Genomic DNA, 72,089 nt, shown 5'->3' on the forward strand with positions numbered 1-72,089 from the left:
TATGGGAGAGACGTCAGCGTCATGATGTCACTCCCATCATCACCCGGGGGGAGCCGGAAGACGGAGCTCATAAGTGAGCTCCAGCCAGCTCCCTCCATTGAAGCAGCAGCCAATGAGAGTCTGTGTGACTCTCATCGGCTGCTGTAACAAACACACAGTTGCCGCCGGCAGCTGTGTGTTTGTCACTGTGTAGTGTGGCCACGCTCACTGCGCGGTCTACACTACACTAGTGGCGGGGACACTAGCAGTAGGTGAAGCCACCGGCTACACCACTGCTGGTGGGGGCCCCTCTGTGTGTGGGGGCCCAGGGACGACTGCCCCTGTCGCCCCCCCCCTTAATCCGGCCCTGGGTGGTGCACATACTATATGTGATTAAATGATGAAAAGAAAATGGTGGGGGGTAGTTTTGTTCCTTTATTCCAGATACATGACATTTAAATACATAGCAGCATAACCCCTCAAATGCCGTTTTTTGTTGATTTTCTTTATATTCACCCCATGGTCTAGATTGTTCTGTTTGTTAAATGATTTTGGCGATAACGACACATTGTTACAATAAGTTTATTTTATTGTCCAGTGTGTACGAACTATATTGCTAGCGATGCGCTCTCCCACGGGTCGCTATCAAGGTCGTCTGTTGTCTGTATTTGCAGCTCAATTAAATCTCATTAATAACTAGGTGCATATCGTCCAATGTGTATGGTACGAATGACGAAAAGGTGAATGACAAACAACATGGACATTATCACAGCCACTCCCTGGACACTCCAAATTGCCATTTACTGGACTGAATATGCTGATCGTGGGCTGGCAATGGAGCTGATACCTGGCTGTATCATTCTGCAAATATGCCTATCCACCCAACCTATCACCCCACACTACCACTGCCCACCAATTTATTCTGCATGCTACCTCAATCTATCACCCCACACCACCACAGTCCATCAATGTATTCTGCATGCCACCCCAATCTATCACCCTACACCACCACTGCCCACCAATGTATTCTGCATGCCACACCAGTCTTTCACCCCACACCACCACTGCCCACCAATGTATTCAGCATGCCACCCAATCTATCACCCAAAACCACCACTGCACACCAATGTATTCTGCATGCCACCCCAATCATCTCACACCCTCTCTGCCCACCAATTTATTCTACATGCCACCCCAATCTATCACTAAAATGTTAATCTAAAATTAATACAAACAACTAAACATTTTAAAAATGTATTTTAAAAAATTGTAGAAATGTAATATATACATATGAGGAACAACTATTGTTAAAAAACTATATTGCCAACATGAGGAAATTATTATTTAAAAAGGTCCTATTCAACCCGTATTACAAGGGGTAGCGATCCAGTCATTAGTAGTCCCAAATGTACAGTGGTCTATCCATGTTACCACGTGTGATGTCCATAATTATAAGTCCATTCTGGCTTGCATTTTGCAGGTTGCTTTTGCCATTATTTGTTCACCATTAGAGAAGTTTTGCCATTGAATGCACCAGCATTTAAACTTAATTAATGTTGACCACAGTTTCCTTGACACACAGGTCATTGTTTTTTTTATTTACAATGCATTGTGGTTTAGCTAAAATTAAAACTATACATTTATATAAAAAATTATTTTATTTTCAAAATATAACATTTAAAAATACTAATTTCTAAAAGCATTGTTAAAAAGCAGACTAATAAAACAAAGAAAAAACATTAAAACATTTAAATATTTACATTATAATCAAACATCCTAAAATACAAACAATCTAAAGTATTTTTATTATTATAATTATGTTTTTTAAAAGGTCCCCTTTGACTGGGGGCAGTACTATATATTAACATGGCCACCCCCTTAGCATGGGTAGCCTTATTAATCCAATCCCCGAAACAGTACAGGCATGATGGCTTCTTTTTTTTTTTATTTGTTCATAGATATGGCTGAGAGGAATCGGCAATTCTGGACTGGCTTCCTAAACTATATCAGTCCAACTAGTGACTCTGCAGAGTTAAGTCTAAAGATTATTCAAATAAAGTAAAAAGAATCAGGCATTTCAACAAATGGTCAACTACAGTAAAAGCCAAAAAAGTGATGCAGAAGTGGCTTCGGTGAAGAAGATACAGAATCTGAGAACCGTGTTCCCCAATGAAAATTAAAAATATAAGGATTCACAACGATCTGGAGTGGGGGCAGATGACGTCTATAAACCATCCTTATGGTATTATAAGCTTCTAATGTTCACATTCAGGCAGGAGCCAAAATGACCATCACAGTGCTCATTGGACCCATATTGTGGACAGGAATTTTAAAGAGGAGGAAACAGAAAGTCTACATTTGGTAAGTAGAGACACAGTGCAAATACACCATGTACAATGTTCAGTTGTATTTTTTAGAATAGTTCAATGTTTGTTGAGTACTTTATTTTATGCTTTCTTCCTGCCATAGCACTGCCCTAACTCCATTAAAATAAGTCAGGTACTCCTCCCTGACCTGTTTTGCACATTACAGAGGATGCTTGCGGAACCCCTGCTCCAGCAACAGAAGTCCACCAATCTATGTCCTCGGTGTGGTATAAGAAATCTGGCACAGCTCCACAATCCAGTGTGCCCTAGAAAGATGATAGTTGAAGATACACTTCTCCTTGTTCAACCCCCTTTGCACATAGGGCTTCATGATGTGCTCATGCAGTGCAAAGACCTCATCGGCAACGAACACAGTATTTAGTCCATACTTGCTTTCTTCAGCAGTTGGTAAATTTTGTTTTTTTGAGATGAGCCTTTCGTAAAAAAGCATCTTCCTGAGGAACCCCCCTTCCGAGGGAACGGCCATTCTTGCCAATGTCCACAAATATAAATTTGTGGTTAGCATTGACGATGGCCATCGTGACAATGCAAAATAATCCCTTATAAATATAATATATGGATCTACTGTTGCCAGCTGGGGTTATCCTCAAGTGTTTACCATCAATGGCTCCCCCGCAGTTAGGGAAGTTCCACCGTGATTCAAACTCCTCAGCAACGATTTTCCGTTCCTCCACATTTGAAGGGAACTAGAATGAAAAAATAAAACATGAACTTTAACTCTGACTATATTATTTTACAGACATCTACAGTAAATCTGACCTGGTTCTAGACACTGCCACCAATGACACAACAGAAGTCGAGGAAAGTGAGGTGGAAATATGCATACCCCAGCCCAACGTATTATCTTTTGCTGTCTCATGTGTCACAATTTATTCACTTAATATAATACACATTGGTTTGTGAGCATAGAATAGTGTCACACTAATGCTGCTGTATAATATCAGTTTTATTATGACTGATCAATTCATATGAAGCTCACAAATCACTTTAAGCTGTGCTGCCAATAAATGTTACTGCACTGTTAACATCATCCCTACTCAATAGCATTATTACCACACCATATATTTATAGAGTTATCACTTCTAAACTAGTACAAGCATGATATATACAATTTCATGGGATCATGTGGTGGACCCACTTGAAACACATTAAGTGAATAAATTGTGACACATGAGACAGCAAAAGATAATTATTGTGATGTGATTGTCTGACCTTTAAAGGATTGATCCAGCAGTTATACCTTATATTAAAGGAGGAAATTAGTTTTCAAAAGCCACTCAAGTAGATGTAATATTACTACCACCAATATTAGTGAATTTCTTTATTAAGTTAGCTTTATGACCAACAAGGAGCATTTATATGTAGGTTATTAGATATACTGAAAATACATATTTCATATAATTTTGCTCCGGTTCCACATAGTACATTGCTTTCATATTAATGGGAAATTGAAAATGGTGGACCATGCTTTTGTATAAACTATTTGTTCACATTTTTCTATCTTTATACACTAATCTATATGTATGTTTATCAATTCAATAAATTAATTTTTTACCTCTATTTTTCACTGTACCATTCCCAGTGAATGGAATTTTTAGTATAATAACTAAAATAAAGGTAATGTTTTAGTGTATTGATTTTGTGCATGTGCGCCCACAACCCCTAGCCTCTTTTTGTTTAATATGTTCATATATGAAACTGAAATTTATTTATTTAGATTATATATTTAATATGTTTTATATGATCAATGTGAAATAAAAATTGTGTGGTTATTATTAAGCATATTAAATTTCAATTTTTTTTAATTAAATAGTTCATATGTGTATAGTATTTCCTTGCCATTATTATTATTATTGCCAAACAACATTTATTTCCTGATTTTTAATAGCGCAGTTCCACATTAGTTATATAGATTGGTTGTTTTTATACTGATCCCAGTATCCCAGTATTGGAACTTGCTGCTATATACTGTATTTAAATATTTTTTAAGTGTTTAGACATGGTTTTGATTTTTTTATATTTTATTTTATTATATTTCGTTTTTTATTGATATTCTTTGTCTGAGTTCTTTTTGCATTACAATTGTTTCTCTACAAATACATTCTGTCCATCATCTTGAATGTGTCAGTTCCACAATACATTATTAATATTGTTATTAAAATTAGTTTTATAGTACTTAAATGTCATTTAATAAGTTCTTTCAACACACATGAGCCAAACATGACCTTTACCCTACTTATTACTAGCGCTATATTTAGCAAGCTGTCCAGACAACATTACTTCTCAAACACTCAGCAGCACAGAGACTGGCAATAACTGTTATGTAGGGCAGAGGTGGTTAGCTGTATAATGCATAGGAGATCACTTTATAACCCAGAGATGAGACCACCTGACAGCGACACTTTAATTCCAATCACACCTAGGTCATAGGAGGCAAACTCTCATACTCCAGTTGATGTTGAACAGCAACTCTTACTATTTTGCAAGTTTAACTACAGTCAGAAAGCATAGCTTAGCTGAGCATGATACATTATATTTCTGCAGACTGCTCTATGAGGGACAACTCACAACCAATATGATACTATGTGGAAGATGTATCATCAGTTATCATGCCTCTATAGCTCTTCCTGCTTCGCCTTTTATCAAGCCTAGTGCTGATGCGCTGTGTCTTACCTACCGGCCAACACACTGCTCATGCATGAGATCTGGCAAACATCGGAAGATCTTGTGCCCAGCCAGACCCATGGTAATAAAATATATTTTTATATCTGACACTGGCTCTCACAATGTGATCTGTGTATTTGTATTATGTTGGTTGCAGCTGCCAAGAAAAGAAAATTATGTACTATTTTCAGAAATATATGTTAGAAAACTGGCTGCGCAATCCTAGAATTCAAAGCCATAAACTAATTACTATTTAATCAATCTCATATTTATTGCCACAATCTCATAAATATAACCTAAAATCACATAATATAAAAAACTCTATTCATAAAATGCATATAAAGCAAAATATGTGACACTTAAATTGTTTAACACATACAGTGGTAACTTTTTTGATATAAATTAGCAATAGTTTGCAACAATGTTGCTCTGTGTTAGTTGGTTTAAATAGATAAATCCTATGCAGAAAAAGTGATATGTTTGTTAGATAGACAAAGTTAGATAATATTACCATCTTCAGTGGATTGATATGGTTGTGAGGAAGATTATAGCAGTAGTAGTTGTCCATAGTAACTGGAGGGTTGAAGCACTGATAGTTGTCTTAGTACCGGTGTCGGTGATGTTAAATAATCACAGTCTTGTACATTGGTCTGTGTTGAATCGCCGTGCAAGTTGCAGGCTATCTCCAGTGTGCGCCCTGCACCTGCTCCAGAGCTTTGGTGCTGTGTACAGGGCTAAGTGCTGTCGCTGGATATATTAGCCGGGTGTAATGGCAGTCCGTGAATAGTGGACATATTACTTTTTCTGCATAGGGTTTATCTATTTAAACCAGCTAACACAGAGCAACATTGTTGCAAACTATTGCTAATTTATATCCACAAATTTACCACTGTATGTGTTAAACAATTTAAGTGTCATATGTGCTTTATATGCATTTTATGAATAGAGTTTTTATAGAATATGTGAGTTTAGTTTATTTTTATGAGATTGTGGCAATAAATATGAGATTGATTAAATTGTAATTAGTTTATGGGTTTGAATTATAGGATTGCGCAGCCAATTTTCTAACATAGACCCCTGGTGATGCCACCACATGTTAGCACAAATACCAACAGGTAATCCTGCCGATATGCAAGAAAATGATAAGCCACAAAAAGTGTGCTTATAGTTTTATAATAACATCTGAATGATTTTCCATCGCCATCCAATTGTATGGTGACTGCGAAACTGTTAGATGTTTGCAGATAATGTAGAGAGTCTCTGCATTATTTGGTTTCATACATACTGATGTCCATTGTAGGTGTCCAATAGCCCTGGTTATAGCTCTTTTGGCACCCTACTGCCTCTTCTTACATCTCCCCTTATAAATCCCATACACAGGTTCATATTTGTTTTCAAAGCTTGCTGCTGTAAGGAAATTCACGTTGTACCAAACTCACTGACAAAGAGAGAGAATGATACGGCTGCTGGTTTATATTATGTTCAGAAAGCCTGTCTGATTAGTTGTACTGTGTGTTTACTTGTAACTGAATTACTGCCTATGTTCCTAGTTGCCTGCTGTTGGGAAAGATTGCTAAAGTCACTTTATCATAAATAATAGGTGAATGAGCAGTGTTTGTTTTTAGTACAGAATTCGCCCGTGCATAGAAATAGACATTTTAAGCTTTCTACACAAACCATTAACAATATCGTATTGCTATGCTGATTTCAATAGTTGTAATAACTATTTTCCATTTGATATATCAAACTTGAACCGCAGAAAAGTCCTTTACTAACAGCAAGATGTACATGGTGTACAGTACATACACATGTGCATGCCCACAGTAAATACACATGTGCATGCCCACAGTATATACACATGTGCATGCCCACAGTATATACACATGTGCATGCCCACATTGACCATACTGTAGTTGTTTTAGATCCAATAAATGCGATCATTGGAGTTTTGAAGGCACTGTAGAACTGCACAAAGTGCTTCTTGCACAAGTGACCATTAAGTAACTATTACGCAATGCCTACCATCACTGCTTTCCTCATTATTAAATGAAAATTTTATGTTTGTCTGTTAATCATACATGCCTACTCTGCCGGAAGTCACGGGAGGCTCCTGATTTTATTGGGTAACCCCCCGCACCCCGATAGAGTAGGCACTACTCCCGCATTCCTGCCCACTTCCTAGTGAAGTAGGCAGATTGTGGGAGAATTTCCAGGGCAATCGCGGCTTCCCATGTAGGGGCGGGGCTTAATGATGTGAATCAGCAAGTATTGCGTTATTTGTCTACTCCCCTATTTAAATTTGCACCAATCGTGGCAATTTACCATGAGGGGGCGGTGCTTAATGATGTGGCCTGCCATGCCCCGCCCCCATCACCACCCACCTGCTTCTCCTCCCCAGGCTTCTCCCGGGAAGGAAAAAACAAAAGTCGGCAAGTATGCTGTTATTATGCTACTTGTTTCACCTTTAATATGACTCCACCCAGTAAGAAAAATGTTCTAAACATACCTATGGTGATGCTATAAAACTACAAATTATGATTGTCATAACTTGGCCAAAGTTTAGTTCAAAAAATGTTTTCTGCTTCTGCAGGCAAATGATTTGAATTGATGTCCTAAATTTACCTGCCCACTTCATATCAGCATTCATATTAGTTATCTACAATGTCTGCGGGAACGCCACATAGCAAAACACAGTCAAAACTAGGGAGGGTGCAAAAGAGTTCTTAGAGAACATTTACTATACACCCATACCAGCACCAGGCATCTTATACTTTTTCTGTAATTAGAGCCAGAAAACTGAAAATGTACAAGATGTGCAGCGTTTTGCAAAATTCGAAACCGAGTGCAGATTTACACAAACAGCCAGTAGTCAGTCCAGAACTCCTTTGTGTTTGAAACATGTCTATACAGATTTGTATTGGCTCTCAAAACGGGTTGGTTACAGGATGCCGGTGCTCAGGATCCCGACAGTCAGAATCCCAGCGCTGGCATCCCGACTAGGTTAGAATGCCGACGCCCCCAGGAAAGTAAGCCTTACTTAACCCCTAACCCTAACCTTCCCTCCGTGGTGCCTAAACCTAACATCCCCCCTAGTGCCTAAACCTAATGCTCCATCCCTGCAGCCTAACCCTAACCCTCCCCCTAATGCCTAACCCTAACAGCTTTCCCTAACCCTTATGGATTACAACGATCAGGATGCCGGCGCCGGTATTCTGACAAGTGTCAGGATTCCGACGTCAGCATTCTTACCGCCGGAATTCCAGAGGTCTGCATTCTGACCACATCCCCTCAATACACACAGGACTTTTACCTCAGAACATCTATAAAAATCTTGGCACTTCATTCTTATCTTTGATAGGGTTCTGACCAAGGGTTAGGACAAGACCATCTTAACATATGGGAACACTGGGCAGCTGCCCAGGGACCACCATTCTAGGTGTCTTCAAGCAGCGGTGGGCTGGGCTTGAGGGCATCTACATTGAGTGTGTTGCCACTCATTTCATTTATAGGGAAGGCGGCTGTGAGGCAGACAGAGAAAGATGCTCTCTGGCTGCTATAATTGTGAATTACACACAATCATAGCGGCCAGGGAGCATTCGCTACCTGTCTGCCAGCCTGTAGTCACTGAGCAAGATTAAGAGGGCCCATCATACTTTAATCACAGCTGCAGTGCAGAGCAGGAACTGCACTGTGAGCTGGAGAAGAAAAGAGGGAGGTGAAGTCCGCAATCCTTGATTTACATAATTTTTTTAATTTAAATATTAATTTTGTTGAAAGTACCAATACATCTTAAGGTTTAATTTTATTGACCATTTACATTTTTTATTCCCATGAATGGATGAGTAGGGTTCCCAGTACATTGCTTTACCCAGGGCCTACAATGCTGTTAAGATGACCAAGGGATAGGACAGGAGATAATAGTTGCATAGGAGTTCTCAAGGTTATTATGACTGAGATAGTTGTTTGTACTTTTTTGTTGTTTTATTGTTACATATTTGTTTATTATTATTACTGGTTGCTGTGTTTTTTACTTGAAACCTAAGTACTAGGGGTGTGCACCGGCCACTTTTCGTGTTTTGTGTTTTGGTTTTGGATCTGGATTGGTTTTGCCAAAACCACCCTTCCGTGTTTTGGGTTCTGGGTTTTGTGTTTTGGATCTGTATTTTTTTTTAAAAAAGCATAAAAACAGCTAAAATCACAGAATTTGTAGGTTTTTCTGCTCCTATGTTATTATTAACCTCAATAACCTTAATTTCCACAAATTTCCTCACAATAGTGTTTTTATGTCCAAAAGGTTGCACCGAGGTAGCTGGATGACTATGCTAAGCGATACGAGTGGGCGGCACAAACACGTGACCCATCTAGGCGTGATACTGCAGTGGCAGACAGGATGGCAGTTTGAAAAACTAGGCCCCAAACTGTACATAATGCAAAGAAAAAAAAGAGGTGCAAGATGGAATTGTCCTTGGGCCCTCCCACCCACCCTTATGTTGTATAAACAGGACATGCACACTTTAACAAACCAATCATTTCAGCGCCAGGGTCTGCCACACAACTGTGGCTGAAATGATTGGTTAGTTTGGGCCCCCACAAAACAAGCTGGCAATTAATCTGTCCCTGCACAAACTGGCTCTACGGAGGCAAGATGTCATCCTCATCCTCCTCATCCACCGATTCCTCACCCTCTTCAGTGTGTACATCCTCATCCTCACAAAGTATTAACTCATCCCCACTTGAATCCACCACCACAGGTCCCTCTGTACGTTCTGGAGGCTGGTCTCACTGGAAGAGCTGATAATTCATTTTGATGAACATCATCTTCTCCACATTCTGTGGAAGCAACCTCCTACGCCTTTCGCTGACAAGGTTCCCGGCTGCACTAAACACTCTTTCGGAGTACACACTGGAGGGGGGGCAACTCAGGTAAAATAGAGACAGTTTGTACAGGGGCCTCCAAATTGCCTCTTTTTCCTGCCAGTACAGGTATGGACTGTCTGACATGCCTACTTGGATGCTGTCACCGATGTAATCCTCCACCATTCTGTCAATGGTGACAGTATCATATGCAGTGACAGTAGACATGTCAGAAATTGTCGCCAGGTCCTTCAGTCCAGACCAGATGTCCAAACTTGGTCCTGCCTGCCCTGCATCACCGCCAGCGGGTTGCTTAGGATACCTAAGTTTTTTCCTGGCAGCCCCAGTTGCGGGAGAAAATGAAGAAAGAGCTGTTGACGTGTCACGTTCCGCTTCAGCTGACAGTGTGTTCACCAGCAGGTCTTTGCACCTCTGCAGGCTTGTGTCGGCCGGAAAGAGAGACACCACATAGGCTTTAAACCTAGGACCGAGCACGGTGGCCAAAATGTAGTGGTCTGATTTCAACAGATTGACCACCCTGGAATCCTGGCAAAGCGAATGAAGGGCTTCATCCACAAGTCCCACATGCCGAGCGGAATCGCTCCATCTTAGCTCCTCCTTCACTTTCTCCAGCTGCTTCTGCAAAAGCCTGATGAGGGGAATGACCTGACTCAAGCTGGCAGTGTCTGAACTGACTTCACGTGTGGCAAGTTTGAAGGGCTGGAGAACCCTGCACAACACGGAAATCATTCTCCACTGCGCTTGAGTCAGGTGCATACCCCCTCCTTTGCCTATGTCATAGGTGGATGTATAGGCTTGTATGGCCTTTTGCTGCTCCTCCATCCTCTGAAGCATATAGAGGGTTGAGTTCCACCGCGTCACAACCTCTTGCTTCAGGTGATGGCGGGGCAGGTTCAAGAGTGTTTGCTGGCGCTCCGGTCTTCGGCACGCAGTCGCTGAAAGGCGAAAGTGGCAAGAAAATTTTCGGGCCACCCAAAGCGTCTCCTGCACGCCCCTGTAGCTTTTCAGAAAATTCTGCACCACCAAGTTTATTGTGTGAGCAAAACATGGGACGTGCTGGAATTTGCCCAGATGTAATGCCCGCACAATATTGGTGGCGTCAGATATCACAAATCCCCAGGAGAGTCTAAGTGGGGTAAGCCACTGGGCGATGATTTCCCTCAGTTTCTCTAAGAGGTTGTCGGCGGTGTGCCTCTTACTGAAACCGGTGATACACAGCGTAGCCTGCCTTGGAACGAGCTGGCGTTTCTGAGATGCTGCTACTGGTGACGCTGCTGCTGTTGCTGCGTAAGGTGATACATCTACCCAGTGGGCTGTCACAGTCATATAGTCCTTAGTCTGCCCTGTTCCACTTGTCCACATGTCCGTGGTTAAATGGACATTGGGTACAACGGCATTTTTCAGGCCACTGAGGACACTTTTTCTGACGTTTCTGTACAGTCTCGGTATCGCCTGCCTAGTGAAGTGGAATCTAGACGGGATTTGGAACCGGGGACACACTACCTCCATCAATTGTCTAAATCCCACTGCACTAATGGCGGATACCGGACGCACGTCTAACACCAACATAGCAGTCAAGGCCTCAGTTATACGTTTTGCTTCAGGATGACTGCTGTCGTACTTCATCCTCCTCGCTAAGGACTGTTGGAGGGTCAATTGTTTAGTAAAAGTAGTGGTGTTCCTACTTCCTCTCTGGGATGTTGAATGACTCCCAGCAGCAGCAACAGCAGCAGCGGCAGCAGTAGGCGTAGCAATGCAGGATCCTCCGGAGGAATCCCGGATAGGAGAGTCAGTCATGCCAGTGACATGGCCTGCAGGACTACTTCCGATCCTGACTAAGGAGGAAATTGACGAGGAGGGAGTTGACGGTGTGGTTTGCAGGCGCTTGGATACAACAGGACAACGGGATTTAGGTGTCCCTGGACTGCTTACGGTCTTAGCCAAAGTTTCTGAACTTGACAGTAACTTTTTATGAACGCGCTGCAGGTGCCGTATAAGGGAGGATGTTCCTAGGTGGTTGACGTCCCTACCCCTACTTATTTCACCTTTACATATGGTACATATGGCAAGACAGTTGTTGTCCGGATTTGGATAGAAATATTGCCAGACCAAAGAGGTGGAATGTTTGGTCTTCTGCCCAGGCATGACCGTGATGGGCTTTTTCATCCCACGGACAACAACTGTCTCCCCCGGAGCCTGATTTAAACAAACCACATCACCATCAGAATCCTCCTCGCCAACTTCCTCCTCAGCGCCAGCTACACCAATATCCTCATCCTGTTGTACTTCAACAGTGACATCTTCAATTTGCATATCAGCAAGTGGACTGTGGGTGCTCCTTTCAGCACTTGCAGGGGGCGTGCAAATGGTGGAAAGAGCCACCTCTTCCCGTCCAGTGCTGGGAAGGTCAGGCATCGCAACCACCACCACACTTGGACTCTCCTTGGGGATTTGTGATATCTTCTTAGAATGCACAGTTCTTCGCTGTGCTTTTGCCAGCTTAACTCTTTAGATTTTTTTAGCTGGAGGAGGGCTTCCATCGTCATGTGAAGCTGAACCACTAGTCATGAACATACTAGGGATCGACCTTAGCCGTTCCTTGCCACTCCGTGTCGTAAATGGCATATTGGCAAGTTTACGTTTCTTTTCAGATGATTTAAATGTTTTTTTCAAGGTAATTTTCCTGAACTTTGTCATTTGGGATTGTATGTGCCCTCTATTATGACATTAGGCATCGGCCTTGGCAGACGACGTTGATGGCATGTTATCGTCTATCTCATGACTAGTGGCAGCAGCTTCAGCACTAGGAGGAAGTGGTTCTTGATCTTTCTCTATTTTATTTTTATCGGAGAAAGTTTGGTCCTCCATTTATGTTATATCGATTTGATATATACGTGCGGCTAAACTCAGAAAATATTTTTTTATTTTTGCTGGAGAGTAGTGCACTTTGTGGGTTACACCAGCCTTTAAGAAATGAGCCAGCTGGCTCTTTACTTATGGGACACAGGCGCACGCTTGGCGCTGCTCCTTTGTTGATGCACGTGCGGCTACTGCGCACACAATTCACAAACACAGAAAATAATTTTTTTTTGGGTTTGGAGAGTACTTTGGGGGTTACAGCACCCTTTAACGGTCAAGCCAGCCGGCCCTTTACTTATGACACAGGCGCACGCTTGGCACTACTTTGTTGATGCACGTGCGGCTACTGCGCACACAATTCACAAACACAGAAAATAATTTTTTTTTTGGTTTGGACTGGAGTGTACTTTGGGGGTTACAGCACCCTTTAACGGTCAAGCCAGCCGGCCCTTTACTTATGACACAGGCGCACGCTTGGCACTACTTTATTGATGCACATGCGGCTAATGCGCACACAATTCACAAACACAGAAAATATATATTTTTATGGTTTGGACTGGAGTGTACTTTGGGGGTTACAGCACCCTTTAATGGTCAAGCCAGCTGGCCCTTTACTTATGACACAGGCGCACGCTTGGCACTACTTTGTTGATGCACGTGCGGCTACTGCACACACAATTCACAAACACAGAAAATAATTTTTTTTTTGGTTTGGACTGGAGTGTACTTTGGGGGTTACACCACCCTTTAACGGTCAAGCCAGCCGGCCCTTTACTTATGACACAGGCGCACGCTTGGCACTACTTTGTTGATGCATGTGCGGCTACTGCGCACACAATTCACAAACACAGAAAATAATTTTTTTTTTGGTTTGGACTGGAGTGTACTTTGGGGGTTACAGCACCCTTTAACGGGCAAGCCAGCCGGCCCTTTACTTATGACACAGGTGCACGCTTGGCACTACTTTGTTGATGCACGTGCGGCTACTGCGCACACAATTCACAAACACAGAAAATAATTTTTTTTTTTGGTTTGGACTGGAGTGTACTTTGGGGGTTACAGCACCCTTTAATGGTCAAGCCAGCCGGCCCTTTACTTATGACACAGGCGCACGCTTGGCACTACTTTGTTGATGCACGTGCGGCTACTGCGCACACAATTCACAAACACAGAAAATAATTTATTTTTTGGTTTGGACTGGAGTGTACTTTGGGGGTTACAGCACCCTTTAACGGTCAAGCCAGCCGGCCCTTTACTTATGACACTGGCGCACGCTTGGCACTACTTTGTTGATGCACGTGCGGCTACTGCGCACACAATTCACAAACACAGAAAATAATTTTTTTTTGGTTTGGACTGGAGTGTACTTTGGGAGTTACAGCACCCTTTAATGGTCAAGCCAGCCAGCCCTTTACTTATGACACAGGCACACGCTTGGCACTACTTTGTTGATGCACGTGCTGCTACTGCGCACACAATTCACAAACACAGAAAAATTTTTTTTTTTTGGTTTGGACTGGAGTGTACTTTGGGGGTTACAGCACCCTTTCACGGTCAAGCCAGCCGGCCCTTTACTTATGACACAGGCGCACACTTGGCACTACTTTGTTGATGCACGTGCGGCTACTGCGCACACAATTCACAAACACAGAAAATAATTTTTTTTTTGGTTTGGACTGGAGTGTACTTTGGGGGTTACAGCACCCTTTAACGGTCAAGCCAGCCGGCCCTTTACTTATGACACAGGCGCACGCTTGGCACTACTTTGTTGATGCACGTGCGGCTACTGCGCACACAATTCACAAACACAGAAAATATATTATTTTCTTAGCACTTGGGGGGAGCACCCCTGATGGACAGAGCACCCCCTGGACAACACTACAGCACCCCTTTAGGACTGGGACACTGCACAGGACTTTGGAGTGGACACAGCCCCTATGGAGAACTGACTGCACAACACAGTCCAGCCAGCCCCTATGGACTTTGAAGTAGTGGACACAGCCCCTATTAACAACAGCAGCACAGCACAACCGAGCCAGCCCCTATGGACTTTGAAGTAGTGGACAACAGCAGCACTACACTACACTACACAGCCCAGCCCTGCCAGCCCTAACTCCCACCCTCCCTCTTCACTGTCCACAGCCGAGTGAGAAAATGGCGCCGACGCGGGTACCTTATATAGGATCCAAAACCCGCGAGACTCAGAAGGCGGGATGATGACGTTTTGCCTCGATTTCAGATCCGAGTCAGGCGGGAAAAGTCGAGCCTGACTCGGATCGGACTCGGATCGGGGGGGCTCGGGGAGGTTAGGATTTCAGAAATCCGAACCCGCTCACCCCTACTAAGTACACACTAAGGTATACAATGTAAGACCCAGTCAGTGGTGTAACATGGGGTCTCGAGCAAGGTACATGCCCTGGGCGCCGTTGGACTGGTGGAGCAGGGGGAACCTGCTGGCCGTGGTCCAGGACACCAATTTCAAGTCAGTGTAGTGCGGTTCGCACAGAGGGCCTGATTCAAATGCGTTCGCTCTGACAGAGTGTTCGCTCTGAATCAGGGCTGGGTTTTTGTTGTTTTGGAGCGGCCTCTTGGCCGCTCGCATAGCTGTGTGTGACCACCCAGAGAGCTATCAGCTCTAATAGAGCCGGAAGCTCTCCACTGACATCACTCGTGATGTCAGTGGGGCCGCCCCCAAACGGCAACGCCTCTATTTGGGCAAAACGCCCCCTCGGGAATGCCTCCGATTGGGCAGCCACCCCCCCGGCCCACCCACCAAAGGGGGTGAGCTGTCACTCAACATCGACAGCTCGTCCCCTTTGGTGCGAGACCCGAAGTGACGGATTGCCCGTCGCTAGACGGGTCTCGCACATGCACATGACAGAGCCGGCTCCGTCATGCGCATGCGCTGTGGGCCACCATCGACCCGGTTGCGAGCACTCAGCGCTTGCGACCAGGTCTGAATCAGGCCCTGAGTGTGGTCCGCACTACACAGTACAAACACCAACGTCGGCGCCGGGTAGTACACTCATACTACCCATTGGCGGTGTGTTTGTTTTGGCAGCCAATGAGAGTCAAACATACTCTCATTGGCTGCTGCACCCACTGCAGGAGCCTGGCTGGAGCTCACTCATGAGCTCCAGCTTCCAGGTATCGCAGTGGGTGATGGGAGAGACATCATGACCACTCCAGGCCGCTCGCAAAGCTGTGGGTGACCACCCACAGCTTGTGCAAATGGCCTGGAGTCCATCTCGATTATCACGACCATCGGGCTTGTGACGAGACCCTGGGGTAGGGTCTCAGCTCCCACAAGCCCAAGTGGACTTCCTGCTCTAATACAGTAGGAAGTCCACTACTGACATCACTAGTGATTTCAGTAGGTCCGCCCTCAAATGGCAAGAGTTACTTTGGGAACATCTGCGTTTGCCCAACCATCACCCCTCCCCGCCTACAAAATGGGGCGAGCTGTCACTGACTATAGAAAGCCGCCCCGCAGACCATAAACATCGAGCCGCTTGCGAGCACTGTGCACTTCCAAGCAGCTCTGAATGAGGCCCAGAGTGCAGAGAGGGTCGGGAGCATGGAGGCGCAGTAGGAGCGGGGATTCAGGTAAGTGTTGTGGAGGGTTTTTTTGTGTGTATTTTTATGTAATTGGCACTGCATAGAGGGGACTATTACATAGGGCACTGCATAGGAGAGACTACTACTGGGGGCACTATATAAGGGGCACTACTGAGGGCACTGCATAGGTGGGTCTACTACTGAAGGCACTATATAAGGGGCACTGCCTAGAGGGGACCACTACTGAGGGCACTATATAAGGGGCATAACTGGGGGCACTGCATAGGGGTGACCACTACTGGGGACACTATATAAGGGGCACTGCAAAGGGGGACCACTACTGGGACCACTGCATAGAGGGACCACTACTGGAGGCACTGTATTAGGGGCACTACTGAGAGCACTACATAGGGGGAACCACTACTGGGGGTACTGTATAAGGGGCCCTGCATAGGGGGACCACTACTGGGGACATTGTATAAGGTGAACTACTGGGGGCATTACATACAGGGGACCACTACTGGGGACACTGTATAAGGGGCACTACTGTGGGAACTGCATGGGGGAACACTACTAGTGGCACTGGATAAGGGGCATTACTGGGGGCATTGTATAAGGGCATTACTGGGGCACTGTATAAGTGTCACTACTGGGGGCACTGTATAAGGGGCACTGCATAAGTGGCAATACTGAGGGCACTGCATAAGGGGCACTACTGGGGGCACTGTATAAGGGTGCATTACTGGGGGCACTGTATAAGGGGCACTACTTGGGGCACTGTATAAGGGGCACTACTACAGGGGGCACTGCTTAAGGGGCACTGCTACTAAGGACATTGCATAAGGGGCAATACTACAGTGGGCACTGCAAGAAGGGCACTACTACTATAAGCATTAAGGTGCATATGGAATGGAAAGGAATGTTCCCAGAGTGACGAGAAACGGCGGAGAATCATGTTGACATGCTCCAATTTTCCACTGACCACACCCCCTGTGACATGTGACCACACCCATTTTATCGGCACGCGCACATACTTGGTGGGGGGGCTCTGTTTTTTTTAACATGCACTGGGCTCCAAACACCCTAGTTACGCCACTGGACCCAGTAATGGTACAATGCTTTGTAACAATATATCGCATATGTCATATACACTGCATGTTTCAATGTAAGACAGCACATTGTGTTGTGACATGCTACATGTAACAACACGATGAATCATTCATTGCATCGTCCCATGAACATGAGATGATGCGATGAACGACCGTCGCTAATGATGGATCCGACTTACACAATATACATTGTGTACGATTTATGGTTCCGATTCTCATCAGAACAATATATTGTACAATATATTCAGGGGCACCGAGAGGGGGGGAAGGAGCGGGTACTATTTACCCAGGCCTGGGCTTCCTGAGGGGCCTGGCGGGTGCCCGGGTCTGGCGCCCCTCCCTCACAGCAGCCCAGCACACAGCGTGTGCTGAGCTGCAGTGGGAGACTGCTCATGGCTGCTGAGCAGCAGCCACAACAGTCTCTTATGCCTGTGGGGGGAGCAATCCTCCTGACATTGCGCCAGGCTGAGAGGCTCACAGTGCCCTCCTCCCCAGCACGCAACGCTGCTTTGCAGTGTTGCAAAAGTGTATTTGTTTTTCTTTTTGATCAAGGGGGTGTGACCATGCCTGCCACTGTTAGGCAATGCCCCCCTCTTTACCTGAGCCCGGCAGGGCTCTCTACACCCCTGAATATATTGTATAGTGTGTACCTAGCTTAAGTCTTGTGTTATTTGAATGTGACTGGTAGTATAGTTAGTCTTGTGGGTTTTTTACATGTGTTTTGTGTTGAGGAGGTTATGGAAAGTACCAGTAAAAAGGAGGCTAAGGTGGGTGAAGAGGAGGCAGGTGACAAGGGCTGTTAAGAGCCGGCCTGGGCCCCATTACTGATGAGGGTGCGTGACCTAATCGAGGGAGGTGTGGCCACTCCCCTTAGAATTTTATTTTGCTGCTGGGGGAACGGCAGGTCAATAAAAAATAGTAGTGGGGCTTAGTGGCACCGGAGGGCAGAGCTAAGCTCCATCCCGACCAGAAAAAATAAATAAAAACAATGGCTCCCACTCGTCCATTGATGGCTAAGAACCATTGGCATTCGACATTAACCATAAACCATCGATGATTTAAAATCATTGATGGCCATCCCTACCTCAAAGTGGTGCTGCACACTGGGGACAGGGGCGCTGTGAGCTTCTCTGTCCGGCACAAATCTGGGTGGAGCGATCAGTGTGATTGCTCCCTCCCACAGACAGAGGAGAGGAGACTGCTGCTGCTTAGCGGCAGCAGCAGTCTCCCTGCATATGCTTGGCTGCTAACAGGTAAGAGAGAAGGGGTTGGCGTCAGACCCTGGCCCCTACAAAAGGCCTGGGTAATTAGTACCCACTCCCCCACCTCTCGGCACCCCTGCAGGTGACCAAAGCTAAGTCTGCTTGCAATATTCTTTTCAGATGCTGAGAAAAGGAGCCTGCAGCAAAGATACTATTGAGACATTAATGACAGTTTTTAAATGCAGTTTTTCATGCTGTCAATGCATAATGCTCATTAACACACTATAACATAGTACTAGAAGAGATTCTGATATAAACAGGTGTCTGAGGAGAGAAGGGCTGATGTAGCAGCAGGAGGTGGCCCTGCCCTTTTTGCAGAATGCATGTTATACAAAGAAGACCTGAGGCATATTCTGTCTTTTCAACATGTCAGTGTTCATGACAGTCAAGTCCTTCAGGCAATTTATACTGTATTCTGTAGCTATGATTTTATCCATAAATATGCTGGATTTGTTTGTTTTTTTATCTTTTTTATACTTAATTTCACAGTATATATTGTACATTGATAAAAGAAAATTCAATAAATAATAGTGTTATTGTCTCAGTGTTCAATCCACAGACAAAACCCTGAACAACTCCAACAGAGCCAACCTCAGATGAGGAGAGGGCTGGTGAGTCCATCTATTGAAAAAAGGACAATTACATTAACATGTAACCTTCAGGATGGAAATGACAGATCAAAATTATTGTTCTTTGAATAAAGCATTTCTTCAGGATTCAACGATTCTGAATTTTATATATGTAAAAGAACCGTTAATAACATTAATTATTAGCAGTGGACTACAATGGACATGGCCAGGTGGATTATACTGCTACTGGTAATTGCAATATAATTTAATATACAGAGTTCCCCTTTTGGTGCTGTAAATCAGGTATATACTGCAGAGCTGAAAGCAAGCCAGTCGTAATCTCTTCTGTGTCGTGTTAATGGAACTAAATGTGTATATTGGGCCTGATTCAGCTTCGGGCTATAGTGCAAAGCAGCTCGAAAGCAGCTTTGCAATTCCATCTGTGCAGGGGCCCCCGGAGTTGCTCTGGCTGGGCCTTTTTCGGGGCATCACCACTTAATTCACATAGATATTTTTTCATCACTTTTTTATTTGTTTGTCTATTATTTATGTAATTTGAACTCTTTCTCATTATATTAATAGTTATTGATTTATCTTTACACATCTACACTTTACACTTCACTATCACCTTTTTTCCCTTTTCGTGTGATGCCCTGCGGATGGTCCTTTGGAGTTCCCTACACCTCGGACGTGAACCCCATAATGTTAGGGACGCCAGTATGGAGGAGCCTTGATGCTAGCCTGGCGCTTATTCATATATTTGCAAATGTATGTAACTAATACCTCTGAATTTCTATTATCATGTAGGATTCAAGTATTTTTGCTAATATTGCTGCAGTCTGCTGGAGGGAATCTTCTTTTTTCTGTGGTTCAGTATAAACCCTGCCCTTTACAAGCACCTGAGCAATATCATTAAGCTGACCTGAGCGACCAACATACTTTTTATTTGCAGTTCTGAGAGGCATGAAAGGAGCCAGCATTGGGAGGATGTGCTGGTCCGGATAGTGCCATTTGGAGGTTTCTGAGGTACCTCCTAGGTGAGTCAGCTCTCGGCTTATACATGTGCTGTTATCATGCAGTACATTAATTTGTAATTATATGACCCAGAGTGGGTGCTACTATTAGGTAGCAACAATTATTTTGGGGTGAGCATTTGGGCGTGGGGCCCCCGAAGTTGCTCTGGCTGGGCATCACCACTTAATTCACATAGATATTTTTTCATCACTTTTATATTTGTTTGTCTATTATTTATGTAATTTTAACTCTTTCTCATTATATTATATTAACACTTATTGATTTATCTTTACGCATCTATACTTTACACTTCATTATCACCTTTTTTCCCCTTTTTCATGTGATGCCCTGGGGATGGTCCTTGGCTAGATTCTTTTGGGGTTCCCTGCGCCTCGGACGTGAACCCCATAATGTTAGGGATGCCAGTATAGAGGAGCCTTGATGCTGGCCAGGTGCTTATTCATATATTTGTAAATGTATGTAACTAATACTTCTGAATTTCTATTATAATGTGGAATTAGTATTTTTGTTGATATTGCTTCAACGGAGGCGTGCAATGGATAATCTGCGGAACATTGGCTGGCTAAGGTGACCCATGGCCTCTTCCCTCCCCTCCAATGGCGGCGGCACACCTCCGTTTTGGGAAACGGAGGGCATCGCCACTCCCTCCCCACCCACAAATGGCAACAGACTGTCAATCAGTGACAGTCTGCTGCCAGTCTAGGTGCAGGATCGCAGACCCATTCTCCGGCAGCTGTGACTCATGGGTCTGCTCTGCCCCACTGCCCCCTGGCTGTGGAGAAGGTAAGTGAAATTTTTCTTTTCTTTTTTGCGCATGTGCATGCCGATGCACAAGTGCCCACTGGTCATGTGCGTACATGCTGGGCACATGCTTGTGCTCAGTATAAAGCGACAAGCCACGCCCCCCTACTAGATTTTATGGAAGCTTATAGATGGCAAACCCGACTAGAACAAGAGTGAGGTTGGGAAGTGCGAGATCACCTTAATTCTTCTAACTTAATAGAAAAGGAGACAGGAGACTATGTTGATGCAGAAACAAATAGGTTTACTAGAAACAAGTAAACTGTAGTAATAGGTAATCAGGAAACCAACTGGGAATGGTTGAAGAATGATCTCTTATGTTACCTTGAAATCATGAACATAATCTAAACTCCTTCAAACTTGCGGTGACTGTAGAAGATAAGGGTAAATCTACTTCTAATCCTTAGGTAGCTGCGCCTGCTGCTGCTTCTTCTGACCTTTTGGAGCACCTGAAAGTAAAGGAGAGGTCAGGTATAACTAATAACTTAAGTTAGAGAGTACAACCAACAGACTTAGCAAGGTATAGGGTGGGTAGGGTGGGAGCTGTTGCTAGATGGCAATCCTATTCCCTAGAACAAAGAAAGTTTGAAGATCGTAGATTCCTAACTAGATTTGCATGTTGAATAGCTTGCCTAACAATAGCTGGTGGGTAGACTACAACATACCTGGTGGTTGCTCAAGGGAATTCTATTCTTTGTATATCAGAAGCCTCTAATAGTGTTTTACGAAGGTACCAGTGGATGACCACTGAGCGGCTTGCATTATGGACTGTAATGGGAAGCTTCTAGTGGCTGCCAAGGTGATTGTGGCACCACAAAGGGAGTGACCTTTGAAGTGGGAGGTGTCTATCACTGAACTCTGCATGGCCGAAACTATCCAACCACTGATTGTGGAAGGTGTGGTGGGACGAAAGGGCTTATGTGTATATTAAAGAAAGTTCAGCTCCTCTGGCTGCAAATGCCAGTGCTATGAGTGAAGCTAGCTTTCTTGAAATATTAGAGATGTAAGCAGTGGAAGGAATAGTGGCTAGGAACTTTAGAAAAGGATTAATATCCCACGTGGTAGAATATCATGGGCATGGAGGTCTAGACAAGAAAATTCCTTTAAGGCCTGGAACAAGAAGAGCCAGGGCAGAGCCATATGAACTTATCATGGTGGAAGTAAGACCTGACTCGAACTTAGCAGCCAGGAAATCTAGGGCTAAATTAGATTCAGAAAGAGAGCCTAGGGGCAGAGCCTGAAAAGCCCGCCATGCCATAAACTCATCTATTATGAACTGGTGTCTGGATCTTGTTTTGGGTCTAAGAGAGGGATTTATCAAGGCCATGGAAAAGGCTGAGAGGTTAGTGGTGGTCAACAACAAAGGAGTGATGCTATCCACATGCAATGGGGAAGATCCTGTAGGAGGTCGGGTCCCATGGAAGTAGTCTCTGGACATGTCTAGAGAAAGCTTGGAACCCTTGCGGAGGAGGGTGATCAACGGAAACCAAATTCTGGAGGGCCAGATGGGGTATACTAGAATAAGTTGAGATACCCTGTCTGCTTTGATCTTGTGGAGGACCTTCAGTAGCATGGCAGGAGGAGGAATGGCATATGGAAGAATAAGATCTGTCCAAGGGAAGGACACTGCATCCATGTGGAGGGCCCCTTGAGTTCAGATTCTGGAGATGGTTGGAACCTGAGTGTTTGACAGAGTTGCAAACAGGTCCACTTGTGGTTGACCAAAGGTCTTCACAATGCTTCCAGTTTCAGAGTTGCCCGATCCAGCAAAAGTATTTTCCTAGATAAGAGAATCAGCTAACTCATTTAGCTCTCCTGGAAACTATTTTGCGAACAGGAGTATGGATTGCTCCATCACCCAGATCCAGATGTCTATTGCATCTCAAAATATAACGAGGGATCAAGTGCCACCTATTCTGTTGAAATAAGAAACTGGGGTCCTGTTGTCTAGGTAGAGCTGGATCGAGATCTCCCAGGAATTCAGAGAGACTAGAGAAGAAAAAGCAAATCTGGCAGCCCTCATCTCCAAGAGATTGATATGAGCTGTCAACTCTTGAGCAGACCAATTTCCCCTAACTGCTGTGTCTCTTGTACATGCTCCCCAACCTGTAAGAGATGCATCTGACATGATCATCATGTCCGGTGGAAGAGGTAAAAGAAGTCTGGGATAGGTTAGAGAAATGGCTGTCCAACTCCGGATCTCCCTGCAACTATGGGGGTTAAGAGGATTTTGTCTGTCCAATCTCAACCCTGTAAAAGGAGAGCTGAGAGAAGGATGTGAGAGTGTCTGCATATGAGGGGAGCATGGAGAAAACCTGGATCTAAGGATCTCATCTTCCCTATAAGTTCGGCTAAGACCCTCATCGAGAATTGGTGTTGAGGGTTTGAGATACGATGTCTTGAATGTCCCTCCACTTGTCTGGGGGAACTGCTATTGATAAAGAAGGGGTATCTATCAAGAACCCCATAAAGACAATTGACTGGGAAGGAGTTAATATAGGTTTGTTGAGATTTCTGGTAAACCCTAGATTGCGAAGAAGCAAAATAATGAGTTAATTGAGGAATAAAAGGGAGTCACAATCTGAGTGGACCAATAGGAGATGCCCAGGTAGATTATACAGTGTACTCCTTTCTGACGGAAGTGTGTAACTACCACCTTCATGAGGCGTGTGGATGTGTAAGGGACATTTGATAGCCCAAAAACCATTACTGTCCATAGATAGAGGACACCCTTCCAGAGGAATCTTAAGAGTCTCCTGTGATTTGGATGTAATTGAATTGTATGAAAGGCCTCCTTGAGGTCTATTTTGATACAAAAATCATTCTTGATGAGCAGGAAAGATATGTCTGCTAAGCCTTCCACATGGAAAGAACGAGGTTTTATATACTGGTTTAAAGTTTTGATGTTTAAAACTGGTCTGTATGAACCATCCTGTTTCATGGGGAGAAATAGGAGACTGATCCAGCCTTTCTTGGAAGAATCTGCCAACTTTACTTTGCCTTGCTGTAGGGAAAGGTATAGGACACCATCTAATAAAGGACTGGTGTTTCTTGAGCAGGGAAAATCCTGCCATGGAAAATGGAAAAGGGGGAAGGACAAACCTTTTTCCCCAATCATTAGCAACCACCTGTCTGTGGTAATCTATCTCCAGGAAGCTATTGCTTGGGAAAGACAAGGAGGAGATAGTGAAGCTAAGTGACTTACCATATCCTCTGTGTTTTCATGAGGCATATGCGCTGCAGGACACTGTGCCTCTCTAGATCCATGTCTGAGATAGGCTGCCTCTGGGAGCTCTGGGGGCATCATGCTGGTCTCAGGTCAAATTGCTGGCTCCCACAGAATGACCCTCCTGATTGGAGGGCTGGGGGCCCTTAAGGTCTGCAAATGACTATCGGGCTTTATAGTGGACTTTCACTTCATCTATATAGCAGGGCCAAAGAGGTCAGAATCTGTTAAGTTAGGTATGTCTTCTGGCCTGGGAGCTAAATTAGTCAGACCTGCACTAGCTAGCCAGTGAGTTCTATGGGAATTGGATATGAAATTGAAAGTCTGACCAATCATTAAGGTAGCCCTGCTTATAGCTTTTAATAGGGCCATCTTGGAAGCTACCAGGGAATCTAGAGAGCCCCCTGAAACCCCTTCTTTTTCTGCTTTGTCTAGGACAAATAACAGAGGACCTGCCATGTCCGAAACTTTAAGCTGTAATTTATCAATAGAATCACTCTGGGCCTTATCCCCAATGAGTGAAATTAGAGCCATATCAATATCTGGGGCAAATAGAGCAGGAATGTCAGGACTGCCAGTATGGTTATGGAGAACCATATTATCTTCCTTAATGAGAGCCGTTCTAAAGGCTAAATGGGCAAAGTTATATACATGAGAATGCTCGCTCAGGGCCCAGTGGGAAAAATGTATTATAGATGGGGCATTCTGCTCACTAATGCTACTCAGGGAATTTGTAAATCAATATACTCACCTCTGCAGGAGACAGCACTAGTCATAGTTACCTCCTCTGACTCCCAATATACTGAAGGAAAACTAGTGTCCTTGTATGAGTAAGATAGGGGCAGTGTGTGGTAGTGACTAGCCCCCTTATGAGCTCATTGTTGCGCAAACTGCCGGTCTGAGGCAGGAAATATGTGCCCACCATGGGCAGTTGAGAGAGGTCTGCTGTGGACCTTAGAGGTATTCCAGCTATGGGCAATACCTGGGAAAGAGATGTTTTGTCCTGAACAGGCATCTCTTGAAGAAACATGGTCAATGTTTCTTTTTGGATGTGCATTTTCTTACCACTCTGTGAGAATATGCAGGGGGGGAGGAGTCTCTGCAGTCTTACTAATTTCCCGCTCTTCAGAGGTGTCCCTGCTGTCCTTCAACCTGACAGGGTTTATTAATCTCCTTCTCTTAAATATTATCTTCTCATCTGCCTACCTCTTTTTCTGAGTGACAGGAACACTAACAGAGTGTCTGTAGTGGATACAGACACTGTGTCCACCATCTTCCACCACTGAGGTAAAATCTAGCAGAGGGGGCATGGCTGGCTGCTTTACACTAAGCGTGCACACATGCCTAGAGTGCACATGCATGGCGTGTATGCACATCAGCATCCAGCAGCCACGACCTACAGGTCTGCCCTGCCCCACTCCTCCTGGCTGTGGAGAAGGTAATTGAAAGTTTTCTTACACTTTACCTTCTCAGTGCTCATCGGGAAGCTTGCGCCTAACCCACCAGCTGTTGCTAGGTAGCAAGCCTCCCGACGAGCAAAGTGTATATTGGAGGGAGGTAATGAGTCCTTCTCAATACATTGTACATTATTGTTTTTCAAAGTATATCTTCAAACATTTTACTTGTGACTTCACCAATGATGTGGCATTACATTTATGGGTTATCCATTCTTGATTACTGTATATAACTAATGTACCATATTTCTGGACAGTACTAGCTGATGAGAGTAACACCCTAGACTAAAGGAGGGCTACCTATCTCACACAGAGGGAAGGACCTGAGAGATATCATAAGAGGGGCAGTAATCAATAATCCCAAGACAACCCTGAGCAGCCAGTAAAGAGGAGCAACCATCCTGGTACCACAGCCATTGTGAAAAGTGGACTACAAATGCTGTTGCATCCAGAGGGAACTTGCCACACTTAGAGAATGCCCTTGATGGAGACCTGCCACACTGTCACCTTGTATATTTCACCAATGATCAGGAGCACAGAGCCCCCAGGTGAACCTTGCTGATATTTGCTTAGCTGAACTTTCCTTGCAGGTCCTTCAGTTGAGAGTGGGCTACAGTCATCAGGAGGCCTGGTCTGTGTCTGTTGATGTGGTGTACACTTGCAATGAAAACCAATGGGGACAGATAAGAGTATTGTTACTAGTGGTGTGCACCGGCCACATTTCGTGTTTTGTGTTTTGGATCTGGATCTTTCTTCATGTTTTGGATCTGGATTGGTTTTGCCAAAACCACCCTTCCATGTTTTGTGTTTTGGATCTGTATTTTTTTTTTTAAAAAGCATAAGAACAGCTAAAATCACAGAATTTGGTTTTATTTTGTTCCTATGTTATTATTAACCTCAATAACATTCATTTACACTCATTTCCAGTCTATTCAGAACACCTCACACCTCACAATATTGTTTTTAGGCCAAAAGGTTGCACCAAGGTAGTTGGATGACTAGGCTAAACGACACAAGTGGGTGGCACAAACACGTGGCCCATCTAGGAGTGACACTGCAGTGGCAGACATGATGGCAGTTTGAAAAACTAGGCCCCAAAGAGTACATGAGGCAAAGAAAAAAAAGAGGTGCAAGATGGAATTGTCCTTGGGCCTTCCCACCCACCCTTATGTTGTATAAATAGGACATGCACACTTTAACAAACCAATAATTTCAGCGCCAGGGTCTGCCACATGACTGTGGCTGAAATGATTGGTTCGTTTGGGCCCCCACAAAACAAGCTGGCAATTAATCTGTCTCTGCACAAACTGGCTCTACAGAGGCAAGATGTCATGACAGGTGTGCCGATGACAGTGACAGGTGTAGCTAACATGCACACAAAAAAAAAGTTTTTTTTTAATTTATTTATATTTCGGGCAGCAGCCTTGCCACAGAAGAATGCTTGAGCATGGCTGCTGCTGCTGGGAGATGATTTTCTCATCCCAGAAGGGGACCAGGAAGAGTGCTTTCCAAAAACAAATAAACAATTGACTTAAATAATCATTTGCAAACCTTCTAAAGGCATTTCCCAACCTGTACAGGGACATAAAAAAACATAGTTAATGGCCTCAAAGTGCCACTTAACCAGCACAGATATGTGAACAAGCATACAATCTATGATTTAAGGCAGGGGTAGCCAATGCTGGTCCTCAAGAGCTACCAACAGTGCATGTTTTCCAGGTCTCCTCACAGAATCACAACTGTAATAACTAATTAACTCCACCTGTGGATCTTTTCAAATGTGGTGCTGAGTAATGAAAACACCTGTGCACCAGCTAGGTTGTCTGAAAAACGTGAGCTCTCGAGGACCAGGCTGGCTACCCCTGATTTAAGGCCTTACATTGTGTCTTTCTTGAGAATCCTGCGACTGCTTCTACAGCTAGGAGTGGATTTTCATCCCAGAAGGAGACCAGGAAGAGTGCTTACAAAAACAATTGACTTAAATAATCCTTTACAAACCTTCTGTAAAGGCATTTCCCAACCTGTATAGGGACATTAAAAAAAACAGAGTTAGTTAGTGGCCTTCAAACTGCCGTTGTTCCCACTGTCCACTTAACCATATCACATATGTGAACAAGCAAAACAGAGCATTAAATGCAACATTTCATATTTAAGGTTTAAGTCTTACATTGTGTCTTTCTTGGGAATTCTTTCTTGAGTGCCATGCCTGCTTGCTGGGAGTGGATTTTTTTCATCCCAGAAGGGGACCAGGAACAGGAAGCGTGCTTTCCAAAAATAAATAATTGCCTTAGATAATCTTTTGCAAACCTTTTGTTCTGTAAAGGAATTTCCCAACCTGTACAGAGACATTTAAAAAAATAGAGTTAGTGGCCTTGAAATTGCCGTTGTTCCCACTGTCCACTTAACCATATTACTTAGATATGTGAACAAGCGGAACAGAGTATTAAATGCAACATTTCAGTTTAAGTTTTACGTTGTGTCTGGAGATCATTGAGAAAGCAGAAAAAGAGCTCCACCACAAGCGGCAGATGACTAAACTCACACACAAAGGTTTAACAGAAATAGATACAACACCAGATCAGATGTTTACCCTGGAGGATCTGTCTGATTCATTATGGTGCCTCCAAGATTGTGCAAATTCTGCCAAAAGAGAAACTGACACCTAGGCTAAACATAAGAGTAACCTTTTGGATGTGAATTGTCTCATTTGCAAGGGGAAACCCAACCCTCAGATGAGATGGATCTCAGCCAGTGGACAACATTGAAATCACCATTAAAAGTCACAATGGAAGACGACAGTGTGGAGAGGCCTCAGAGAACATGAAAAAAGATGCTCTAGGTGCTGAACTTCAAGGGATTTCTCCATCATGTTCTGCAGTGTGGAAAGGTTTCATTCACATGTTTTCTATAAAGCAGTTCAAAGTTACAGCCTTCAAAGTGTCTGGCTATAACACTCACCTTGGGCATTTTTGGGCAGCATAGCCTTGCACCACACAGGGTAGCACCTGTAAATATTGAAGAAGTGCAGCGGCCTACACCACAACACACAGGACAGCACCTGTAAAATGTATTTGTATTTTGGGCAGCGTATCCCTGGACCACACAGAACAGCATTTGCAAAAATTATTTGTTAGAGTGTACCCCTACAGCAGACAGGGCAGCCCCTGTAAAAATTACTTGTATGAGTGTACCCCAACAGCAGACATGGCACCCCCTGTAAAAATTATTTGTAAGTGTATACCCCTGTAGCAGACAGGTGATAACACAGGAATATGTGGACTGTACACGTTCCATCAGCAATTCATGAATATATGCATGCTTATGTATTTCACAATTTCTTGTATTGCAATTAAGAGTGTATAGAAATAATTAAGAATATATAAATTAGCTGTGTGAGTTGCAGAAGATCATATGTCAAATGGCCTTAGCCTAGAGCGGATAAGGCCTACCCTTTCCTCTTTAAAGTAGGCAAATCCTGTGTCTGATGCAGTAGCCATCTTGTTTAGTGGTTTAGCAATAAGAAATTGTAGGTTTAAAATGTCAGTTTTTAGCATGTACATACTAGTGGACAGCAAGTCTCAGTTTTTATAATCAAAAGAGTTATAGTTTATCTGCCATAAGCAGGAGCTGAAGGCTAAAGGGGCCTACATGAGAACAAACAGATAACACCGAATAGTGTCAAGACACCCATAACCAATTAAGGTCTAGCACGTACGAATATTAAATAAATTAATATTTCCCATTGGATTAACTGGAGGAATAGAAAGAAGAATAGTATAAAAACTCCCCAGAGAGAGAGGGAGGGGGGAAGCACTCGGAGGAAGGAGGAGAGAGCACACAACGAGGGTCTGCCGGGGTGCCATTGCAGTACGTATGTATGAAAATGGCTGACTGGTATTTCTGCACTGGGTGTCACAAATTTATTTTACAAGTATGCCATCCTGGTACTAATATAACCTAAGTGTTGTGTTTTTGATGTAAGTCTGCACTGACAAAATACATGTATAATTACGCTGTCTTTAAGTAAAAGCATTATCATTTATTTTAGAATCTGTGTGAATTATTTCATTCCTCTTTGTGATGGGTAAGGTTTTTAAGTAATCTAGAACACATTGCGTTATCACAGGGCACCCCCTGTAAAAATTATTTGTATGAGTGTACCCCTACAGCAAACAGGGCACCCCCTGTAAAAATTATTTGTATGAGACAGTGTACCCCTACAGCAGACAGGATAGCCCCTGCAAAACTGATTTGTATGAGTGTACCCCTACAGCAGACAGGGCACCCCCTGTAAAAATTATTTGTATGAGTGTACCCCTACAGCAGACTGGGCAGAGTCAGACTAGTCCGTCTAACACACTGAGCTCCCAGCTCCATCCTAACTCAAAGCCGTAATGAAATATGGTGGCGATTGCAGGACCTTTATAGAATCCAAAACCCGCGAGAATCCGACAGCGGGATGATGATGTTTTACCTTGATTTCAGTTCTGAGCCAGGCGGGAAACCCCGAGTCTGACTCGGATCCCGGCTCGGATCAGGGGGGCTCGGATCAGGGTGGCTCGGGGGGGTTCGGATTTTGGAAATCCGAACCCGCTCACCCCTAATTGTTACCATTGTCCCACAAACACTGGTTCACATAACCGAGCTAAAGTTATTTAGTTCCACAGAGTGACATAAAAGACTTTGACAGGTGGGAGAGCTTTCTAATAATTATACAGAGTTGGCATTGAGCCTTTGAGCTTGCTGTCATTGTTGGAACTTAACATAGTTTTACTTTTCAGAATTAACCTGGGTTACCTACATTCATATGCACCAATGGTACCCATCACTATAGAACTGATGGCTTAAGCTGTTTAGTTTCATCTAGTTAGTGTGTGCTACTGTGACTAACATCTAACATGACTGTTGTCATGGAGGGAAGGTCAGATTATTTACATTGTTCAAATCTGGTTTGTTGTCTACCTGAACTGTTACTGTTGTTCTAAAATTGTCGTTCACTTATTACTACCTACTTACCTTGCTTTACATTAATACACACACTGAGGTCGTTTTTTATATAATTCTCCGAGGGCCTGATTCACTACGGATCACAACTGTGATCGCAGCTGCGATTACGCAAACAGTCTCACTGAGATGATATGCTAATCCTTTGCGATTGCTATGCCATCGCAGCAGTACATGAGGACGCACACCTTACCTTACACACATCCGTAATACTTAGCAAGCATGCAAAACCTTCGGTAACATGGAGTACAATTTGAGCCTCATGCACACTTGCACAAGGTCAGACCTTACTCAGAAATTGCTAAACTTTCTGTACAAGCTGCATATGACATTGCAGTGCATAATTTATGCTCGCCCCTGCAACAGCGTTGAAACACACTGGCATGCCTGCATTTCGCCCCCCCCCATCACCACCAACAAATGGTACTTCCTGTCAATCACTCTGCAATGGGTCTGCATAGTGTCTATGATCGCAGTGACTGGTTTGCGCATGTGCACTGTGATGCATGCGCAGAACGCAACAGTCGGCCGATAGCGTGTGTAACGCAGTTGCAATCCTTGCTAAATCATGCCCTGAGTGCGCATGTGTGGTTTCTTGTGTTGTGTACATGCTGTCTCATGAGTTGTCACTGTACACACACACTCAAGCTCTGTAGGAGACACAGGTGGAGGCACTGCACTAAAGAGAGGTGAGAAGACACACACATACATCCTTATGTCACTGCAGTGACAGTGCTCTGAGGGTCAGAGGGGTGTTACAATGAATTTTTAGTAATGTGGCCAATTTCATATTTTCTGTGACTGTTCCACCAGCAGCACTGAATACACATTCAGATAAAACATTACTAATAAAACACTGGAGAAATGCAATGGCAAATATGGAACATTTGGAACATTTTGGCCACTGGAAAACCTTAGTCTCCCGGTATTTAATGGATCACAATCAGGTGACATTATGGGACAATGGGCCTGATTCACTACGGATTGCTATTGCGATCACAGCTGCAAAAATATGCAAATGAATGAAATTGCAAAGCTGTCGCACATCCAGCATAGAGATGCCCACTATCTCACCTCCGTAATACCTTGCAGGCACAGGTCTGACCTGACTCAGTGAGTACTCAAGCTGCATATGCCATCGCAGTGGCTAATTTATGCATTCCAAGGTAAAGGCGTTCAAACAGACAGGCACACCTGCGTTTCTCTGACCACTCCCCCATCACCACCCCCAATCGCTGACATCCTGTCACTCACTGTGCTATCTCTTTGTATCAGCGTAAGTGACTGCAATGCTATCGCGATGCTAACCCACGCATGCGCACTGCGATGCATGTGCATAATGCACCATTGGCCGATCTGCGTACGCTGTTGCAATTGTGATCCGTGATTAATCAGGCCCGATGTACGCATACTTACATACTTACATATCTCTCACTCCTTACGTTACAGAATAGTCTGGGATTATTATTATTATTATTATTATTATTATTATTATTATTATTATTATTATTATTATTATCTGCATCAGACCCATCAATGTAGATGTGATTTTCATTGGCGTAGCTATATATCATCTTTCCCTGAGAAATAATGGTGGGTGCAGTTTGGTGGATTTCATTAGTTTGTTCACTACCATTAGCTTTTTTATGAATATACTAATATACTAATGCATTTTTTCTCAGACACATTGTTTCTTCCTGCTGTAAGAATTGAGACTGTGTGATCATTTCTTGGCACTGTGAAAGCACAGACTCTTCATTTGATGTAACAAAAAATGCCCCATTTAACACTTGCAAATAAATAATTATCTTCTTAATCATTTCTTCATGCTTGTCAATTTGAATGCATATCAGCATAGTTTGTGCCATGGCTGCTAATTATCCATTATCTACAGTGTTGGCTTCTCTTTGTTTTTCAAGTAATCAATTCTCAGTTCTTGACTTCTGTTATCAATAATAATCTGTCACTCACCATCATCACTATCATCTATTCTTGCCTGAGCATAGTGACTTTGGGAGAGATGTATCAAGCTTTGGGAGATATATAGTGGAGAAAGATAAAAGGGGAGATTTATCAAATCTTACAAGGAGATAAAGTGGCGAGAGATAAAGTACCATCTTAGCAGCTTTGAACTGTCATTTTACAGGCTTCAAAAGCATCCAAAGCAAAACTACTCACAACATTAATCAAGGCCCGCAACAACAGCAAATCAACGGGTTTATGAGAATCAGCACAGGCAGGAACCTCCTTTGCCCTGCCCTTAGGAGCCTTCATAAGCATGAAGGATTTAATGGGATCAGGCAAGCTATTGATCTTACAAAAGAAAGAAATCCCTGCCAGGACTGCAGACATTGAAGTCATAGAGCAATCGAGCTGATAATGCTCCCAAACAAAAGCCAACAAAAGCTGGTGAACAAACCGTCCCCATTATCCTTGGCAAGGAAGGCCTCCCAATCACTCCAGGCAGAATTACATGTCCTTAAATTAGCTGGGGCTGACACAATACCTTCTTTGCCTGCCTGATAATGTGGTAGACAGGGGCGGAACAGCTGAAGACAATAAAGGTGGCCACCGCCGGGCGCCAGCCCAGCAGGGACATCTCTACTCCATTGACCCAGCCAGCTTCCTCCATCTCCTATTGGTAAGTGCCCACAGCGCCAGGGTTGGACTGGCCCACTGGGCACAGTGCAGCTGCTTGCTGGCAGCCGGCCTTGTTCATCTGTGTGTGTGGATGTGTGCAGCAGGAGCACCACCAGTGATTCACGTGGGGAGGGCTCCTTGCAGCCACAGGTAGGCACAGATGAACAAGCGCCCTCCCCCCTTCTACACTTCATGCATGCAGGGGGTGGAGCCAATATGGCTAGCTCTGCCCCCTTTTCTGTTTCCCCACGAATTGCGGGATCATCATTCCCACCCCTGTGAGGACAAACATTGTGGTATGTATAATATATATATATATATATATATATATATAAATGTGTGTGTGTGTGTGTGGGGTATATAAAATGTGTGTGTGTTTCATTATTTATTTCTTGTCTGGTGTGATGTATTTTAATACTGTCTATGGTGGTAAGATTGGTGTATTAATGTGTGTGGGGAGGAGGTGTATTAAAATTGTGTGTGTGGTGTATTCATATCATCTGTGTTAAATGAGGGTCTCTCTGTGTTATATGGGCTCACTGCAACACTCCCTGCATTACATAGAAGGTAATGCAACACTCTGCATTATGTGGTGGGCACTGCCACACTCTGCATTATATGGCAGGCACTGTGACACTCTGCATTTATGGTACGAATCTCTGCATTATATGGTGGGAACTGCATCACTCTGCATTACATGGCGGGCACTGCGATACTCTGCATTGCATGGTGGGCACTGTGACACACTGTATTACAAGGTGAGCACTGCGACACTCTGCATTACTTGGTGGGCACTGCAGCACTCTGCATTATATGGAGGGCACTGTATCGCTCTCTACATTATATGGCGGGCACTGCAACACTGCATTATATGGGGGCACTGTGAATACTCTGCATTTCATGGACTATCCAGTGGGCACTGCAACATTCTGCAACATATGGTGGGCACTGTGGCACTCTGCATTATAAGGTGGGCAATGCAATGTTTTCTAAATTATATGGTGGGCACTGCAACGCTCTCTGCCTATGGTAGGCACTGATGGTCTCTGTATTATATGGCAGGCACTATGATGCTCTCTGCATTATATGGCGGTCACTGATGCTCTCTGAATTATATAGCAGTCACTGCAATGTCCCCTGCATTATATGATGGTTGCTGTGATGTTCTCTGCATTATATGGTGGTCACTAAAAGGCTCTATCAGTATTGTATGGTACTCATTAAAAATGTTGTGAGTATTGTCTGGCGGTCACTAAAATGCTCTCTGTATTGTCTAGCATCACTAAAAGGCTCTCCGTATTGTCTGGCAGACTCAAAGATTGCAGAATGAATGAGCGATTTTTACACTGCTGCACGAGTCATTTTCTGAGATATCACTCTGCCCATGCATCAGATTAGCAGTCCAAAATCGCATGGATCAGTATCAATCTGTGAACATGAGCAGTAATGGGTTAGTGGGAAATGGGCTTTAACTGGATAGGGAGTACATAATACAACTTATTTCATATGGATGTCAAGGGTGTGTCATTTGTTTTACGAAGTTGAGTCGGCAATGGCAGGGAGGGCGTCAACATCTATCTTGCCTCCAGGTGACTGGGTTGAAGTTATGCCACTGGTGCTATACATACTAAGGGCAAAGTGAACCAACAGCAGATACCGCAGGAGCCAGCACATTAAACCTAGTGAAGTGAAAATTAGAATAAATGTCTGCTATATCATTGTTATCCAGCAGCACATGCTTAGCCTGGAAACTGACATTCGCTTCCAAGCAATGCAGGACTAAATGCCTCAACAGCCATAAAGCCTGAGGGGAGGAGGCCTGCCATATTATTAACTGCATGAACAATATTTAAATTGTCACATGAGAAAGCAATATTCTGATTAGCCAATTTTGCTACCCAAAGCTCAACAGCCACTAAAATCAGAAACAATTCTAAAAGCAACAAATTGGCAGCAAACCCCTTGACATGGCAAAATGGAGGCCATGTGGACACACATCATATCCCTTTAAAGTAGGCACCAAAACCGGAAAACCGAGCCACATCAGTGAATAGCTGCAAGGAAGCATTAGGCACTGGCAGTGAAGCCCAAATCCTCTCACCATTGGATCAAAAACCTGAAGGTCATCTTTTATCTCTCACTCAAGTGAAAGTGATGTTGCATCTTTGTTGCCATTGCCGTGGCACACTCCAGCTTCAGACTAAAAACCCTCCCCATGGGAATAATGCAACATGGATAATTCAACAAAAACCAACAATGATTTTACGCAACTGAACATTCTGATCCCCTAAACACACACAAATCTGCACCAAACACTGGAAAACAGACAAAAATGGTTGTTCAGACAAAATCCGGTTGATTTAACCAATTTGTCTGAATGACCGTTTTAATCCATTTTCCAGTGTTTGGGAACAAATGGTCAATTGTAATTTTCTCCCATACATTACCAGATTTTCGTTCCAACCAGCCAGATTGGACAGATAATCTTAGGGTGGGTACACACCTGAACTACTTGTAATTGTACTGATTTTACATCCAATTTCCCTTGAGGCTAGAACATATGATATTGAGCGTACACACTGTCCAATATCACATACAACCGAACAATATATTGTATTGTTTGATCGTATATGATTTATCGCTGGTCCCGTACATACTACAACAGTCACTGGCAACATGACATCACAAATGGCCAAATTGGACTGACATATTGTCTGGTCATCCTGTTGACCGTACACACTACACAATTAGCACCTAATCGCATGCGATATTTTCCGGTTGGCCGTGCAGCACAGCCGACCAGAAGATGTCACATACAACCCGCGGGAGCGCGCAATAGTGCGTACACACTAGCCCAGGGGTGGCCAACCCATGGCTCTCGAGCCAGATGAGGGTCTTCTGAGCTTCTAATGTGGCTTGCGGCTTGGCAGACCTCCATTGTTACTGAGAACACTGGTCTCTAAAGTCATCATAGACTAAAGAAGCCTCTGATCGCTTCAGAGGCCAGCGCTCCAAGTAATGCAGTGCGCGGGTGACGACATGACATCACCTGTTATGTGAGGAGCCCGCGCATCTGCTGGATCCAGTTAGATCCAGCAGGTGGTGGAAGCAGCAGCAGCGACAGCGCGGCGGGACTCGGGAGCCCTGATGTCATGGAGCAGTGCCAGCTCGAAGGTAAGTTTCTTCATGGGGGGTGCGCTAGTGCTGGGGGCACGACTACAGGGAGCATTGTAGGAGGGGAACAGCTACAGAGGCATTGCTTAATGGGCACAGCTACAGGGGACAGTGCAGAAAGGGTGCAACTACTGGGGGGCATTGCATAATGGGCACAGCTACAGGGAGCATTGCATAATGGGCACAGCTACAGGGGGCATTCCTTAATGGGCACAACTACAGGAGGGCACTGCATATGGGGCACAACTACAAGGGGCAAAGCATAATGGGCACTGGCATTCTCAATGTATTTTATGTGGTTCTGGATTTCAATATGTATTTTATGTGAACGTGGCTATTTCAATGTTTTCTATGTTGCTCTGGCTTTTTCTTTCACTTCAACAGTGAAAAATGTATATTGGGATGATTATGTAAAATGTTTATTTTCAATGTCCTGGGCTCACCCCCAGCGTGACTAAACATGGGTGTGTGACACAAGGTCATGCTCCTGCAAATGTCATACCAAAGGCGTGCGCACAAAAATGGGGCATGGCCTTGTGAGGCTCTTTCCATTGACTACATATATTTTTTGGCTCTTTGCCTCCAACTGGTTGGCCACCCCTGCACTAATATGCACAATTTGTCGTGCCAATATTGGCCAAGTGTGTAGCCAGCCTTATAGTGTGTACCTAGCTTTAGCTTGGGATCTCATCTCTCTCTCTATGTTGGGGTTAGTGACTATCTGAACCTAAAGCCTCATTCAGAGTTTGATGCAGTGCTGATGTTTGCGCAGTTGTGTAATTTTTTTTTTATACTGCGCATGTGTCTGAGTGACACTGTGCATGCATCTCCATGGGTACCACCGGGGAACGCAGAATGAATTTTGTCACGGTGAGAGACAATATTGGTGGGTGTTCCTGGGAGGTAACAGGGAGGATGACTAATCAAATGTGGGAGATTTCACAGTTGCACAGGGCAGCAGTGGCTCTAATGTCCAATGCTGCAACCTATGTGCATCTGAAATTTGCAAATTAGATACGCAGCAAGTAGTCTCTGTACGAATTCCATCAACTGCAGCATTAGCATAAAGTCACACTTGTGCTGCGTAAATAGATGTAGTCGCTGTTGCTTTAGCATCTACCTCTGATTCAGGTACTTAGTCACCACAGCAAGCCCAACTACAGGGTACAATAGCTTGAATGGGATCTCATCTGGTGACTGAGAAGAACAGTGTAAATATATAACATACTGTAAGTGTTTAGCTTATGAAACCACTGGGTAACTACATGGGCACATAATCGTAAGATGTGGGGTGAAGTTGACCACTCAGTACCATTAAGTAGCAATTAGCATTGACCTTGTTTTTTCAAGACTTTTTGCTATAAAATCATGCCAGCAAAATGTATCCCAACACATTACAGAACCTTTCACTGTTGGAATGAAGTGCTCAGGATAGTAGTTCTTCATTTTGGTGCCACAAGTCTCTTTATTCTATTAATTTATTAAGAACTATTGGCAGACGCCATCAAGTTGGTAGGTGCATAGCGGATGTGAGCAGAGAGGTTAGCCCACACAATTCCAAACCAGAGTAGGTTTTAGTGAAAATTACAGGATACACCTGATAAAAGATAAACAACATTCAATTTTATAAGGACACATCAATAACACAGTAGCAGGCTTATGCACATGAAGAGTCTTTTTTAGAGCCATGTAAATAAGTCTTTCATCTGGAGTTCAATAAGCCTGACCTTTAAGTCTGGTGACTCAGACATGTGATGTCATTGAGACTAGTGAGTCATGCACAATAACATACTTTTAAGAGACAGCACATAGCAATTAACCATTTAACTACAGTACTAACAAGAACATGGTTAAAGAAAACTTTGCCATAACAATTTCCTCCACTGTTTGGAACTGAGGACCTTATTCAGAGTCGGTCGCGAGCGCTGAGCGCTCGCAACCGACTCGTTGTTGGTCCACAGGGCATGCGCACGACGGAGACTGCTCCGTCGTGCGCATGCGCGAGCCCCCGCTAACGACAGATCACCCGTCGTTAGCAGGCTTGAAGCAGAAGGAGAGAGCTGTCGATGTTGATTGACAGCTCGCTCCGTTTGCTGGGCGGGCAGGGGGCGTGCCCGGCCAAACAGAGGCGTTCCTTTCGGAACACTTGCCGTTTTGTGGGCATCCCCACTGACATCATCAGTGATGTCAGTGGGGAGCTTCCTGCTCAAACAGAGCAGGAAGCTCCCTGGGGCTTAAGGTTGACGAGACCCTACCCTGGGGTCTCGTCGTAAGCCCCGATGGTCGAGATGGTCTTGACCATTGCGACCATCTCCCTTAGCAGTCATTAGAGCTGTGGATGTTAACCAACAGCCTAACGACCGACATGGAGGCGGCCGTTCAGGATGCAAGCGGCCGCCCTGTTTCGGAGCGACCGCTTGCATCCTACGACCGCCTCTGAATGAGGCCCTGACTTTTTATGATCCATACACTGCAAATCTGAACAGACTCACCCATTATTTTGCAATTCACTGAAACATGTCTGTATTTCAGAACAGGAAGGATTCATTTGCCCATCTTTACTTATTTTCAATTAATTAAGTCCGCCCAAGTAGCTGCAATAGTCAATGAAGTAGAACATCCCAGGGAAGAGCATCCTTTCCTTGTGGAAAAGGATATGTTGGAGAGTTAAATTACAGATTATCTGTATAATTCATGATACTCTAATTAATGTTGGTCATTTGAGCCCCAAACGTATTGCTAACTGCATACAATCAAGCATACTACCAAGCAATCTCCTTTGGTAAACATTAGAGTAGAATGGGTGATACTGGAGAGCTCAGTGACTTTCAACATGTTGTCAATTGTAGACGTTTTTGTCACTGTGTTATTGGAGCATCACAGTGCTGTACGACTTTATAGTACTTAGCCCAAGAGAGTTTGATACTTTATCAAATTGACTGCTGTATATCTTCTGTCAAGTGTATAGTGTTATATTCATTCAAACATACTCTGGTTTGTAATCATGTAGACTAACCTCTTTGCTCATATCCAGCAAACTATAACTGCTGTTATTGTGAAACTGAAATGTCTAGGAGCAATAACAGTAGGCCATACAAGCTGAAGCATATGACACATATAAATTGTCTGTCTTCAGTTGCAACACAAACAGCCTCAAGCTTCATGGTTTGGGTTTCCATGGGAGAGCAGCTGGACACAAGTGTCAGATCAACATACAGTATTCAATGCAATGTGTTTTGGATGCAGGGTATATACTAGCTGCTCTTTCATGTAGCCCACAAATGATGGATAGCTTTATTTTTACACTGCAATTTTGATTTCTGTTTGGACACATCCCTCACAAATGTTAATCTCTCTGTGCATTTTACATCATCCCCATCTGCAGTGCAGCTGGGTTTTGCCAAAGTGCAAAAACACTTGCTTGTTTTGCTTTACTAAAATTATAAGGGAACTATGGAGGGTATTGATGTTATATGGAGTTATTAATATTATGTGTAGGTTTCTGGAGGATATTAATATTTTGTTAGGACTGGTAGGGGATATTAATATTTTGGAGGGCTAATAATTATAATGTGGAGTTTGTAGTGATTTGTAATACTTTTTAGGGGCTATTGATGGGATGTGATATATTTGTATTTAATGGTGGGGCTTATAAATTCATATTTTTGCGCAATGGGGAAAATAGACCGATTTATTACATTGAAATGCTTTAAACATTAACTAGACACCCTGAGTCAATGTTAATACTTGAAACTATAATGTAACTGTCTAATTCAGTATTATTGATTTGCGGTAGTGACCATTAGGGGGACTCCCAACACACATTTAATTCCTAAAATCCAATTTCCCATAAAAATGCTCCATTCAATTCTATGTTATTAAGTGTCAGGATTCCCAAAGGAGCAGCTGTGTTTGCCTATTATGCTTTTTATTATTATTTTGCTTTGGATTATGTCATGGATGAAGATTCCCATGTGCACAACTACAGGAATAACACCCACCTTAGATTTAGCTAGTTATTTAAAATTATTTTAAACACTGAGTAGGTTTATGGAACTATATGTACCAGTTGCTCTGCATGCTAGGTCGTGCTGGTGTTTGTTGTTTCACAAGCTCCAGCATGCTGTGACAGCTCCTAACAGACTTAATAAGCATCATAGCACTTGTAATTCTAAATGTTCTAGAATGCTAAGCAGTTAATGGCTACCAGGGCTTGCTGGTACTTGTAAATTCACAAATGCACAAATGTACTAAATGTATTATACCATATAAACCATTACTCTTTCACTAACCAGCAGTAAAATACAGCATGCGGCTTATACTGTTGCTTTAGAGAAAAAGCTGCAGAATTAATTCCTCTGGAGAAATACAACCCATACTGATATCCCATTATTTGTCTGTAACCTCATCTGCCTGTTACAGTTTGACCAGATCAACCTGACATACCATACTTGTCAATGGGAGAGGTACCGGGAGCAAGTGAGGTTAACATAAAGACAAAATTTGCATATTCGTGGCAAGATGCCACATTTCACAGCATTGTGCAAAATGCCACAATACACTGTAAATCAGGCACTTTGTCCACTTCATAGAAGAAGTGAATGGTATCTGGGATGTCGGTCAACTCAACTTCCCAAAAATGTGGGAATCCCCCAGAGGCTCCTGGAGAGTAGGCAGTTATGTGGCATACAGTACCTTAGTACTGGCTGCTGCCTTTTGCAGGGCGACTCAATGTTCCTGTGATAGCAGTAACCAGCCTGTACCACCTGTACTGGTTATTCATTTGGGGGGAATGACACATAATTGTCTCTCTGTATTTTTTTTTTTTTTACTGGGGACAGGATTTTAAGAGTGAATGACTTTTGTCTGTAGAATTTCAGTGGAATGTTTCAGGGACTCTGACATCTGGTGGCTAAAAATGAAACTGCATGTTAAAAAAAATTTATGTTTAGGGAAACTTTGGAAATGAAATTCAATGCATTTCCTGAAAACACCACAATGCATCACATAAATGTGTAACATGCTGCATGTCAATTTAATACTTGCTAGCCTCCTGGACTCTCCTGGAGAGGTTTTAAAGAAAGTCGGCAAGTATGCCAGCAATATTATGTAATGGCATATACAGTACATGACTCTGATTTGACCAACTGTACCACCTGTTCTGAGATGTTGAAGTTCATTTCAAACTGTTGTGTGTCTGGGAGGGTTCTCGGTTCATGTCACAATTGCCTTCTTTCACATAATAGGTGGCCACGATCCTGCATTTCGCCCATCTCCTTAGTGGATTGGCTAGGGACAGGGCATGATGATGCAATTCATTGCTAATCATGTTATTGTTGCCCTGGTCCCATTGGGGGGTAGGGACCATGATGATAAAAAGGGCTCTATTTACTACAATCCGCATTTATAATGCAGATTGTAGTGTGATATTATCGACTGAATTCGCATTGCGAATTCAGGCAATATCACAGGGATTTACTACAAATCCCTTGCAGGGACAGAGCTTGCGATAAAGCTCTGTCCCTGCAAATCCCCTCTGCACACTAGCCACGATATTTTCGCAAAAAATACCATGGCAAAGTGCCCGTGCATGCCCCGACCGGCCGCCGCTGCTGCCGTTTCCCCAGCACTAATCCCCGCCCCCATCGTTAAGCCCCGCCCCCATGATTGCGGCCCTCTGCAACCCCCCCTCCCTTAATAGCACTTACCTGCAGTCATCGGTGCTCCGGTGATGTCTTCCATGCCTCCGGTCAGCTGATGTCCCATACTGCACTGAGACCCGATCACCTGATGACCGGGCCCAAGTGCGTCATGGGAGACCAGCTGACCAGAGGGGAGTCATCACCGGAGCCCCGACCACCAGTCCATGGAGTTAGGTAAGTGAATTTTTTTTTTTACTTTTTTTTTTTGCAGAGATCAGCTTGCGGTCTGTTTAGACCACACAGCTGATTACTGGGACCAACTCCCGGCTCTGCTCTGCCTTTTAGAGCAGAGTAGGAGCCTGGTAACCGGGGGAGACCCTCTATAACGCCACCTCCAGGTGCAGTTATTATCACAGGGCTTTCCCCGGTATTTTTTTACAATTTATTTTTAGTAACTTTGGTCGGATCACATTTCACATTACAATTATGGGAAATGTGATCTGCTACTAAAAATAAGTGATACTTAGGGATTGGAGTAGAATTTTACGAATTCTACTCCAATTGCCCTGTAATAACTATAGGTGAAAACACCCCTTTTCACTTTATTTTAGTAAAAATAATGTTAATAAATAGAGCCCAAAGTGTGTTATCATTAGAGATGTGTGGGTTCGGATTTACTCGGTTCTTATCACCATTTTACCGCATGTTCGGATTCGTTCGGATTTATTTTATTGGCTATCCAAAACACGTGATAGCCGATAGCCAATAAAATGCCGTTTTGAGATCCGAGTAAATCCGAGTAAAACCGAACCTGCTCATCTCTAGTTATCATGCACCCTGCTCTTGCACCTGGATCTCCACTCCAGTCAGTGATGAGCGGGCACATGAGGCAGGTGAGGCAGAGCCTTTCCTGTAATACTTATATATACTCCACAGTTTTTACTATAAAAATTATAAGAAAAATGTGAAGTCAAAACTCTGGAGTAAAAAGTGTATGGCAGGTGAGGCACTGCCTCCCCTTCTGTCTACCTTTTCCACACAAAACACACCAACTATCCAGCACTATATACTGCTGCACCTTTGTATAATGCCTATATGAACCCTCAGGTTCATATATATAAATCTGTAAATCTGGCTCTGATAATAGCCACTGCCTCCCCAACCATTTACCTCACCGCACATCACCGACTCCAGTATCTCCCGGAGGTAGCTTTAAAATGTTGGCAAGTAAGGTATGTGTTTTATTTATAAATCAATACTACAATACTATAGCCTTTATACATCCACTCACACAGCCTTGTGTTTAATTTTATTGTGAGTATCGTTAGTAAATGGCGTAGCATTAGCAGTGTGCTGTGATGTCACTGTCCATATTGTTAGATGTTAGATAGACAAGATTTAATTATATGGTGCCAGCAAAAAACATGTTTTCAGTAATAATATCCAGTCATGGACACAGGGGTGTCTCACGAGGAGGAGATAGGAGATCTCCTCACTCATCTTTTGCACATGAAAATACAAACCAGTGTTGTACTCTTGTCAAATTGATATGTTAAGTTATTTCTGCAGCTGCTCTGTTATTGCTCCTTTGGGATCGGAAACAAGGATGCAAGCTTCCCGAGGCTTTCTAAGCCAGTAACCTTTGTGGTAGATTTAATCAGCAACTCATAAGTATACTGATGCATGCCGGCTTACCTTTGGGCTCCACAAATCTATTCTGTTGATTTCAATCTGCTGCACTGATTAGCCAGTTGGGAGACAGAAGTGATTGGCCTTGCAGAGTATTTCATTGCTGTCATTGAGCCCATCATTCTTAGCAAAGTTTTACTACTGCATCTCATTTTCCACACGACAACAGACTTTGTGAGGAAATAAAACTGTGTTCCTATTATTTTTACCAAATACTTCTGCTTAGCTCATGATTATCTGGCCCAAAGGAAATACTTTCATGGTGGTCCTCATGATGTAATACATTCTTGAACATAATTTCTCACTTAAAATTTGCATAAATATACTACTTAATGTTTTAGGAGGATATTTACTAAGGGTCAATTTAAATCTATTTAAAATCAATCAACGTCGATGTTGTGTTTCTGGGGCCAAATGACACACAAATACTTCTTTTCCACTGAAAACCTGGGTTTTTGGACATGGGGCCTGATTCAGAGCCGCTCACAAAAAGCGAGCGCTCACTCTGAATCAGGGCGGCCGCTTTTAAAAAAAAAAAAATGGCCTCCTGGCCACTCGCATAGCTGTGGGTGACCACCTACAGCTTTTGCGAGTGGCCAGGTGATGGTCGTGATCATCGTGACCATCGGGCTTGCGACGAGACTATTGTGGTAGGGTCTCGCTCCCGCAAGCCCCAGTGAGCTTCCTGCTCTAATAGAGCAGGAAGCTCAACTACTGACATCACGAGTGAAGTCAGTAGGGCTACCCTCAAACGGCAGGCGTTCCCTCGGGAATGCCTGCGTTTGGCCAGCCACCCCCCTCCCGCCTACAAAACGGGGCGAGCTGTCGATCAACATCGACAGCCGCCCCGTCTGTAGCGAGCCCCGGAGCTAGTGAATTTCTCACTCCTTCCGGGGCTTGTGCAGGTGCATTGCGCACGCCGGCGTGCGCAGTGCCCCACCATCAACCCGCTTGCGGGCATGTCTGAATCAGGCCCAGGGTTCCAACCCAGGTCAGACCCCATTTACACTGCACCTTCGATCTGAGTTACTCCCAGCCCTGTTCACACTGAACTCAGGTCTGCCCTGCTAATCCTGTGAAGTCATAAAAAGTGGGAGTTGACTGCTCCACAACCACCAATCAGCTCATTTTAGGCATGACCCAGGTTGGAAAACCTAGGTCACGCCGTTTACACTACACCATTACCCGAGTCCAACCGTGGTAGCTACCTGGGTTGGATTGCCGGGTCACTTGACACAGGTTATTTTTCAGGGACCCTTTTACACTGAGCTGTGACCTGGGTAATCCCAGCAAAAACCCAGGTTTTGCTCTGGTATAAAAGGGGTATTACTAATACTTAAATAAGCTGAACAAAAATTGTCTGTTAGTAAATGTGTGATTTATCTATAAGAAGTAAAGCTTATGCTCATGAATGCCCAAGACTGAATATTCTTAGCAGTGCTATAACACAAGAACAATGTTAGATAATAAGGTAATGATACTAAGGTTAATGAAGGGAAGATAATTCTGTCTAATTTACCTTAAGGTTTCATATATTGCATTGTCTATGTATATTTCACCCTCTCGGAACCACATGAAAAATGTATGCATACACTATCTATAGGATTGAAAACCCCTATACTGCAGCACCCCATCTTTTGGGGGGTCCCCACTTCCCTAGGTATTCCTATCCTGGGCTGATAACCCTGGGGCTGGTTGCTGTTATGGCAGGGGGATTCCACACTGCATCTCCCCCTGCTATAGAGTCAGCCCACTGGCTGGTTCAGCCTAGTGCGGGTTATTGGAAATTAGGGGGAACCCCATAATATTTTCCCCCTATTTTCCAATACCAAACCATCCTCAAAGGCCCAGGGCTGTTTATGGATGTTGGGGGACCATTATTTTCTGATTTAACCATAAAAAAAAAACATTTTAAGCAAACAAATCCTGCATAGATTATAGTGATCAGTGCAGTGCTTCACCCAAACACAGGTCTATTGTATGTGTGTTCTTTGCCATCATTTTATGGTATTTTTTTTTGGTCATTTTGCACCCTGATGCTTAGTAATCTACGGTTTGTATGCTTGTCTATGTAAAATAATTGATAGTTGGTCCGTTGTTCTAAAGTGTTTTAAAGTTAGTTATTTGGTTGTTATCCTGTTGGTTTTGCCTTAAGTAAATGCAAAATGAATGAAAAATCAACCAAAAGAAAAACTCAATCTTTAGTAATCCTCAAATGTTTGAAGTGTAGCCTTCTTTTTTGCCCTCCGATAAGAAAGATCTAATTTCGAGCACAGTCCCAGATATATGAACGGAAGATCCAAAGACATGCGTTGTCCCAAATCCTTACCACTATATATATAATGACACATTTGGGAAGACTAAAGAACACAAAACATCTCCAACAATCATACCTTCAATTCCACCAATAATGTACCTCATTAACCTTACTAATGCAAGTCTTCAGCTAAAGGAAATGTAACCAAATCACAAGCCGCCTCCAATCAAGATGCCTCAAACACAAAGGAATTACCAATATACAATATGGGCTTAACAGCAAAAGTTCCAGTGAGGAAGGGATCAAAGAAAAACATTAATAAAGGTAAAGCTGGAACCAAAACAAAAGTCACTTAAAACGATAAAAAAAGGAAAATGAACATTAAAAACACACAACATGGATAATCAGATAAGGCATTATATCCGGTCCCATTCCAGTGAATCCTAACCTGTTCCATACCGGTGTATCCGGTCTGATGCCATTCTGGTCCTGACAGAGTGATTCTCATAGTGCCAGTCATCTACCAGTGTAGGGAAACCCAAGCAGGGGACCGCGACCTGCTCATAGGGTGCAAGTAAGCCCAAATCCCTTTGCGGGGGTCACAGGTGAAAACAACCGGCATGTTAGAGTCCACGCTTCTGATTTGGGTCCCTGCCAACTTCCCAGATACTGGTCTATCTCCATCCAATCAGTATTCATTCCATGAGTCTGAATTATATCAGACTTCTTAGTTTCGCTGTTCAAACTCCTGAACCCTCACCAACCAGATTCTACAGCTTGGGTCCACAAACAAATGACACGAGTGTGAAATCTAATGTAGTAAGCATGTCATAGAGCTAGGTGCAATACTGTAGCTTTGCCCAGCCATATGTACTGTACCTCCTAAAAGCCAATGACTTTTAGTGACCCAAAGCTTTAATCTGAGAAGTGGAGAAACCCACAGCCGAAGTAGCTGCTTTTTAAAAACATGATCAAACTGGTACTTGGTTAAAAGAGATCCATTCACATGGATCAACCAACCCAGCAATAGCTGGAAAAAAAATCCAGTGGCCACGCCCAGTTTGGTTAGTCTTTGATTGTTAAAATGCATAATAGAACATCGTCATGCACCAAAACTTCCTGAAAAGTAAAGCCTATTCCATTGATTTTGCAGAAAAACACCCATCCTCAACTGCCATTAATTGATGTGGCATTAAATGAACATTAATAGATCATCTCCTATCCTCCAGTGCAGGCGCTGACCTAGCCCAACCCTTAAAAGCTTGCGCTGTAACAGAACCCTTAGTGAGGTCAGGACGACTATACAAATCAGAAAAATATGCAATGCTGGCAAGCTAATTTTTCATAACAGGGAGCAAACGGCCAACACTTAAACAATTCCAGAGAAACAAAGAGCATCAGCCGATGCTCACTCTTACCTCTGTTTGCAGATCACAGTACTGCTCCCACTCCAGCCATGCAGTATTATAGGAGTGAAAAGTCCCAGATGCTACTGAATGCCTCACTAATTCCTTCAATTCAGCCAGATTACCTGCCAAATATAAGGTGGACCGACATCACCTACAAACGCAGTGTGAGACGCTAGCTCACTTAACTGGTCAAACCCACACTAACCCATTCCTCCGACTCATAAAGGTATGCCCCAAAACCAGAAGAACCAGTAGCATAAGTAAAGAGCTGAAGCTCTGCATTAGTAAGCATTGGGGATGGCCACAGAAGGGCACAATTGAAACCAGAAAGAAATATTGACCATAAACGGTTGTCTCTCCTAATTTCTGCAGACAGACAAAGAATATGATGGGGTCATGCAATACCCGACAACTACCTTTCTAATTTTCTGAAAAAAATCTCTGCCCATGGAAATGACCCTCCAGGAAAAAATAAACATACCCAACATTGACTGCACCTGCCAAAGAATAATTTTTCCAGCCTCAAGGTCCACATCCATGGCCGACAACAACTTCTGAACAACCCATTGGCAAACATTGCCAGTGTGCCTGTAAGTGTATTCTCCTTGTAAACAAAACCCAAAAAAACTGAAAGAATCTGACCTATAAACCATGCTTCAACATACTTGCAAACAAGTTTTAAAATCTTAGTACCAAACTACCTCATTGGCACCTTGCAGGTGCAAAACATCCCATGGATCAGGTTGAGTATGGGCAGCCAGCGCTCAGGATCCCATCAGTCAGAATCCCGATGATGGCATCCCAACAGGTTTAGGATACCAATACCTGCCAGTAAGTACCCTAACCCTACCCTTAAACCTAGCCCTCCCTCCCCACAGCTTAAACCTAGCCCTCCCCCCTTGCAGCCTAAATCTAACCTTCTCAACCCAGCAGTCTAACCCTTACCCCCCTATCCAGTAGAACATCTCAATATGGTAAAAAATTTGCACATGATCCATGGGGATGTAGTTGATATCCCGGCGACATGGTGCTGGTGCACAGAATGCCGGTGCCAGAATCCCAACACCAGTCAGAACCCCAGCACCAGCATGCTGACTGCTGGCATCCCAACAGTAAGTACTGGGGTTAGGGGGAGGGATATGGTTAGGGTTAGGGGTTAGGCACTAGGAGGAGTGATATGGTTAGGCTCCAGGGGGCGTGGGCACACCTCCCGTGATTAGGCCATGTCCCCCCCCCTCACCTGGGCCCGGCAGGGCTCTCTACGCCTCTAGTTCTCACACCTTTCTATTATAGCCAGCATTAACTTTTTCAGCAATTTGTGCAACTGTAGCTGTTCTGTGGGATCAAACCAGATGGGCTAGCCTTCACTCCCCACATCAATGCTCATAAGTTAATAAGTTGTCCTTCCTTGGACCACTTTTGGTAGGTACTAACCACTGCATACCGGTAGCACCCCACAAAATGTGCCATATTGTAGATGCTCTGAACAAGTCGTCTAGCCATCACAATTTGGCCCTTGTCAAAGTCATTCAGATCCTTACCCTTGCCCATTTTACCTGCTCCCAACACATCAACTACAGATGTGTCCTCCATCATTGCTTTCAACAGTCCATCTAGTTGCACCTCGTCCCATGTGTCATAACGCACAGAGGATAGACAGGGAAAGACATATCTGCACAAGAATTGAGTGTCCACTTCCTGCCTAATATATCCCACCCCTTGACAGGTTTAACGAGATAATCAAGGTTATTCACTTTACCCATCAAAGGCTTTAATAGTATGGCTGATCAGTATGCGCAAAATGTTATATCTTTACTTTAACATCCAGCATGTGGCTCCATGACACTAAGCAAAACATTTGCATCTCTCTATCACCTGGCCAACTTATTCAACTTCAGGAGCATCTTCCCCTTTACTCCCAGAAGGCTTTATGTTTCACACAGACACACACCAATCAGACCAATGTGGTGCAGCTGTGTTTTAAAGCTATCCAGCAGGAAACAACATCTTTATGCAGGGAATGAGTCATGTTCTTTATTGCAGAAAATGGCAAAGAAACCTCTGTCACATTTCCTTCCCCTTAGCTTTGCCATGCTTTGTGAATCGGACCCTTTAACTGAAAAGGATTTTCCTTTTCCCAACTCCCCCTCTCTTAGCTACGCCAACTTTGGTGACTCAGCTGCCCTGTGCAGCACAAACTTCCGTGAGCGGGCATTAACATTATTTTGGAGAACCCCAGTTTTGATTTTACCATCACCTCCTTCTGTAATCTGTTGAGGGGAGGGTCGAGGATGGAAGGGCCTACGGAAATTTCACTTCACAAGAGCTGGCACATGTATACATCATTTGCCCTTTTGGGTGGGCTCTTTTTTAAACCCCTTGTCACCTATATTAGAGGAGCATATGGAGGCTTGCGCATCAGAACCCTTTTTTATTATCCCTGCTGCTTCACTTTAAATCTGGGGTATAGGAAGAGGTACGCAGGGAACTCTATAATTAGGTCTAGGTATGGTCTGTTGGCATACTGTGCAAGTTTGGCAGTATATCATAACCACCATTCAGATGCCTGGCCAGTAAAACCTCTGGAGTATCCAATTGAGAGTTTTCTCCACTCCAAAATGCCCTCCCTTGGGGTGTACATGGACCGCTGCCAATATCAAAGGAACATGTTTCCCTTGAACCACCTCTACCCAACATAGCAGGTCCCCTTTGATTCTAAAGTATGGCTTTCTTTCAGCCCGTTCCTCAGCCTTCCACACTCCATTCATTTCCACAATATTTTTATAGGCATTTACCAATGCATAATCCTTTAATTGGTCTCTAATAAAGTATTGGAGTGTTACAGTCCTGGACACAGGAGACCAGTCCCCTCCACCAGCTGGCTAGGTTTCTGCTGCTTCCTCCCATACCTTCCTGAGCAGGCCTCCTTCTTTATGTCTATTGGTAGCTGACACTGGTCTGATTGGAGCTAAAGCCTGGCACTCAGGCTCCAGATCTTGCTGCTTTCTGATTTCTTCTTCTGGTTCCTGAATGTGAGCAACAGGATTATATAAGGCCGGACGTCTGGCTGGTAATTCAGTTGCCGGCATGTCCAGACCGATCCAGTTGAGTATAATCTCCCAAAAGTCTCTCCGCAGAATTAGGGAATACGGCAACCTTAGTGCTATTGCCGCTATCATTGCACCACTTGTCCCCTCATGGTCATGAGAAGACAGGCATGGTCATATTCCTTGTGGACACACAGGACCTTTACAGATGGCAGCTGGTCCATCGGTACCTCTGAAACAAGAGTGCTGGACACAAAGGTGACTTCACTGCCCGAATCCATCAAAGCCAACACTGCCTGTTTCTCTATCAGGATTGGTACTCGGAACAGCAGTGGGCTATCCAGGGATGAGGACATGGTCACACAGACAGGGAATGTGGGACCCTGTCACCCAAACAAACAATTCACCGGTTCCTGCCAACTTGGACAATTCCTTTGAAAGTGTCCCGATTTGCCACACTTAAAGCACCCTTCTGTGGTCACCCTCCGCTCTGTGCCCACATCTTGTGCTGATTCTTTTCTGAATATCGCCTGACAACCCTCTTTGCTGTTTGGGCCAAATATCCCAGGGTGCAATACCGGTCAATGGCCACCACAAGCTCCTCAAATGACTGCAGATTGCTTTGCAGAACCCCTCTTTGCAGCTCCTGCTTTAGGTTCTGCACACAATGGTCAATTGCCAGGATTTTCAGGATCCTATCCAGCAGGTTTTGTTCGGCCTCTAACCAACTCTGGGTTAACCCTGGGTTAACTTAGTCAGATTGGCTAGCTGAGCACATGTTGCGGTCCCTGGCCTATATCACCAGTCCTCAAAATGGTGTGCTTTCCCAGGCACTGTCACTCCTACTATCTCCAGAATTGCGGTCTTTACCTGCTGATAATTCGCCTCTTGAGCTTCTGGCACATTCATATAGGCCTGCTGTGCTTCACCTGACAAACAAGGAACCAATTGTGCCACCCAATCCTTTATTGGTCATTTAAGCCAAGCCGCCATCCTCTCAAAGGACAACAGAAATGCCTCAACATCATCTGATGGTGTCATCTTCTGCATTATGGCAGGCCTGCTCACAGCTGACTGAGCTCTGCCCACAGCAGTTTGTTGCTCTCCAGCTGGGCCTAAGCGAATTCTAGCATCTGGGCTTGCTGAGCCTGTTGTGCCACAGCTAGATTAGTTAAGGCTCAGAGGATTTCCTCCATCTTGCTCTCTGAGCTGACTGAGTAGTGAAATTAGGCCTCTCTTATCATGCACCAGCAAGCCAGTGTTTTGACGCCAATATAAACTAGCTGCCAGCGGCCAGTGCGTATTACCTTCTAAAAACACACCAAAAAACAAATAAACTTCCCCTTTAAGTTGGTTTTAACAGTATTTCAAATGAATGCTTTGTTCACAATACACACAGCAACAAACTTTCTCTATCTCTATCAACTGGCCGACTAATTCAGCATCAGGAGCACCTTCCCCTTGACTCCCAGAATGATTTATGCCTCACACAGACACACGCCATCAGACCCATGTGGAGCCACTGGGTTTTAAAGCTATCCAGCAGGGAACAACATCTTTACACAGAGAATGAGTCATGTTCTTTATAGCAGAACATGGCAAAGAACACTCTTTGCCACTATATATATGTCACACGGGCAGGCCTGATAGCTCATCAGGAGGTCTGATGGAGTGTACTGAGATCTGGGGGACATCAGTACCATGTAGAGAGTTTCATTGCATGTGCTTGCTACCTTTACCATGACTCAATGCCACACCTATCTGTCCACCAGACCTTTGAGGTGGTGGAGGAGTGAATTGAGGATGTAGAAGCCCTGATTTTTCATTTGTACTGGGCACCATGATTTCCAAAGGCACTACTGGAGGAAACATAGTTTTATAGATTTTTAATGCCGGCACTTACTGGAAGAAGCATAAAGTAAGTCCCCTGCAAAAATGGATCTTAACTGCAGATAAAGGGCCTGATTCAGTGGTGGACACAACAGTGACTGCATCATTATGCAAATGCTGCAACCGGTTTTTAGCCTACTGAGACCCCCACTGGTGGCCACATTGGTATTCTATTCCATCACAACCCATTGTTACACCATCAGTCGCAACATAGAATATTGCACCTACCCTATGGCAGCTGTAATTTTGACGTCTGAACATGGCCGCCAGTGTCAGATGCATGTATGTCTTTGGATGCAATCACTGACCGCGACACACCATGTCTGGCTAGCCATCCCCATGTTACCTCCATGAAACACCCCACTGAAATAGCATCTCTCTGCGTGCAATTTTGATCTGCATCTTGATTGCATGTACAGACTGAAAACATCGGCCTCGTGAGTGCGGCATCGACACAACGTGCACATCTGAATTAGGCCCAAAGTGTTGTAGCTTTTTAATGTTAGCACTGACTGGGATGTTCTTATAAGAATTATCTATCTAACAATAGAACTGCTGTAATTCAAATGCACTCTGCATAAGGGCACCTCTGGAAAATAGTACTGAACAGCAGCATAATGTCTGCGTGACTGAAGTGTACAGTACCTGCACTACAACACACTAACATTGTGTTTTCTGTGACATGAAGGCTGTTCAACCAAGCTAACCCTCCCGGGGTATAACCTTAAATAACATTGCCATTTTAAAAGTGGCCAACAAACTTTTCTGTTCTGGATTTGGATGCAAATTCAACAGGATTTATTTGACACAAAAGTGGACTTTATAAAGAATATGTTTAAATGTAAAGTTTACTACTATTTATTCTTTTTATTTATTTATTTCATCTGCTAATAAATAATATATGAATTATATAATTGGAGTGAAGTGACAGACCATAGTGCTAAGTGAAAATCATGTTGTATTGTGTGCTATTGTTCTTTATGAATTAGTTACTTTTACGTTATTTTTATATGTTAATTTATTCTATATATTGTATAGAAATTACTGTATAAGAAAAATGGTATATATAGATAATTTTTTTACCATATAGACTTTATAAGTGATACCACAGTAACTAAAGAAATAGCACTACAGTATGTCTTTTTTTGTTTCCAATTTAGAAAAATGTTTTGGATGTTAAATTGAACACTGGCCCTGATACAGAGCTGTACGCTCTGACAGAGCGCTCGCTCTGAATCAGGGCCGTCCCTCTTACTTTTTGGAGCGGCCTCCTAGCCGCTCGCATAGCTGTGGGTGACCACCCACAGCTATAGCAAGCGGCCAAAATGATGGTTGCGATGGTCAAGACCATCGCGACCATCGGGCTTGCGACGAGACCCTTGCGGTAGGGTCTCGCTGCCGCAAGCCCTGAGTGCTTTTGGCTCTATCAGAGCCAAAAGCACTCCCACTGACATCACTAGTGATGTCAGTGGGGCCGGCCCAGGCGGTAGGCATTCCCATGGGAATGCCTCCGTCTGGACAGCCACGCCCCCGGCACGCCCACCAAAGGGGGCGTGCTGTCAATCACCATCGACAGCACAACCACTTTGGTGCGAGACCCATAACGACGGCTTGGCCGTCGTTATTCGGGTCTCGCGCATGCGCACGATGGAGCCACCTCCGTCGTGCTCATGCGCACTTGGGCAACATCGAACCGCTTGCGAGCGCTCAGCGCTCACAAGCGGGTCTGAATCAGGCCCACAGTTTGTATATTTTTTTTAATGTATCCATTTTTTACTATTCATATCTGTTCTCGAGAAGATGCAGAAGGCAGGTATGAAAAGAGGTGGGTATAATTTCATCATGATGCCATTCACGAAGTGGATGGGGCATATATATCTTATATAAAATGTGATGACGTTATAGCTCAATTTCAATTTACTGTGCTTTTGTATTTAAGATATAATAAAGAACATATGATTGAGAGTACCAGAACAACATTCTATAAGTGACAGTATCATAAGAAGCTCAGTTATTGCAAGTTTCTCCCAGTGTAACCAAGCATTGTCTATCAGGAGGCAAGGTGAGCTACAAACTGTAATTTTTCTATATAAATGCATTGCAGTTGGGCGGTGTAGCTAACTTTCTAAGAGTTTGATCTACTTCTCTTTTCAAAGTGATTTTGGATTAAAAACCAAAGTCACTAGGTGAGGAGATAAATACAGCAGGTCAATTTCTATTCATGGATATAGACAGGACCTGCCCCATACACGGACTGGCTTAACGTGGGTGGCTATCTTCCTCGTATTTTATGTCAGATGTATCAGACATATATAAATGTTTATTTTTTTTATCCTGTTAGACTGTTTTTTTCTTTTAATTATCTATGCAATATAATGTGATGAATGTTCTTCTAAAAAAAACTGGATGAGTACTCTAGGATTATGTTTATTTAATTTTACATCTCTTTTATCAAGTTTGCTACTGCTGCCAATGAAGATCCAGTCCCCAAAATGTTTTTTTTAACAGTACTTTATATATATTTTTTTTTCTACCTATTTATATAGACTGCTGCTTTTTGGTGTACTCCAAACTTGTTATTAACTAAAGAGAGTACAATGGTATTTAATGGGACCATAAAGAAGAATTCCAAAACAAATTATCTTTGTGATGACAATGACAACAGATTTACATTCAGTGCCCCTGATCTGGAGCGTGAAACCAGCAAAACGTCGACTCTGCCCAGTCCCTGCTTGCTGCACACTCATCATCTCCCTTATAAATTAAACTACAATAGATTTCATGCTGTTCCTCAATAACTAGCGGATCGCAGTAACAAATATTGGTAAGATGATGCCATTGCATTGCACACCCCCAAACTGTGTCAGGTGGGCTAATGGTACATCCACAATAGTCTCGCTTTGCCCCATGGTTGTAAGGCTTGCACTATAGTGACATGTACCTAAATATAATTCCCAAATTTAAGTTCTGTGAATAATGCTGGAGAGATGGAAAACGTTTATATAAAGATATTGGTGCAGTTTGATGTGATTTAGTCATGGTCTCATTATTATCCATATGGAAAGCTGAATAATTCAGCACCTTATTGCTTAGAGAGCATTTTTTACAACCTCTGATATCTGAGCACCTTATTGGTTAAACAGAGTTTTTACAACCTCTGATATCATCGTTGGTTATGATAAATCAGCCGGCTGTGGCTTTACCTAATACACAGAAGGAACAATTCTTCCATTTCATCAATTGTAGGTGTTTTCCTTGTCTCCAGTAGTCTCCGTACATCTTAAATCTCTACAATGACATTGCAGAAGTTGCATATGTTACCATCTATATACTGTATATACATAGACAATCTATGGAGCCAGTAAATAAGCTTGCAAATACTTGGAAACTTGCATGACTCTATATAGTTTCGTAGAAATGTGGATCCATCACTGTGGCAATTTATAATGTATATGAGATGTCAGGGGGTAAATGTACTAAGCCTTGGCGAGAGATAAAGTGTATTGGTTGGTACCTTACATCTCTCCACTTTATCTTTCTAAGGCTTAGTACATCTCCCCCATTTCTGTTTCACAAGATTTTATTAAAAATTTAATAAAGTTTTGGTATATGAAATAATGTTGGCCCTAAAGGCCCCTTTGCTAACATAAGGTTTCCCAAATTCCCCTCATTTTTTTAAAATAGTATTTTGACCCGACTTTTTCACAACTAAAAGCCGCACACAGGGGAGTTGCAGAACAAAAAACAAACAAGCATATGTAGTGCCCATGTCGGCATGTCCAAGGAGTCAGTAAAAGTAGGCAGAAAAATAATACACACTGTACTGTTCTAGAGTAAATGACCAACATTGCCTATTACAGAAATTGTAATTATTATTTGGCTTTGATTGTGTAATTGTGTTATTTAGTCAGATTCTGGAACAAACAAAGATGTTAAGCTCGTGTTTTATAATGCAAGATTTTATTCAATACATTATTGTACTGACTCGTCTTATATGATACAATAATAAAGTACTGGACTCTCTAGGGATTAGATGCACTAGCTTCAGTTATCTCAAAATTCTGTGTGCAATGTATCAGCCATTCCTGTGTCTCATAAATACCATTAATATGTTCCCTAGCTGATGAATGTTAAGAGAAAAGATAATAAAAACTTGACATGCCTCCGGGCCTCGCCTATCCCCATGCCTCACCTCTGCCACTCTCAACCTTCCTAAATATGTAAATGTTTGATTATTTTTTTCTCCACATCATAACAGGAGCAAATCAGATCAAGATTTAATATGATCATTATAGAAAGTTCTTGGCAGATGGTAATTAGTCTGTAGAATTAGAATACAAATCTACATTAATTGCAAATTGGTGAATTAGAAAAGTGAGAGGAGGAGAGAAAAACCTTTATGTTCTGTATTTATCTGGGTAACTAACATTCATGCAACAGTCTTAACCAGCAATACTCTTTTTCTCTTTATGAATTTAATTAGCAGGGTTTGGTTAGGCAAATTGAGCCATATGGCTCATTTATACACATAGTATTAAGGTGCAAAAATGTTACACCACCATAATGACCAATCAGAAACTTGCTCTCAATGAATCATTTTCACTAAACCGTTTCAAGCTCATATTTTAATAGTTTGTTTTCATTAAATACAAATGTTGCAACTAAATGCAATTTTTCTAAAGAGTGATTTTGAGTGATGGGTGATTTTGTCACAGTTCGCACTTTACAATCTTTTTGTCACAGGAGCTTACACTTTAATATATTGTAGAAGATTTTAATTAAAAAAGTAAATCAGTTTGGAAAAACTGTTTCACAACACTATACAAAGACACAAATGTGCTGTGTAAACCACAGCTTTTAGCTGTCTAGAGTATAGGTTGCTTTGGGTTAAATTTGCAATACTTTTATATTAATAAGCCTCAATACGATAACACAGCTTCTATCCCTCATTTCCTTCTTATAACTGTGTTTAAAAATTTCGAGTGGTGCAACCTTACAATATTTACCTTATTCTCAATTTAAAATCAAACATTTTTTTTTTAAAAGCTGATATTCTGTGCTCTGATGTATCTTCTATACCACTCTTATGTACATGGCGTTGTGTATGTATCTAGCAGCCTAGCTATTAGGTGCCCTGTATACAGATGGAAACAATGGCAGGGGAAATGTAAGTGTCAACTAGGGGTAATAAACAGATATGAAAAGAACAGCAACTGAAGTGGGCTAGTTATCCTGACAATGACCAAATACTAAGGGCTTATTCAGATGAGTGCTTTTAGAAGATTTCTCATGCTATTCACTAGAAAGATTGAGGTGTGAGAATAGCACTCTAACAAATACTAATCCCTGTGCCTGTAACCATCTGCTGCTCCTTAGAACACCGCAGATCAGATGAAATTGGCACAAAATAGCACATGCACAATTTCCCTGTGATCTGGCCTGACCCATAGATATGGCATGAGAAACTACTCAGAAGGGACTCATTTGTTCTTTAAGAAATCATGAAACTATCTATTTTAACATGCAGTATGAAGTCTGTATGGTTTAGCATTTTACAACATATGTATTATTTTAGTTATTTGTTCTGTTTCAACATGTTAGCTGGTCCACTGCTAAAGGTTCTCTTGGAGACATGAAGAGGAATAATCTGATACTGATATAAAGGAACTAAAAATAATGTTTATTTTTTAATATGCTGAACAGTTCTGCCTTCAGGGTCCCATATATCTGATATGTATTGTACTGTAGACTCTGTAACGCGCTGCAGAATATGGTTGCACTATATAAATAATTGTTAATAAATAATAAATGGGCACAAGACCAACTCTCCTATACAACAGTATAGTACATCTTGTATTTCAAATGTTATTACTGTACAGTAATTAGAGATGAGTTGTTCGGATTACCTGTAATCCAAACCCGCCCAAACTTCTGATATCCAAGACAATCCAAATGGCGGCTCGGGGCTTCCTACCAGAATTGGATTCCACTTTGAGGCAAAGCGTCATCCTCCCAGTGTCGGATGCTCACAGGTTTTGGAATCTATATAAGGCGCCGCGGCCGGGACTCTGCCATTTCACTGTAAGGCATGCTGCTGTATGCTGTACTCTGCTGTATTAGCTTATGCTGTGTCCAGACTCTAGAGTCACAAGTGCTGTGCTTTGTATAGTAAGTGTGTAAAGGGGGCATGCTGCTGTATGCTGTGCTGTACTCTGCTGTATTTGCTGTGCTGTGTCCAGACTCCAGACTTACAAGTGGCTGTGCGCTGTATAGTCAATATAGGGGCACACTGCTGTATGCTGCACTGTATTTGCTGTGTTGTGTCCAGACTCCAGACTTACAAGTGGCTGTGCTCTGTATAGTCAATATAAAGAGCATGCTGCTGTATGCTGTGCTGTACTCGGCTGTATTTGCTGTGCTGTGTCCAGACTCCAGACTTACAAGTGGCTGTGCTCTGTATAGTAAATATAGGGGCATGCTGCTGTATGCTGTACTATACTCTGCTGTATTTGCTGTGCTGTGTCCAGACTCCAGACTTACAAGTGGCAGTGCTCTGTATAGTCAATATAAAGGGCACGCTGCTGTATGCTGCACTGTACTCTGCTCTATTGGCTGTGCTGTGTTCAGACTCCAGATTCACAAGTGGCTGTGCTTTGAATAATCAGTGTGTATAGGGGGCACGCTGCTGTATGCTGCACTGTACTCTGCTGTATTGGCTGTGCTGTGTACAGACTCCAGACGCACAAGTGGCTGTGCTCTGTATAGTCAGTGAGTATAGGGGCATGCTTCTGTATGCTGTGATGTACTCTGCTGTAAATTGGCTGAGCTGTGTCAAGACTCCAGACTCATAACAAGTGTCTGTGTTCTGTATAGTTAGTGTGTATAGGCCAGGGATGCTGTATGCTGTGCTGTACTCTGCTATAAATTGGCTGTGCTTTGTCCATCTAAAGTGGATGTTCACAAGCAGCTCTATATTGTGTATTGTCACTGTCATTTGTGAAAAAAAATTAATTAAAAACACAATTAATAAAAGTAATTTTTTTTAAAAAAAAAAGGTAAAAAATCAATTATTTTAAGTTTGCACAACATGTGTGCACTGTACCCATGTGCATTATTTATTATTCATGTACAAAATAAAATAAAACCCCTTTGAATAATAAATATATTCTTCTATTGTTTATACTGTTTGGTGCACTTTAAACTTGTGCACTTTGTTCGAGCGCATATATAAGCCCTGTGACTCCACGCAGTTTGAATTGAGCTGCAACTTAAAAAAATAAAAAATATATAGTTAAATTCTATAATTATTTGTACTGTGCTTTACCCTAGTGCATGTTGGTCATGTACATATATAAGCCCTGTGACTTCACGCAGTGATCTGGAAATTGAAAAATGGATACTGATCAGTTAGAGAAGAGCAACCAAATACTGTCACTGCAGCTGCTTCCACCAGTCATGATGATGATGCTAGTCCTTTAACGTCACCTACTAAAGCCGATGCTCAAGGGCATAGAGGGTCTGCAGCAGGCCATGCGAGAGGCACCAGGCTGGTGAGGATAATATTTGGAAGGAGAGAAGGTGACAGGATGACATAAAGAAACCTTTATATGACTGCAACAATATATCCTACTATGAGTTTGGGTACGCCAATTTTTGTATCTACTATATATCCATGAGGATTTAAAGCTTACGGGTTGTTATAGAAGATAAAAGATACCTTTTTTTGGGTGGTTTATACGAAAAACTTTGAAGCATACAGCACCTTTTTGAAGATTGGGACACTATATATTCGACAGAAGAGAAGCCCTATACCACCTAATGACAGTGTCTGGAACCATCTGACAATAAGTGACTTTTTACATATTATACGTCCCTCTTAAGAGCTACCTTTTTATGATCACTATATTATATTATTGATTTTATTATTTGCTTGCGCAGTGTGGGGGTACTTGTTTTTTCTGTTTATTATTTCCCTGGGAGGTGGATAACCTCTCTTTTAGCACCCATATACTGCTGCCACTAGTGTGCGCATTTAATCCCTCCCATATTTGTGTTCAATAATTTCACACAGTTAATTGAGGTCCTGTGTCCCTGGTACCAAATTCCATCTGAGTTCAATTTTACCTGAAAAGCCCATTCCTTGGCTGTACCAGGATGTTAAAAAGCCTAATTTTTGGCCTGCAAAATGCCACTGTACCCACTGTCCACCTAACCACAGATATGTGGACAAACAGTAGTGGGTAAACTAAAGTTTACATGACTGACAGCTCACTGGGTGGGTGATTCATATTTAGCAGCAGCAGTTTCTAGCAAACAATGCCAGCTCATTCAGAGGCAGGCTACTCTGTGTCTCACCGACTTCACTAAGAGGCATACCACTGACAACCTCTTAGAAAACTAAGGTATGTCATAGCAAAATGGCTTACCCCATTTGGAATCTCAGGATTTGTGACTTCTGACAATGCCAATGATATTGTGAGAGCATTACAGGTGGGTGAATTCCAACACGTCCCATGTTTTGCTCACACAATCAACTTGGTGGTACAGGTTTTTTTTTAAATGATCCATTTTCACATTATTTTAGTAAAAAAAGGAATGATAACTAGAGCCCAAAGAGTCCTGAACCCAAAGTCCTCATATCGAGTGCTAACATCTTTGTTCTTCAGGAGATTACCAGCTGGTGGGCTTGGGCAGCAAGCATCCTGATTCTCCACTTTCATAGAGAGAAGTGACATTTTTCCATCACTAACCTGCCAACACTAACAGTGACCCTGCACCTGCCCAGCAGGCAAGGTTGTGCACAGGTCACATGTACACTAGCAGCTGTCTGGGACTACTGCTCACTGCATCAGATTATTCTTCAGTACAGAAGGATGGAGGATGCAGTGTCGGTCTCTCTGACTAACACACTGATTTCTCCTCATATTTTGTTAAAATGGACATAAAACCTTGGCAAAGGCTACATCAGTGTCCACTGCTCCCTTATCTGAGAAAATGAGGTTTCAGAGGGACTGAAAAATTCTTCAGCCATTATATCTGAAGGCCAATTTATCTCAGATTCTGAGGTAAATCTAATCATTTAGGTTTTTCTTCATATTATGGTAAGTTGCTAGCAAAAATAAATAAAAATAATATATATTTCTCACAGAGATGCCTTTTAAGGCAAATCTATGTTATAATTGAATGGAAATACCCATAGCAGGCAACTATATGCTGTCTGGAGCAGACAGAATAGTATTGCCCGTAGCTGATATAGGGTGGGATGCACTACACAGTGGATTTTGTATGCGGTACTTCCCGACATTTATCGGGTACAATTATTGGCATTAGAAGTGCCAGTATGTGTCTAGAACTGTGATTTAAATTTCAAAGGACAGCTCTTCTGAAAAGAGTTGTCCTTTGTGAAGAGGGGACTTCCGGGATTCTTTCTGTGCACGCGTCGCAAAACGCACGCCACAGGGAATGGTGGGAGGGATAAAATTGGAACCCTCCCAGGACACAACGCAAAAAGAATCCCATAAGTTTCTATTGAGCAGCACCATCTATAGCTGGCGTTTTCCACTGGGTCCAAGTTTCAGAAAATATTGTATTCTAGAGCTTGGTACATATGGGGAATGCAGACAGAAGTCCGAAAACTGCAGTTATTTGAGTTTTGGCATATTTTAGCCTTAGCACATCCCACCCATAGCCCTTAGGCCTTAGCCCAGTGCTAGTTTAAAGGGTACTCTCATGATAAACTCATTGCTGGTCCTTCCCATATTGAATAATAAGTCCCTCTTCTGTGAGTAGATGGGTAATCTGAGAAAGTAACTGAGACAGCTGTGTTTTAGGAGTTTTCTGTCAGAGATTGATGATAGAAGAGACATTGCTGGTTTCTGTCACAGTTATATTGCATATTATCACCTCTGAAGGGAGCAGGCTCAATCATACTGAAAAACCTCATAAAGGCTTGTCACTGCGTCATCATCATCGTCCTCCTCAGGTATTCATTGTAAGGAAATAAATAAATAACCCTCAGACTGAGACAAAAATGGATTCTTATCATAATAAGACATTTTCTGAGGTAGGTGCATGTTCAAGACAGAGGTTCCCACTAAAAATAAATAAATAAATTGTCACAAGGATGCCAGCTGGGGCACAGACACAAAGCTCCCTAATATTACATGTAGTAGACAAAAACATTAGGGATCCCATTCAATGAATACAGGAAGATGTGACTGCTGGCCCATCTCACTAACACTTTTCCTTCCTGACAATTCAACTACTTAGTGGGAATCCTAATACAAGATTGCAAGGTTGGCTCTAGCTGCCAGGACACCTCTGCCTAATCTATACTCCTCACACTAGGAGCATTCTTTTCTACCAGATGTTGATGCATTATTGGGTGATAAAAAGCTGATTTCACAACTAAGACTCTGAGAGAAATTCAATAACATTTATAGTTGCAGGAGGTCCTCTGTTATATGTCCTTGAATAGGCAGAAAAGGAATGATAATCGTCTGCTCCTTTGATTCACTTTCTCACTACCTTCTAAAAGCTAGCAGCAGGGATACTTTTATGTAGGTCAAGCATTTAACTATTTTGCAAATTCTAGAAGAGGAAGATGGCTCACTAGAAAGGGCTTAACAGAAATTCTGTCAGGAATAAGGTCTTGTTATAAGATTTGCAGATCCTTTGCAATGTTAAAGCCTAGAGCACATGAAGCCCCTTCTGCAAGGTTATCATGCTTTCAGAGCTAGAGTTTAGTAGAGAGAGCTAACCATAGACAATACAGTGGTTAAAGACAATACACGGTGGTGTAAACTTGACATTAATTTGATTTCTCATCAGATTCATATGCATTCTTTGAGATGCAGCACAATCTGAACAAAATCATACATACAGTACTCTGACCAGAACAAAAGAGCAGTGGCGTCACTATGGGGGTGCTTGGGGTGGGGGCTGCACCGGGTTTCACCCTCGGAGGGGGTGACAGCAATATGCCGGCTCCTCCTCAGTGACAGGAGCCAGGTGCTGCAGTGTGACATTCTCCTGCAGCACTCGGGTCGTCTCACGAACTGCAGGAACTAGTCTCTGGGGGCAGCCCAGCATCACCGAGGATGCTGGGCATGCCACTGAAGGGATTTCCCACAAGGTCATGCCCCCTTTTGTTAGACCACTCTGCCTTTTTGGGCGCGCTGGTATGCCGTGCGAGAGGGATGCGGAGAGGGCACTGGGTGTCACCAGACCTTGTGACGCCTCTGCAAAAGAGAGCTTAAAAACTCATTTTGAATAGCTGACTTGTCTTAACTTCCCTATCAAAAATATAAATAAATAAAAAGTATTCAGATGTGCCATTAAGACCAGTATTACATCTAAGAGTGATAAACAGCTTTTCCAAATGGAGACTTTATGTGACATTCCCTTTTTGCCATACCAAAATGGTTTCTGTGTTAATTAGATCTCCAGAATGCTTTCCTTTCTATCTCCATACATCTAAACAACAGAAGGTTACAGTTTAATTGGAAAGTGCTACAGTACCAGGCCGTGAAACAGAATTGTTTCAGAAAACTAATGGTGAGTAGGTCAATGGCCACCACCTTAGTACTGTATCTACACAGTGTGTAGCAGTTAGTGGCCAATTTTTTGTTTATTTGTTTTACTTTTATCAAAATAAAAAACAAAATTTTGTTTGTGTTCTAAAAGATTCAGGCCATGATACAGACCTGTTTAAGAACACTAATGGTCAGTAAGTCATGGGCCACCGCCTTAATATATGCACAGTGTGTAGCAGTTGGTGGACATTTTTTTTTATTTGTTTTGCTGTTATCAATATCAAAAATGTTTATGTGTATTATCCCACATACTCAGACTCTCTGGTGTACTATAGGCCCAGGGTTGTGTTACCCAATTAGGGGAGAGGGAGTAGTATGGCCAGCAGGTCAGCCTCCTAATATCTGTTAGTAGAAGATAGGCTGATTTGGAGTTAGCTGCTCTGCAGTGCAACTATTTATTTTCTTGGCTTCTCTTTCAACCCTTGTGAGGAAACATTGGCTATTAACAATGTAATCTGTTATGACCTTAAATTAAATTTTCTTAATCAAATAAATTATAATTATTTAATCAATTAATCAATCAGTCAATTAATAATGTACCAGTTTCAATCATTTTGGGCACTTGTTTTTTATTTGCATTTTCCACTTCTCTTATTTATATTGTTTATAGCAGTAATAAAATAATAATGAATCAATTAATTATTCAATCTCTACTCCACTACATACTCCACCCTCCATTTCCCTGTACTGCCCTTGGGTCTCTGATCTAGTTCTTGATTAATATAAACATTCTATAGCATCATATCATTTACATTAAACTGCCATCCTGTCTGCCACTGCGGTGCCACTCTGTTTCCAAGATGTGCCATGTTTGAAGTTGAACGGCTGCTTGTTTGTGCCACCCACTGCTGTCGCTTAGCTTAGTCACATTGAATGCAGATTGTAGTGTGATATTAACGACTGAATTCACATTGTGAATTCAGGCAATATCACAGGGATTTACTACAAATCCCTTGCAGGGACAGAGCTTGCGATAAAGCTCTGTCCCTGTGAATCCCATCCGGAGCCTTATCACTGTATTTTCTCAAAAAATACCATGATTAAGTGCCGGCGCATGTGCCGACCGGTCGCCGCTGCTACCCCCCTGGTGCTAAGCCAAGCCCCCAGTGCTAAGCCCCACCCCCACGGTTGCTGACCCCCGAAGCCCCCCTCTCCCTTAATTACACTTACCTGCATGCTCCTGGCCTTCGGTGATGTTCTCCATTGCTCCGGTCAGGTGATCTCCAATACTGCACTGGGACCCAATCACCTGATGACCAGACAGCAGTGCACTATGGGAGACCAGCTGACCGGAGGGGAGTCATCACCGGAGGCCCGACCACCGGTCCCTGGAGTCAGGTAAGTAATTTTTTTTTTTTTTTTACAGTAATCAGCTTGCTGTCTGTTTAGACCACACAGCTGATTACTGGGACTGACTCCTGGCTCTGCTCTCCCCGTTAGAGCAGGGCAGGAGTCCGGTAATAGGGTGTGACCCTGGATAATGCCACCTCCAGGTGGCGTTATTATCACAGGGCTTTCCCTGATATTTTTTCACATTTTATTTTTAGTAACTCAGGTCGGATCACATTTCCCATTACAGTTATGGGAAATGCGATCTGCTTTACTAAAAATAAGTGATACTTAGGGGTTGGAGTAGAATTTTATGAATTCTACTCCAATTGCCCTGTAATAACTATAGGTGATACTAAAATAATATGAAAAGGGTGTGAAAACACCCTTTTTCACTTTATTTTAGTCAAAATAATGTTAATAAATAGAGCCCAAAGTGTGGATACTATTCTGCTCGTTTTCCAACACACACAATATTAACCCTAAGGTGCTCTAGTTATTAGGATTGCTACCAGGAGCAGTAGCCCTGCCCATCTGCTAGTGTGCATGTGACCTGTGCAAAACCTAGCCCAGATGTTCCCAAACACGGTCCTCAAGGCTCCCCAACAGTTCAGGTTTTAGAGATATCCACAATTGACCGCAGGTGGTTTAATTAGTACCTCAGTCAATTTGATTTAACCACATGTGCTCAACCATGGAAATCTCTAAAATCTGAACTGTTGGGGAGCCTTGAGGACTGCGTTTGGGAACCTCTGAGTAGCCTGTTGAGCAGGTGCAAGGTCACTTGGTGGTTGGTCCCAGGGGATGCGCCAACCACTGGAAAGCAAAACAACGATGAGACCGGCCACTTTTATAGATGATATATATATTAGAGATGAGCAGGTCTGAGAATTGAACCACCCAAAACATAGGGTATCTGAGTAGGATCCAAGTACGGCTCAGGTTTTCCCGCCTAACTCGGAATCCAAAATGAGGCAAAACATCATCATCCCGTTGTCGGATTCTCGCGGGTTTTGAATTCTATAAAGGTCCTGGTGATTAATGCCATTTTCACTCTGGCTGTGGAGAGTGTACAGAGCAGATGTGCTCTGTTCTTTTCTGTTATTCAAGGGTGCCGTGTTGTCATGCTGGGGCTGCAGTACATAAAGTGGGGGGTGCTGCAGTGTCACTGTTGTCCTGTCAATGAAGGGGCTAGGACTGCAGTTTATAAAGGGGTGCTGCATCATCCAGGGGTGCTCTGTCAATCCCTGAGTGCTCTTTCCCAGTGTAAAAAAAATAAAAGTTAAAATTAATAATTATCATTCCACAAAAAATATTTTTTTCTTTCATTTTTTTTTTTTTTGTGTGTGTGTGTGTGTTAGCTACGCTATTATTGTTTGGTGACACTGCCGGCCAGACTGCAGTTTATCATCCACATATTTGTGACTCTGCAGGGGTGCTTTGTTGTCCATAAAGGGAAGCTGTGTTGTTAATCAAGGGACTGCTGCCTCATCCAGGGATGCTCTTCCCCAGTGTAAAAAAAAAATATTGTTCGGTGATACTGCCGGCCAGACCGCAGTTTATCATCCACGTATTTGTTACTATGCAGGTGGTCCATCCGCACACCGCAGTGGTGCTTTCTTGTCCATAAAGCATTGCTGTGTTGTTCATCAAGGGGCCAGTGTAAAGAAAATAAAAGTTAAATAAAATTAGCATTCCACAAAAAAAATATAGATTTTATTAATTTTTTTTGTGTGCTAGCTATGCTATTATTGTTTGGTGACACTGCCGGCCAGACTGTAGTTTATCATCCACATATTGTAAGTGGTAGCGCAGTGTTTTATTCTTTTCTTATTCATAAAAAAATCTTCTGACATTGTAATTGGTAGCGCAGTGCTTTACTCATAAAAAAATCTTGTGACACTGTAAGTGGTAGCGCAGTGTGTTATTCTTTTCTTATTCATAAAAAATCTTGTTACACTGTAAGTGGTAGCACAGTGTGTTATTCTTTCTTATTCACAAAAAAACTGTGTGACACTGAAAGTGGTCGCGTAGTGTTTTACTTATAAAAAATCTTGTGCCAATGTAAGTGGTAGCGCAGTGTTTTACTAATAAAAAATCTTGTGACACTGTAAGTGGTAGCGCAGTGTGTTATTCTTTTCTTATTCTTAATCTTGTGACACTGTAGGTCATTGATACAGCAGTGTAATAGTTAAAATTGGTACAAATTGACGTTTGTGCTGTACCCCACTTCATTTGTGTTTGTGTTTGATGATATGGAGAATGATCAGTTGAGAGGAGAGCAGGAACCACGTTGGGCTGGAGCTGCTGCCAGTATCACCAGTCATGACGATACTAGTCCCTCTACATCAACTACCAAAGCCGATGCCCTAGGGCATACACAGCTTAAGTCTGGGCATCTGAAATCAAATAACCAATTTTTTACATTGGTAAAGAAAAAAACTTTAAAGGGAAAGTTATCTGGAGAAAGACATAAAATTGGCAATATGCCTTTCACCACACGAAGTGGCAAAGATAGGCTAAGGCCTTGGCCTTTATTTATGAATGGTGGTTCTGCCTCTTATGATGATGTAAGCCCTTCTCACTGTAGCCATTTAAAAAAAATTAAATCGTTAAGGCACAGGAAGCAACTATGTGCTCAGGAATATCACAAATCCCTGTTGAGAGTCTAAGTGTGTCAGCGGGTGCCATGTGTGAGCCTGACCTTTCCAAAACTGTACTCGATAAGGAGCCTCCTTCCACAACTTGTGCATCTTCTGCAAATGTGGGGATGAGCAGCACAAGTCAACATGCTGACATAGAAATTGAGGATGCTTCTGTGGAAGTGCACCAGGATGAGGAGGATATTTGTGTAGCTGATGCTAACAAGGATGTTGATGATGAGGATGCTGATGATGAGGATTTTGTTGATGAGGATATTGTTTGTGTAAATCAGACCCAGTGGAAACAGTTGTTGCCCATGATAATGAAAAGCTCATTGTCATGCCTGGGCATATAACAAAAAATACACTTTCACATCCATCAAAAGTGTTTGCAAAATTCAGAAACTTTGGCTAAAAACGTAACAACAAGCAGTCCAGTGTCAGCTAGATCCCTTCTCTCTGCTAGATCCAAGCACCTGGCATCTTCACCACCAACACCTTCATCAACAATATTCTCAATCAAGATCGGAAGTAGTCTTGCATCCAATTTGATAAAGATAACTGAGTCCTCCTCCATCCTGGATTACACACAAGCCAGTGCACAAGAATAGTGCACAAGAATCCTTGTGCACTATGCCTTCTGCTGCTGCAGGGGTACTTTGTTGTACATAAAGGGGAGCTGTGTTGTTCATCAAGGGGCTGCTGCCTCATCCAGGGGTACTCTTCCCCAGTGTAAAAAAAATTATTGTTCGTTGTACTCAGAAAGAGTTTTCAGCACAGCTGGGAATCTTGTCTGCGATCAACATAGGAGGCTACCTCCTCAAAATATGGAAAAGATGATGTCCATCAAAATGAACTACAAATTTTACAAGGAAGACCTTTACTGCCAATTACATCCAAATATTACAGAGGCACCTGAGGCTGTAATGGTGGATTCCAGCGGGGATGAATTAATATTGTGTGAAAATGATGTACACACTGATGAGGGTGAGGAATCGGATGATGATGGCGACAACATCTTGCCTTTGTAAAGCCAGTTTGTGCATCTAGAGATCATTGCCAACAATGTCAGCTGCCCATTGGTAGCTTGTTTTGTGGGGGCCCAAACAACTGCATACATACTCCATCTCCCTCTGACCTCTTGATTAATGAAAACATATGTTTCCTTATGTACCATGTTTAAAGTTGAACTGCCACTTGTTTGTGCCACCCACTGCTGCCACTTAGCTTAGTCAGCCAGCTAGTTTGGTGCAAATTATGGGCCTAAACTAGTTGAAAACAATATTGTGAGCTGTGGGGTGGTTAATACCACTAGTGACTCTGATAACAGTACTATGATAGCTACTGGTGCGATTGACCCTTTAGGGGTGACTCCGGGCAGTCCCTGTTTTGTCCGAGGAGGAAGTATACAAGGAGGGGGCACCAGTGGACACAGTCGAAGGTGAGTTGGCCGATCACCACTACCGTGGAAGAGACAGTGATCAATCTGTCTACCCATCAGCTAGTGATTTGGAAATACAGGTTTTAAGTTGTGGACCCTCCTTTGTGCCTACGATATGATTTGATTGGTTAAAATGGGAAATTGAGAAGTATTGATTGACCTGAAAATTGAAATTACAGAAGTTTTTCATGGTCCCAAAAAAGTGATACCTGCTATGACTAATAAACCTGCTTCTGATATTCCTCCTCAATTATGCTAAATTTTATCTAAGTCTAAGTTTGACCCTAACTCCAGCAATGCAGCTATTAAAACCTTTGTCCATATGCTGCACCAGGATGTGACTAAGGACATAGCTAGTCCTACTTTAAATACCCGACACCATAATAACTTGTCCAGTGGTGAATGGAAGGCTTTACAAGACTTATCTACCTATGATGACATCATTATCCATCCTGCGGATAAAGGCGGTGCTATTGCCGTACAGGATTTGATTACCTATAAGCATGAAATTGAACGTCAGCTCTCTGACCTTACTGTCTATAAGAGTTTAGAGTATGATCCTACACAGTTATTCAGTAAACAATTAAATGATAGATTAATCTTGGCTACCAATGAGGGTGTTATTTCTCAGGAATTGTGTGAAGCCATAATTCCAGTGATCCCTGTGGCACCACTTCTATACACTCTCTCCAAGATACATAAATGCCTGTAAAATCCCCTGGGTCGCTCCATTATCTCAGCCCGGGTTTCATTGTTCCAGGCTGTTTCTGTATTTTTGGATGCATTATTACAGCCCTGTGTACATCAACATCCTAGGTATATTTTAGATACTACATCCTTTTTGAAGTGAATAGGGATACCTGAATCTAGACTTCTGTGTAGTTTCAATATTACCTCTTTATATACAGTTATTCCTAACTCTGTGGGTATTCAGACTGTACGTAAATTACTAGTTGCTAGTGACCTGTATTCTAATGCTATGGTCAATTTAGCTTGTGACTGGTTAGCCTGACATGTAATTTTTTTATGTGTGATGGAAGATGGTTCTTGCAACTCATTGGCTATGCGATGGGGTCCAATGTGGCTCTATGGTACATCATCGTGTATATGTTTGATGATGCTGATGTATCTGGCATTTTCTATTATGCCAGGTACATAGATGACAACTTTGTCATTTGGATGTGCACCGGGGAACAGTTGACTACCCTTATTGAATCTCATAATTCATCTGACAATCCTGTGAAATTCACGTATGGTATTGATAAACAGTGTTGCTGTACAGGTCCGGCTGACTGATGGTAAGATCGTGACTTCTCTCTATAAATTTGTTGTGCTGAATTATTGTAGTGTATATTGTTGTTTGGCTATGTGTATGTGATTGTCATTATGTAATGTTACTTAATCTATTTATATTGTAGTGACCTGGTATTTATTCTTTGTTTAGTGTAATTGATCTATTTTTCTTCTTTCTGCACACATTTTTCTTGACAATCAGTAGCCGGAGAAGCGTTTCAGGTTTCCATGGTGACCGCCAAGGATTGAGGCTGTCGCATCATCACGATGTTCCGCACACACACACTCTGGTTTCGTGCATCTGGCTCTGTTGTTCCAGTCACAATCATATTGCTGGTGGGGATATAAGGTAAGCTGTGTATGTGTGTCTTCTTTTATGTCTTCCTGACGACAGGGCTTGTTATCCCAGAAATGTTGAAGTAATCTATTTTTGCCTTCTACAACTGCAGTTCCATGTGGTGTTTTGCCGGTTAGGCAATTCAGGATTTGAGCATTTGATTTCTCCAAGGGCACACAGGCACATTTACATAAGGATAAGGGAGTGCCGAACCTATTGTTCGTATTGATTTGGAGCCCTGCTTAGGTCATCTAGGGTTAAGGCACCCCCTCAACATTGAACTGCCACAGACATACCTGATTTTTCTCACTTGATTGGATTACAACACTACAACATTTAGATTGCAGTACAACATTGCAATATTTAAATATGACATGGATCCATCTGCAACATCATCATCTTCCAGCAGCACTTTGGACTTTGTGAGTTTAAGCTTACCCAAGGGTGAGATTTTAAGCTTCACTGAGGCACAAACCAATAATATTTTATTCTCAGAGATACCTTCTGCTGAACAAGATGAGCTAAACCATAAGGATCTATACCATGCCTTACTAAAACTTCAGAAACACCATATAGACTACGTGGTGCATGGGACATCATTATCTGGCTACTTTACACAAAAAATTAAACCGAGGGGTTTTAGGGTCAGAAATACACCCACGATTGGCAGAATTAATCCTGAGTTTTGTCGTAGGTGGATAGCTGTTCTAAACAAAGTTAGTTTAGATTTGATGTTATTAGTTATAGAAGAGGCTGGTCGCGAAATGCATGTCACCAGGAGCAAACTGGAGACATGTCAGGAGTCTCACTCCGGTACACTATCGGATCCCAATTATGAAAGATGGCTGAATTAATTGTCCCAATGTGACACTTATAAAAAAGATCTCCTACATTTTAAAAAAGATGCAAACAGTCCAGCAGGA

At 42.9% G+C, this 72,089-nt stretch overlaps 1 pseudogene; it reads right to left on the reverse strand.

The window, feature by feature from the left end:
- Positions 1 to 24,412: 24,412 nt before the first annotated feature.
- LOC148526821 (uncharacterized) lies at positions 24,413 to 50,682 on the reverse strand (annotated as a pseudogene).
- Between the last annotated feature and the right edge of the window lie 21,407 nt (positions 50,683 to 72,089).

This window comes from Taudactylus pleione, unplaced genomic scaffold (assembly GCF_031769625.1).
Source record: "Taudactylus pleione unplaced genomic scaffold, aTauple2 ptg000093l, whole genome shotgun sequence".
In the NCBI taxonomy this organism is placed as follows: Eukaryota; Metazoa; Chordata; class Amphibia; order Anura; family Myobatrachidae; genus Taudactylus; species Taudactylus pleione.